This window comes from Schistocerca nitens, chromosome 4 (assembly GCF_023898315.1).
Source record: "Schistocerca nitens isolate TAMUIC-IGC-003100 chromosome 4, iqSchNite1.1, whole genome shotgun sequence".
NCBI classification, from domain to species: Eukaryota; Metazoa; Arthropoda; class Insecta; order Orthoptera; family Acrididae; genus Schistocerca; species Schistocerca nitens.
In genome coordinates, this window is record NC_064617.1 from 959,370,840 (window position 1) to 959,442,928 (window position 72,089).

General features: G+C 43.6%; 1 pseudogene; it reads right to left on the reverse strand.

The window, feature by feature from the left end:
* Nucleotides 1-15,360: 15,360 nt before the first annotated feature.
* On the reverse strand, nucleotides 15,361-15,454 carry LOC126254811 (U6 spliceosomal RNA; annotated as a pseudogene).
* Between the last annotated feature and the right edge of the window lie 56,635 nt (nucleotides 15,455-72,089).

Genomic DNA, 72,089 nt, shown 5'->3' on the forward strand with positions numbered 1-72,089 from the left:
TGGTCTTATTCTGATATTTCCCAGAAATTTCTTCTTCCACTTGATGGGGGTTGGAGCCGTTATTCCTGAAAACCTTGCGTAGGTGGCTCAGTTCATGGGGCAGATTATCGTCGCCTGATATTACTCTTGCACGATGCACCAATGTTTGTAATACTGTGCGCTTCTGTGCTGGATGATGATGGCTGGTGGCGTGCAGGTACAGGTCTGTGTGGGTGGGTTTTCTGTAGACGCTGTGGCCAAGGCACCCATTTCGTTTACGGTGGACAAGGACCTCGAGGAAGTGCAATGCATTATCTTTTTCCACCTTCATGGTGAACCGGATATTACTGTTGATGCCATTGAGTTGTTCCAAAAACTCATCTAGTTTCTCGCGTCCGCGTGGATAAATGACGAACGTGTCGTCAACGTATCGAAAGAAACACTTCGGCTTCTATGGCGTAGTATCTATGGCAATATCCTCAAAAATCTGCATGAAGAGGTTTGCTGTACAGCTCCTGTAGTTTTAAGCAACTGAAGCGGTTGGAAACCCAAAAACATTTTATTCAATGTTATCGCTGAGAGACTCTGCATTCATACAGACTTACATCCATCTGTAAGTGAACATGTTGTTGTTGTTGTGGTCTTCAGTCCTGAGACTGGTTTGATGCAGCTCTCCATGCTACTCTATCCTGTGCAAGCTTCTTCACCTCCCAGTACCTACTGCAACCTACATCCTTCTGAACCTGCTTAGTGTATTGATCTCTTGGTCTCCCTCTACGATTTTTACCCTCCACGCTGCCCTCCAATGCTAAATTTGTGATCCCTTGATGCCTCAAAACATGTCCTACCAACCGATCCCTTCTTCTAGTCAAGTTGTGCCACAAACTTCTCTTCTCCCCAATCCTATTCAATACCTCCTCATTAGTTACGTGATCTACCCACCTTATCTTCAAATTCTTCTGTAGCACCACATTTCGAAAGCTTCTATTCTCTTCTTGTCCAAACTGGTTATCGTCCATGTTTCACTTCCATACATGGCTACACTCCATACAAATACTTTCAGAAACGACTTCCTGATACTTAAATCTATACTCGATGTTAACAAATTTCTCTTCTTCAGAAACGATTTCCTTGCCATTGCCAGTCTACATTTGATATCCTCTCTACTTCGACCATCATCAGTTATTTTACTCCCTAAATAGCAAAACTCCTTTACTACTTTAAGTGTCTCATTTCCTAATCTAATCCCCTCAGCATCACCCGATTTAATTTGACTACATTCCATTATCCTCGTTTTGCTTTTGTTGATGTTCATCTTATATCCTCCTTTCAAGACACTGTCCATTCCGTTCAACTGCTCTTCCAAGTCCTTTGCTGTCTCTGACAGAATTACAATGTCATCGGCGAACCTCAAAGTTTTTACTTCTTCTCCATGAATTATAATACCTACTCCGAATTTTTCTTTTGTTTCCTTTACTGATTGCTCAATATACAGATTGAATAACATCGGGGAGAGGGTACAACCCTGTCTCACTCCTTTCCCAACCACTGCTTCCCTTTCATGCCCCTCGACTCTTATAACTGCCATCTGGTTTCTGTACAAATTGTAAATAGCCTTTCGCTCCCTGTATTTTACCCCTGCCACCTTCAGAATTTGGAGGAGAATATTCCAGTTAACGTTGTCAAAAGCTTTCTCTAAGTCTACAAATGCTAGAAACGTAGGTTTGCCTTTTCTTAATCTTTCTTCTAAGATAAGTCGTAAGGTTAGTATTGCCTCACGTGTTCCAACATTTCTACGGAATCCAAACTGATCTTCCCCGAGGTCCACTTCTACCAGTTTTTCCATTCGTCTGTAAAGAATTCGCGTTAGTATTTTGCAGCTGTGACTTATTAAACTGATAGTTCGGTAATTTTCACATCTGTCAACACCTGCTTTCTTTGGGATTGGAATTATTATATTCTTCTTGAAGTCTGTGGGTATTTCGCCTGTCTCATACATCTTGCTCACCAGATGGTAGAGTTCTGTCATGACTGGCTCTCCCAAGGCCATCAGTAGTTCTAATGGAATGTTGTCTACTCCCGGGGCCTTGTTTCGACTCAGGTCTTTCAGTGCTCTGTCAAACTCTTCACGCAGTATCGTATCTCTCATTTCATCTTCATCTACATCCTCTTCCATTTCCATAATATTGTCCTCAAGTACATCGCTCTTGTATAAACCCTCTATATACTCCTTCCACCTTTCTGCCTTCCCTTCTTTGCTTAGAACTGGGTTGCCATCTGAGCTCTTGATATTCATACAAGTGGTTCTCTTCTCTCCAAAGGTCTCTTTAATTTTCTTGTAGGCAGTATCTATCTTACTCCTAGTGAGACAAGCCTCTACATCCTTACATTTGTCCTCTAGCCATCCCTGGTTAGCCATTTTGCACTTCCTGTCGATCTCATTTTTGAGACGTTTGTATTCCTTTTTGCCTGCTTCATTTACTGCATTTTTATATTTTCTCCTTTCATCAATTAAATTCAATATTTCTTCTGTTACCCAAGGATTTCTATTAGCCCTCGTCGTTTTACCTACTTGATCGTCTGCTGCCTTCACTACTTCATCCCTCAGAGCTACCCATTCTTCTTCTACTGTATTTCTTTCCCCCATTCCTGTCAATTGTTCCCTTATGCTCTCCCTGAAACTCTGTACAACCTCTGGTTCTTTCAGTTTATCCAGGTCCCATCTCCTTAAATTCCCACCTTTTTGCAGTTTCTTCAGTTTCAATCTGCAGTTCATAACCAATATATTGTGGTCAGAATCCACATCTGCCCCTGGAAATGTCTTACAATTTAAAACCTGGTTCCTAAATCTCTGTCTTACCATTATATAATCTATCTGATACCTTTTAGTATCTCCAGGATTCTTCCAGGTATACAACCTTCTTTTATGATTCTTGAACCAAGTGTTAGCTATGATTAAGTTATGCTCTGTGCAAAATTCTACAAGGTGGCTTCCTCTTTCATTTCTTCCCCCCAATCCATATTCACCTACTATGTTTCCTTCTCTCCCTTTTCCTACTGACGAATTCCAGTCACCCATGACTATTAAATTTTCGTCTCCCTTCACTACCTGAATAATTTCTTTTATCTCGTCATACATTTCATCAATTTCTTCATCATCTGCAGAGCTAGTTGGCATATAAACTTGTACTACTGTAGTAGGCATGGGCTTTGTGTCTATCTTGGCCACAATAATGCGTTCACTATGCTGTTTGTAGTAGCTAACCCGCACTCCTATTTTTTTATTCATTATTAAACCTACTCCTGCATACCCCTATTTGATTTTGTATTTATAACCCTGTAATCACCTGACCAAAAGACTTGTTCCTCCTGCCACCGAACTTCACTAATTCCCACTATATCTAACTTTAACCTATCCATTTCCCTTTTTAAATTTTCTAACCTACCTGCCCGATTAAGGGATCTGACATTCCACGCTCCGATCCGTAGAACGCCAGTTTTCTTTCTCCTGATAACGACGTCCTCTTGAGTACTCCCCGCCCGGAGATCCGAATGGGGGACTATTTTACCTCCGGAATATTTTACCCAAGAGGACGCCATCATCATTTAATCATACAGTAAAGCTGCATGTCCTCGGGAAAAATTACGGCTGTAGTTTCCCCTTGCTTTCAGCCGTTCGCAGTACCAGCACAGCAAGGCCGTTTTGGTTAATGTTACAAGGCCAGATCAGTCAATCATCCAGACTGTTGCCCCTGCAACTACTGAAAAGGCTGCTGCCCCTCTTCAGGAACCACATGTTTGTCTGGCCTCTCAACAGATACCCCTCCGTTGTGGTTGCACCTACGGTACAGCCATCTGTATCGCTGAGGCACGCAAGCCTCCTCACCAACGGCAAGGTCCATGGTTCATGGGGGAAGTGAACATAAGAACCAAAATTTGCTGGACGACCCCCATAAGATGATCGATGGATCCGCAGCTCAGCGAACGTCCAGTTACGGTATTGGCGTGCAAATTCCAGCCTTCTTCGCCGATGAACATCAGCCACTGTGGGTGCACCGACCAGGCACCTGCTGTGGAGACCCGTGCGCAGCAACGTTCGCTGTAGGGTCGGTGAGGAGACACTGTTGGTAGCCCCGTGGTTCCTGGGGGCGATCAGTTATCCAATATTTACACGTGCGTTCACCCGCACACATCTCTGCGGCTGTCGTTCACACCTGTCATCTATGCCTCATGGTCAACCGCAATTGCCTCTGCGACGGTTTTGGATAGCGCGATTTTGCCGTGCGCGGTATACTTTAACTATGGTGGCACGCGAACTGTTTACAATCATAGCTACGAGGGCCGTTCAGAAAGTAACCTCCGGTTGATTTAAAAAAATACACCAAGATAAATAAAAATATTTTAATATATACATCTTACAACTACATCTTTGCACTATTTTTCTACATAGTCTCCGTAGCGATTGAGGCACTTATCGTATCTCTTCACAAGCTTTGAAATTCCTTCTGCATAAAAATCACCCGCTTGTGCCTGGAGCCAGCCTGTGACCGCATCTTTGAGCTCCACGTCGTCATCAAACCGCTGTGACCCGAGCCATTTCTTCAAATGCATGAAGAAGTGATAATGACTTGGCGCCAGGTCTGGGCTGTAAGGTGGATGGTTGATAACGTCCCACTTGAAGGACTCAAGAAGGGCCGTTGTTCTGCGAGCAGAGTGGGGACGGGCGTTATCGTGCAAAAAAACGATACCGGAAGTCAGCATACCATGGCGTTTGTTCTGTATAGCCCGTCGTAACTTTTTTATTGTTTCACAGTACACGTCTTGATTAATGGTCGTACCACGTTCCATGAATTCAACCAACAACACCCCTTTGGCATCCCAAAACACCGTTGCCATCAGTTTTCTGGCAGAAAAATCTTGCGAGGCTTTTCTTGGTTTGGTAGGCGAATTTGAATGTGCCCACATCTTAGATTGTTCTTTTGTCTCAGGGTTCACGTACTTAATCCAGGTTTCGTCACCGGTCACGATTCTGTTTAACAATGGTTCTCCTTCGTCCTCATAACGTGACAGAAAGTCTAATGCAGAGGCCATTCTTTGAGTTTTGTGGTGGTCGGTAAGAATTTTGGGCACCCATCGTGCACAGAACTTACGGTAACCCAATCTTGCTGTCACTATCTCGTACAAGAGAGTCTTAGAAATCTGTGGAAAACCAGTAGACAACTCCGACATTGAGAAACGTCGATTTTCACGAACTTTTGCATCAACTGTCTGAACGAGTTCGTCAGTCACCAATGATGGTCTACCACTCCTCTCTTCATCACGAACGTTTTCTCGTCCACTTTTAAATAAACGTACCCATTCACGGACAACTCCTTCACTCATAACTCTCGGTCCGTACACGGCACAAACCTCACGATGAATAGCTGCTGCAGAATATCCTTTGGCTGTAAAAAACCTTATGACAGCACGCACTTCACATTTGGCGGGGTTTTCTATTGCAGCACACATTTCAAACTGCCACAAAAACTAAACTAGCGCAGGTACGACGTTCACTCGACCACGGCTTGATGCCGACTGACCTGTTGAGTGCGTGAACGCACAGATGGCGTCGCTACTCCCCCCACAACCCGCACTGTGACCAATCGGAGGTTACTTTCTGAACTGCCCTCGTATATCGGAAATGCTTCCACTCATAGTGTGAAAGCCAATGATCCTGCTCTCTTGGACGTCAGATAAATGGCTCCGTTTCAGCATTACGACAACTGCACTACTCAGCGCGTCCCCCAGGCACGCCTTATAAACCTTCCACCGCTAGTGCTGCCTCTTGTTGTCAGTCAGTGGTTATTGCACGCTGAAGTCGAACATAGGCGGTGGGCATGTTAATGTGACTGGACCGTGTAATTTTTGCAATATACGCTAGACATCATGCATTTAATCGATAATTGCCTGTCAAAGACTGGCAGCTAGGGCTGTTATTTGGGCGGAAACAAAGCGACAGCCGACCTACTGCTATGACTATACAGTTTGACGACAGGACTATTCACTAGCTCTGACTCCAATGAATCGTATTACTTACTTAGAACACGGCGCAAATTTTGTGATTATTACCTCAACTGCAGTGGTCGGCTTGCAGATTTTAATACAGTTCATCGTAAGTTATTATAGTCAAGTAAACTTCTATTCTCGACTCCAAACAATCTGACTCCCATGAATGAAACGTTATATCTTCCGAATTGTGTGTCGTATTAAAAAAAAAATGGTTCAAATGGCTCTGAGCACTATGGGACTTAACATCTATGGTCATCACTCCCCTAGAACTTAGAACTACTTAAACCTAACTAACCTAAGGACAGCACACAACACCCAGTCATCACGAGGCAGAGAAAATCCCTGACCCCGCCGGGAATCGAACCCGGGAACCCGGGCGTGGGAAGCGAGAACGCTACCGCACGACCACGAGATGCGGACGGTGTCGTATTAGGTTGGTACATAAGTTCGTAGCGTTTTTCCGTATGTTTAATAAACACCACAAATACACATAACAGAGGCTCTAGTCTTCAATAATTTGTCCTCCTTCACTGGTATTTACAACAGTCCACAGCTCGTAGTCACGCGGTAGCGTTCTCGCTTCCCGAGCACGGGGTCCCGGATTCGATTCCCGTCGGGGTCAGGGATTTTCACCTGCCTCGAGATCACCGGGTGTTGTTGTGTCGTCCTCATCATTCATCCCCATTACGGTCGGAGGAAGGCAATGGCAAACCACCTCCGCTAGGACCTTGCCTAGGTGCGGGTCTCCCGCATCGTTCCCTATGCTCTGTGATTGAGTATGGGACTTCATCAACACTATTTACAACACTCCGCCAACGCTGGGGTAGCTTTTCGGTTCTACGACTGCAGAAATCACGTGGTTTTGTGGTGAAGAACTCGTCAAGCCATGTTACGAACGCATTTTCATCTGGAAAGCAAGTTCCTTGAAAGTTGTTCGGTAGAGAGAGGAAAAGCTGAAAATCTAAGGGTTCAAAATCGTGTGAAGAGGTGGGCGCGGAATGACCTCCCAATCCAACTCCTGTGCAGTGTTTTTTGCCAGTTTAGCAGAATGCCTGTGTGTATTATCTCGGAGTAGACTCACTTCACGCAGTCTTCCTGGTCGTTGTTCTTGAATTGCGTCTGCAAGACGTCTCAGTTGTTGACAATAAATGTCCTCAGCTATGGTTACATCTCGGGGAAGCAATTCGTAGTACACCACACCGTCGCTGTTCCATCAGAAGCATAAAATTATCTTTCGTGGATGCGCGCAGCTTTTTTACTAGGATTTGCTGCTTCGTTAGGGCTCAACCATTCGTTCCGTTTCCTTACGTCGGCATAACGATACATTTCCCGTCATCAGTAACAATACGTTGTAGGAACGGTTGGTCTTGTTCACGAGCCAACTGATGACAAGCAGGCAGAGATTCACATATGGCCCCTCCTCATACACTCCTGGAAATTGAAATAAGAACACCGTGAATTCATTGTCCCAGGAAGGGGAAACTTTATTGACACATTCCTGGGGTCAGATACATCACATGATCACACTGACAGAACCACAGGCACATAGACACAGGCAACAGAGCATGCACAATGTCGGCACTAGTACAGTGTATATCCACCTTTCGCAGCAATGCAGGCTGCTATTCGCCCATGGAGACGATCGTAGAGATGCTGGATGTAGTCCTGTGGAACGGCTTGCCATGCCATTTCCACCTGGCGCCTCAGTTGGACCAGCGTTCGTGCTGCACGTGCAGACCGCGTGAGACGACGCTTCATCCAGTCCCAAACATGCTCAATGGGGGACAGATCCGGAGCTCTTGCTGGCCAGGGTAGTTGACTTACGCCTTCTAGAGCACGTTGGGTGGCACGGGATACATGCGGACGTGCATTGTCCTGTTGGAACAGCAAGTTCCCTTGCCGGTCTAGGAATGGTAGAACGATGGGTTCGATGACGGTTTGGATGTACCGTGCACTATTCAGTGTCCCCTCGACGATCACCAGTGGTGTACGGCCAGTGCAGGAGATCGCTCCCCACACCATGATGCCGGGTGTTGGCCCTGTGTGCCTCGGTCGTATGCAGTCCTGATTGTGGCGCTCACCTGCACGGCGCCAAACACGCATACGACCATCATTGGCACCAAGGCAGAAGCGACTCTCATCACTGAAGACGACACGTCTCCATTCGTCCCTCCATTCACGCCTGTCGCGACACCACTGGAGGCGGGCTGCACGATGTTGGGGCGTGAGCGGAAGACGGCCTAACGGTGTGCGGGACCGTAGCCCAGCTTCATGGAGACGGTTGCGAATGGTCCTCGCCGATACCCCAGGAGCAACAGTGTCCCTAATTTGCTAGGAAGTGGCGGTGCGGTCCCCTACGGCACTGCGTAGGATCCTACGGTCTTGGCGTGCATCCGTGCGTCGCTGCGGTCCGGTCCCAGGTCGACGGGCACGTGCACCTTCCGCCGACCACTGGCGACAACATCGATGTACTGTGGAGACCTCACGCCCCACGTGTTGAGCAATTCGGCGGTACGTCCACCCGGCCTCCCGCATGCCCACTATACGCCCTCGCTCAAAGTCCGTCAACTGCACATACGGTTCACGTCCACGCTGTCGCGGCATGCTACCAGTGTTAAAGACTGCGATGGAGCTCCGTATGCCACGGCAAACTGGCTGACACTGACGGCGGCGGTGCACAAATGCTGCGCAGCTAGCGCCATTCGACGGCCAACACCGCGGTTCCTGGTGTGTCCGCTGTGCCGTGGGTGTGATCATTGCTTGTACAGCCCTCTCGCAGTGTCCGGAGCAAGTATGGTGGGTCTGACACACCGGTGTCAATGTGTTCTTTTTTCCATTTCCAGGAGTGTATTTGTGATTTTGGCTTAGAGAATGCGGTACCCACACAGCCGATTTTTGAACCTTCCCCACTGCATGCAAACGTCGCACGATGGTAGAATAATCACAGTTCACCGCATTTGACAGTTCTCGAGTACACTGACGTGGATCATTGTTGATTAAAGCATTCTAATCATCCTCAACAAACCGCGAAGGTTTTCCTGAATATGGACAGTCACTAATGCCGCAATAATCCTTCTTAAAACGAGAAAACCATTTTCTGGCGTGCTTTATCCAATGGCAATATCACCGTACACGCCGCAAACATTTATGGCCTCCTCCGCAGTGTCTCCCCACTATTGAACTCAAACAGAAGAATACACGTATATCGGAAATGTTCCGATTTCTTCTCTTGGCATTCCATTTTCTAGCTTCCACAGCTTCACTCACTATCTCCAGGTGACAAGATGGCAATATGGAAACTCAAATAGCAACAGCAAACCACAAATAAAAAACGACAGTCGATAAATAAACCCCTAGCAACCGGAATGCTAACATGCTAAACAAAAACGCTACAAACTTATGCACAAACCTAATACAGTGATATAATTTTGCAGGTACGTTCAGTCGCATATGCGGATACTGTCTGCATAAAGCATTGCGAATGGAGTGAGTAGTAAAGAAGTAACAAATTAAGACGTCATACCTGATGTTGCAGATTTAGTCCAGGTACAACGAAATGCAGTAGGCAATTAACTTTTTTCCTTTAGTAATTTTGTGGGAGGGAGGGGGGCGGTGTAAGGGGAAAAGATTTCCTAAAAGTTTGATTTATGTGTAAAGTTCGTTGGAATTCGCTAAGTGCTCTCATTTTCAAATAAGGGATGAACAAAGTCCGGATATTCGCACGCTCTGAGTTACACTGTGCAGCGGCCTTGCCGCAGTGGATACACCCGTTCCCGTCAGACCACCGACATTAAGCGCTGTCGGGCGTGGCCGGTACTTGAATGGGTGACCATCTGGGCCGCCATGCGCTATTGCGATTATTCGGGGTGCATTCAGTCTCGTGATGCCAATTGAGGAGCTATTCGACCGAATAGTAGCGGCTCCGTTCAAAGACAACTACCATAACGACTGGGAGAGCGGTGTGCTGACCGCACGACCCTACAATCCGCATTCTCATCTGAGGATGACACGGCGGTCGGATGGTGCCGATGGGCCACTTGTGGCCTGAAGACGGAGTGCAGTGCTTTGTGACCTATACTGCCTCAAGACATATATAAACTTTCCAATTGTAACACCTGGCTTATTGTACACTACTGGCCATTAAAATTGCTACACCAAGAAGAAATGCAGATGATAAACGGGTATTCATTGGACAGATATATTATACTAGAACTGACATGTGATTACATTTTCACGCCATTTGGGTGCATAGATCCTGAGAAATCAGTACCCAGAACAACCACCTCTGGCCGTAATAACGGCCTTGATACTCCTGGGCATTGAATCATACAGAGCTTGGATGGCGTGTACAGGTACAGCTGCCCATGCAGCTTCAACACGATACCACAGCTCATCAAGAGTAGTGACTGCCGTATTGTGACGAGCCAGTTTGTCGGCCACCATTGACCAGACGTTATCAATTGGTGAGACATCTGGAGAATGTGCTGGCCAGGGTAGCAGTCGAACATTTTCTGTATCCAGGAAGGCCCGTACAGGACCTGCAACATGCGGTCGTGCATTATCCTGCTGAAATGTAGTGTTTTGCAGGGATCGAATGAAGGGTAGAGCCACGGGTCGTAACACATCTGAAATGTAACGTCCACTGTTCAAAGTGCGTCACTGCGAACAAGAGGTGTCCGAGACGTGTAACCAATGGCACCGCATACCATCACGCCGGGTGATACGCCAGTATGGAGATGACGAATACACGCTTCCGATGTGGGTTCTCCCCGATGTCGCCAAACACGGATGCGACCATCATGATGCTGTAAACAGAACTGGATTCATCCGAAAAAATGGCGTTTTGCGGTTCGTTCAACCAGCTTGTCGTTGAGTACACCATCGCAGGCGCTCCTGTCTGTGATGCAGCGTCAAGGGTAACCGCAGCCATGGTCTCCGAGCTGATAGTCCATGCTGCTGCAAACGTCGTCGAACTGTTCGTGCAGATGGTTCTCGTCTTGCAGACGTTCCCATCTGTTGACTCAGGGATCGAGACGTGGCTGCACGATCCGTTAGAGCCATGCGGAATAGATGCCTGTCATCTCGACTGCTAGTGATACGAGGCCGTTGGGTTCCAGTATGGCATTCCGTATTACCCTCGTGAACGCATCCATTCCATATTGTACCAACAGTCATTGGATCTCGACCAACGCGAGTAGCAATGTCGCGATACGATAAACCGCAATCGCGATATTCTTCAATCCTACCTTTATCAAAGTCGCAAACGTTATGGTACGTATTTCTCCTCCTTACAGGCTGCATCACAAGAACGTTTCACCAGGCAACGCCGGTCAACTGCTGTTTGTGTATGAGAAATCGGTTTGAAACTTTCCTCATGTCAGCACGTTGTAGATGTCGCCACCGGCGCCAACCTTGTGTGAATGATTTGAAAAGCTAATCATTTGCACATCACAGCATCTTCCTCCTGTCGGTTAAATTTCACGTCTGTAGCACGTCACGTCATCTTCGTGGTGTAGCAATTTTAATGGCCAGTAGTGTATTTAACATAAGATGATAGCTATTAATGAGCAGGTTATGACAGCATTTTAAATTTTTAAAAATCGATCGATAGCCACATGAAACGCTGAAAATATAATTTCTGTTGCGCCCGGAAGTCGTTAGATAGCCACCCTGCAAGTAGAATAGCGCTCCCTTTTAGCCGTTAGTAGTTTAGACGGGCCTCCGCAGTGAATTAATTACGTTTGTGGGCTGTTGTTGACGTTACGGCTTAATCAGTTATCAGGGGAAACCGTGACTGGGCTTTTAGAACAATGGAAATTGATTGCCTGATTCGCTTCCTGTGTGAAAACGGAAATGGGTATGTTACGATATGCCGTCTTCAAGGAAAACACGTGCGCAATAAATGATTACAAGACCGCACACATTGGCAGTGTTATATCGCGAGGAAAATTGACATCGGTCTCAGTGGAACTACTCAGTTCTGCTTAAAAGCTATGGACAACGTCGCTTGTGTTGCTGATCACCCCAAGCGACGTCTACCTTAGTGGACATGGTGTTTCAAGGCAGCTGTTCATACCGCAAGGCTGGAATCGTATTTCAGTTGTTTCAGTAACACGATGTATGCGACTTTAAGTCCTGGCCCCAATGTCTCCGGATAGTATTCATATCCATATCCACATCCACTTCCGTGACCAATGGGCTGCAGAATGGAAGATCATTTGGAAACCGCCCCCTGGTCTGTGGCTAAACCAGTCCTCCGAGATACGCTTCCTCCCAGGGATATTGTTTGAGCAAAGTAAGCAGGAGAACTTTTGTGAGATTTGCAGACAAAGAGACAGGTGTTGGCTGAAGTGAATCGGTCAGGATGGTTTCTGAGACGTGCCCAGATAGCACATTTGGTGATATCAATGTCCGCGAAAGCCAGGTTCCAGTTGTGAGAGGTCCGAGCAGATGTAATTTCGACGTATTGCTCGTGCGCTGCCTGCGATATGCAAGGTCTCTGACCAGAGAGCAGTGTTGACTGCACTAGGAACTGTGTAGCTGTAGCAGTAAGTTGTTGCTTGTCTGGAGTCTGCTCTGGTCTGGTCTGGTGTATCGTGTTGGCTGGCCGGCCGCGGTGCAGCGATGACGGAGCCTGAGTATTATTGTATAAGGTAAAAAGCAGCCTCGCGCATATGTACTAATGTTATCTCAAGTCGTATGTAAATGTTTTAAAACTCTCGTAATAATAATCTTCCTCATAAAAAGTAACTTTTGACAACCATTCATTTCAATTTAAAGAATTTACTAATTTCTCCCATCCATGATCATCCCGATTATTTCAATAGAAAAATCAGTTGCTTCCTTTCATAAATGACAGATAGGTCGGCCAGCATTGCACAGAGCTGTGCCGGAATAATTTATTGTAAGAGCAGATATATCCGGCGACTTCATTGAGGTAAGAATTTTTCCTTTTTTCATTCAGAATGATCTTTCAGGGCCATGACGCAGCACTTCTGTCGTCCAAAATTTACCAGGTTAAATTCACAGTGAATTATTGAAAAGTCATAAGTGAGCGACAATTTAATTGAGAGGTTACTTACATTGTTTTAATACCAGGTTACTGAATTTTTTTTTTTGGGGGGGGGGGGGGGGGGACGTTACACTGAATGTGAACGGCATAATTATAATTTTTACTGTTGAGAGGTTTAGGAATTTTTCTGTTGTGAGGTTACGCTAAATGTGAATGAATTTTGAGCTTAGATTAAATCAGAAAGAATTTTGTGTTGAGGTTAATGTGAAAAGAATTTTGTAGGGAGGTTGCAAATGAGAAAGAATTTTGTTTTGAGGTTACACTAAAATTAGAATCATACTAATATTAATTATTATTATTTTTGTGGGGAGGTTACACAGTTTCGTGTCACAGTTCCGTCATTGAGCTTAAAACCACTGCACAATGAAGGCTTCATTGTTGAAAGTTGGGATACGCGGCAACATACGGCTCATGAATCACCTCCTTGAATTCTACAGTGATTGCACGAACTATACAGGAACTAAACCACACAATGTAGTTCTTCACAGTCGGAGTTTACTTCAGTTAAAATTTAGGGGCTGAGATGACGTGATCGATGAATAGAACTATTCTTTCGTCTCCGACTGCAGAAGACATCTTCGGAGGCAACTGCCGTTTTACCTCCGAAGATGTCTGCTGCAGTCGGGGATGAAACGTCAGAGAATAGTTTTATCCAGGATGTTGTAGAGGAGACTTAGAAGTTAATGTTTTGATGAGGAACCCATATCCGGTAATGTACCGTTTGCTTGTACAATAATTTTGAGCATCGAATCACTTTCAAATCTCTCGCTCCACATCAAGCACACAGCGGAGACAATGAGTGCTGGCCTCTGTGCTCTACAGGAGCCCATGGTTTCGACGGTGTTCCGAGTACTGGTCGTCGGGGTCTCTTCTACGTGGCGAAGGACGTCCTGTTCAAAGCCGAGAGTGCCGCGCGTCCGTGGAGCTCCATAGTTAACCCTCCGAGTTGCGGACGTATCAGTTTCTCGCAGCCGTTGCTGCAGTCGGACGAAAATAGTATGCGACGTCATAACAACAACAGGGACTTAGTAAGAGACCCTCTTCTCAGTTCGTGCGCGTACCGCGAAGTGATTCGATCTTTCAACTTGTTTCGTATTCAAACAGCATGTTTCCAGACTTGCTAAATAAAAATATCGTGTGACTACGGCCTCCCGTCGGATAGACCGTTCGCCGGGTGCAAGTCTTTCGATTTAACGCTACTTCGACGACTTGCGCGTCGATGGGGATGAAATGATGATGATTAGGACAACACAACACCCAGTCCCTGAGCGGAGAAAATCTCCGACCCAGCCGGGAATCGAACCCGGCCCCATGGGATGGACATTCTGTCGCGTTTACCACTTTTTTTTGTTCCATATTGTTCGTTGAATTTGTTCGTAGCGGACGTCCGATGACACTCGTTCAGGTTGTTCGTTGATCCGTCCACTCAGTTTTTTTTTATTACAGAGGGTAGCTAAACCCTCTGACCGAACACGCTGAGCTACCGTGCCGGCGATATACAGGGTGTTACAAAAAGGTACGGCCAAACTTTCAGGAAACATTCCTCACACACAAATAAAGAAAAGATGTTATGTGGACATGTGTCCGGAAACGCTTAATTTCCATGTTAGAGCTCATTTTAGTTTCGTCAGTATGTACTGTACTTCCTCGATTCACCGCCATGATTTCATACGGGATACTCTACCTGTGCTGCTAGAACATGTGCCTTTACAACGTGGTTCATGCACGATGGAGCTCCTGCACATTTCAGTCGAAGTGTTCGTACGCTTCTCAACAACAGATTCGGTGACCGATGGATTGGTAGAGGCGGACCAATTCCATGGCCTCCACGCTCTCCTGACCTCAACCCTCTTGACTTTCATTTATGGGGGCATTTGAAAGCTCTTGTCTTTGAAACCCCAGTACCAAATGTAGAGACTCTTCGTGCTCGTATTGTGGACGGCTGTGATACAATACGCCATTCTCCAGGGCTGCATCAGCGCATCAGGGATTCCATGCGACGGAGGGTGGATGCATGTGTCCTCGCTAACGGAGGACATTTTGAACTTTTCCTGTAACAAAGTGTTTGATGTCACACTGGTACGTTCTGTTGCTGTGTGTTTCCATTCCATGATTAATGTGAGTTGAAGAGAAGTAATAAAATAAGCTCTAACATGGAAAGTAAGCGTTTCCGGACACATGTCCACATAATATATTTTCTTCCTTTGTGTGTGAAGAATGTTTCCTGAAAGTTTGGCCGTACCTTTTTGTAACACCCTGTATAAAATGTGAGACGCTTCACGATTTTGCGTGTCATCCATGCTAATATTCTCTGTGTTATTCCAGTTTTAGTATATGTACCGCCGAAGCGAGTACGCCACTCAGCTACCGGGGGCAGACTGCAGACTTGGTTTCTCTATGAAAACTTTATGTACTTAATCCCCCCTACAAACATGGCAGAGGAATTGTGAAACACATGAAGCAAAATTTTACTGAAGACTTGCGAAATTTGGCGCTCTGTAAGTAATTTTGGTCGTCAAATTAGAATTAACTCAGCACGCTGGCAATTCTTTCAATTCGCCACTTTCATCAAACGCACCAACGGTGTACTCGTATAAAAATAAAATGGTTGTCGGGCTAAATTGCACAATAACTTTCAACATTTTATAGTCTTTTAGGTTTTATTTGTAACTTGGCGCCGGCCGCTGTGGCCGAGCGCTACTAGGCGCTTCAGTCCGGAACTGCTACGGTCACAGGTTCGAATCCTGCCTCGGGCATGGATGTGTGTCATGCCCTTAGGTTAGTTAGGTTTAAGTAGTTCTACGTCTAGGGGACTGATGACCTCAGATGTTAAGTCCCGTAGTGCTTAGAGCCATTTGAACCATTTTTTTAACTTAGCCCGCCGAACACACTTTTATTTTCTTGTAATGGAGCGGCAATGCACCTTTGGTGGAAGTTTTTGTATTACGCTGTGCAATAGTTGTCGACGGTGTGCTGAAGGAAACAAATACTCTTTTGCTATTCCAATGTTGCCAGACTTAGGTGACATAAAAGGAAAACAGCTATCACGTTTTGCTTACTTTCGTTCCATATCTTACGATGTAGCATTTATGGCTTGGGCCTGAAGCCAAATGTGAAGTTATCCAAAGCCAAAAGCATATACAGCACCGAGAAGACATGGTCATATGTCAATGTAACATGGTACATATGAACACCATGGGCGGATATATAAATGGTTACAACTAGTTTTCTGTGACTGGTAGAACAGTGATCAGAGTGCATTAGTGTAGTTTGCTATCAGGCCCCATAGGGTATGTAAGGGGTGTGAAGAGCATCACATGATCGCTGAGAGCGAAATGGAGACGCGGTATAATCGTCTTAGACAGCATTATCAGCACCTCATAGAGTTACAAAGGGGCCTCATTGTGGCAGTCTTTTGGTCAGATGGTTGAATGTACAACATCCAAGATTGTGGGGGGGATCATATGTGACAGTGGTCCAATGTTGGAATGCGTAGGAACTTGAGGGCGGCGCGTATCTGTCGTCGGGGTTTTGGTTGACCACATCAGACCAACACAAGAGAGGACCACCATATTGTGCATTAGCAGTAAACACATTCCAACCCCTTCATACACTATTGGCCATCAAAATTGCTACACCACGAAGATGACGTGCTACAGACGCGAAATTTAACCGACAGGAAGAAGATGCTGTGATATGCAAATGATTAGCTTTTCATAGCATTCACACAAGGTTGGCGCCGGTGGCGACACCTACAACGTGCTCACATGAAGAAAGTTTCCAACCGATTTCTCATACACAAACAGCAGTTGACGGCGTTGCCTGGTGAAACGTTGTTGTGATGCCTCGTGTAAGGAGGAGAAATGCGTACCATCCTGTTTCCGAATTTGATAGAGGTCGGATTGTAGCCTATCGCGATTGCGGTTTATCGTATCGCGACATTGCTGCTCGCGTTGGTTGAGATCCAGCAGACTGTTAGCAGAATATGGAATCGGTGGGTTCAGGAGGGTAATACGGAACGCCGTGCTGGATCCCAACGGCATCTTATCCGCATGGCTGTAACGGATCGTGCAGCCACGTCTCAATCCCTGAGTCAACAGACGGGGACGTTTATAAGACAACAACCATCTGCACGAACAGTTCGACGACGTTTGCAGGAGCATGGACTATCAGCTCGGAGACCATGGCTGTTGTTACCCTTGACGCTGCATCACAGACAGGAGCTACACAGCAACGAACGGATGGCAAAACGTCATTTTCTCGGATGAATCCAGGTTCTGTTTACAGCATCATGACAGTTGGATCCGTGTTTGGCGACATCGCGGTGAACGCTCATTGGAAGCGTGTATTCGTCATCGCCATACTGGCGTAACACCCGGCGTGATGGTATGGGGTGCCATTGCTTACACGTCTCGGTCACCTCTTGTTCGCATTGACGGCACTTTCAACAGTGGACGTTACGTTTCAGATGTGCTACGACCCGTGGCTCTATCTTTCATTCGATCCCTGCGAAACCCTACATTTCAGCAGGATAATGCACGACCGCATATTGCAGGTCCTGTACGCGTCTTTCTGAATACAGAAAATGTTCGACGGTGCACTGGCCAGCACATTCTCCAGATCTCTCACGAACTGAAAACATCTGGTCAATGGTGGCCGAGCAACTGGCTCGTCACAATACGCCAGTCACTACTCTTGACGAACTGTGGTATCGTGTTGAAGCTGCATGGGCAGCTGTACCTGTACACGCCATCCAAGCTCTGTTTGACTCAATGCCCAGTCGTATCAAGGCTGTTATTACGGCCAGAGGTGGTTGTTCTGTGGACTTATTTCTCAGGATCTACGGACCCAAATTGCGTGAAAATGTAATCACATGTCAGTTCTAGTATAATATATTTGCCCAATGAATACCGGTTTATCATCTGCATTTCTTCTTGGTGTAGCAATTTTAATGGCCAGTAGTGTATATGTGCCTGCCATGTGAGTAAAAGTTACCATCTACCTGCTACGTTTTGTGTCACCCCGCAAAATTGGTTGGAGACCAGCAGCAGCCGGACTGGGGAATTACCGTCCCAAGTATGGGCTGCTGTTAACACCAAAACACTAATGGCTGCGTTTGGAGTGGCGCCTGACCGTAGATGCTGATGAATGGCGTCGCACTGTGTTCACCGACGAATCGCAGTTCTGCGCTACCCCCGGATGACCATCGCCGGCGAGTATGGCGGCGACCTGAGGTGAAGTTCCGGTCTTCAAACGTTTTGGAGAGGCACAGTAGCGTTAGTCCTGGCGTCGTGGTGTGGGGAGCCACCGTGTATGAGTCCAGGACTCGACTGGTTGTGATTAAGGGGCTCCGGAACGCCCTATACTTGCAATGTTAAAATAACGCTTATAAATTATATCTTTCCTCACAAAGTATTTGAGGTAGGAAGTTGAACTTTTTACAGATTATTTATTGGAATAGGGGCTACAACTTAACACAGGGATTTTACAAAATTTTAGTTCACTTATTAAAGATGATTTTTTTTCAATTGTAATGAAAATTCACATTTTTTGCAATTTTTTATTTATATATTCAAAAATATACAGTTTTTTGGAAAAAGGCTGTGTTAAATTATGCAGAAGGTACTGTGTAACATTTACTGAAAGTTTGAAACAAATATGTTTGGAAGATCCTTAGAAAACATGTAATTAGTATGAGAAAATAAAAGTTTTGGGAATCGAGCGACAACGATTGGATTAACTTTTTAGTGCATTCCAGGTCCATAGGATGGATTATCTTCATCCTCTGCAAACTCCTCCTCCAGCTTCCTCTTGTTCCTCCTCCTGTTTACTCTTGCTTGTATTTCTAGACTCTTTACAGCCCTGTCTGCAGCCCGAAGGCGTTCCTTGTCTAAAGCAAGCATCGCTCGTTGTTGTGTTCGTAGATTTTGCTACCATTTTCTTCAGTTGCAGTTACTGCAACACTGTTCCAAAAGGTGGTCATGTATGAACACTTATCACATTTCAGTTGTATTTCACTAGCAAGTCCTACGTGCTTTATTATGGAGAGTTCCAGACCAACTTCACTACAATGAATACATCTTACACAGTTTGAAAAAATTCCTTTGAGAACCGACATATCAAATATTTCATTCACATCCGATTCGCCCATAAAACATTCATAGTTTTCACTCATTGAACCAAGCTTCTTCTGTGAAGTATTTTCTTTCCCACTTTGACTGCTATGGGCAGGTGTACTTGAGAGGTTAGGTTCACTCACTTGGTTATCGTCTTTATTGTTTACAGTAATAACACTTACCTTTGGCTTTCCAACATTTCTCCTTTTCTTAAAAGCCGTCAGAGGATTTCTAATAACTTTACTTTTACTCATTATTATACTTCAACGAAACAGAGACTCAAGAAACAGAATTAATTACGAATATTTTCGAGATAACGACAGAGTAAATAAACATGAAACAATCGACAATCACACCAGCGATATATATTGAACCGTCACAGGTTAGCCACAACACATACTTTGTCTCACATCACTAAAATGTACCTGATGAACACGGACGTTAATAATAACACCATTTGACAGCAGTTTAACAGCGCCAGAGTGGGTCACGCCCATGTAGAACACATTTCAAAAAAAATTTAAAAATAGTTGTAGTCTTCGGAATTGAATAAATTATATATCTATTAAAAGGTAATAGTCTGCAGATTCAGAAAACGCAAAAAAGTAAAAATTGAACTTTTCATGATTTTGAGCCTTTCCGGAGCCCCTTAAGGGAACTCTGACGGTACGTCATTTATTGGTACCAATGTGAGAGTACCGTCGCGTCTGCCCCCAGTAGCTGAGTGGTCAGCGCGACAGATTGTTGTGATACGTATTATTGGATTTCAGAAATTTTGCATATGAGAAAAGGATAGCCACCGAGCTGTAGTTTGTAATGATACTAAGCATGACAACGCGAGAGTAAAGAAACGAAATCTGTTTATAACGTGCGCCTATACCAAGACGCGCGGCCAGCGTTTAAGAGGTACTTTTAAACACTATGACTCGCTGGGCGCAGATATTTAAAATCATTGCCGCAGCGCTTGATAGCAAGAAGCTCCGAAACAGAAGAAAGAACAATTTATCATTTGTTAGGAAAATTCTAGAGTCTTTATAGTTAGTTGTACTTCTGGTCGCCGATATGTTGACATGTACTTCATTACCTTTGATGTTTGGTCGCCGACTTGTTAAGACGTGTTGTGTAGCACCGCTACAAGTTATATTGCATTTAGTGTGAAAAACCACGTTATCATTAAGAAAACAAAAACGCTTTTGTAAACCTCGTGACGATAAAAAATACTTACGCGCACGCCAGGACATTTAAGTTTTACAAAATATCACACATACAAAAGCAGCGATTGTTGGACTGCTCCATGTATGAGAAAAACATAAAAATGTAAGTTTTGTATACATTGTAAATTTGTTAATGTTTATAGTTTAACGCCTTTGTTCTTTAAGAATATATTGATGCTTCACTGTACAGAAAATCTATGCTTATTCTTTTCTTTAAATTAACCACAAATAATGTTTATATTTAAATGAACTTTGTTACAGGTTCGCTCTTTATCGCGGTGTCTCGATTGTATTTGGGGGACCATTAATGTGTTCAGTTTCCGATCTGACAATTTTTTTTTTACAAAATTTCACTGTTTTGCATTTTTTTTTATTATTCAAATAGGTCCCTTAGGTAATTTCATTGAAGAGTCTGATTGCGTGAAAGCAATCCGGGTTAAGAGGTCATTTGAGAAACTATTTTCACGCAGTCAATCTGTACGTCTCCTGAACACAATCGAGAACCGACGCATCGTCTATCATTTATTAATTTTTCTCTCTTTCCAAGTCGTACCAATATAAAAACGGCCAAGGAGAACTGCCGTAAGTACGCAATCTAGTGTTAAAAGGTTGCATTCTTTATCTTGTCGGCAAACATTGCCATGAATTATCATCATCAATGTTATATTTGGTTAAATACGAGAAGCAAAGCAAAAACCTTTTAACGCTAGAATGTCAATCCTAAGGGCGCGGGCTCGATTCCCGGCTGGATCGGAGCTTTTCTCCGCTCAGGGACTGGGTGTTGTGTTGTCCTAATCATCATCACTTCATCCCCATCGACGCGCAAGTCGCCGAAGTGACGTCAAATCGAAAGACTTGCAGCCGGCGACCGTCTATCCGACGGGAGGCCCTAGTCACACGACATTATTTGTAGTGTCGTGGTGCCACTTTTCCGCATGTCAGTGTTCATCCACACGTAGCTCTTGCCTCTACGAACTGTCTGCTTGACGTTTAGGTACTTCTGTAGCCAGTAAGCGCCTCAGATCTGCCTCCGATGGAAGGTGTCCGGGACCGGCTCGGACGGCAACTGTGTTGCAGTGGCAGCATCCTGGATGTCGAGGACCAGTTGCAACGTTTTGCCACAGGAGAGGATACACCATCGTTACGACGCCGTTCCCAACCGAATCAGTGGATGCACCAGGCCATGGTGGGTGTAACGTCATACTGACAAGTGGACTCGTACTGCCACATTCTTTCTAAATTTGAGTCGATTTTGTAATCACTAAAATAACATCACATACCCTCACAACCAGTGAAGTTTCATTCTGTTTCCTCCTCCTCTTCTGGGTGCTTCACTTTTTTTTTTGCACTTGAAAGAATTCACTCGTGGACATTTGGAGTGCGTTTGTATGTGTGTGTGTGTGTGTGTGTGTGTGTGTGTGTGTGTGTGTGTGTGTGCGTGCTTGTGTCACATAACTGAGCTGACATACTTACGTACTGCTTTGAATGTATGAATGATTTTATCAGCATGGGGCCCTTCTATGATGATACACTATGAATTTTTCAAAATATTTCATCGTCAGCGTAACAATTCCTGTAATAACATAATCTACGTCGACATCTAAATCTACATGGGTACTCTGCAAATCACATTTAAGTGTCTGGCAGAGGGTTCGTCGAACCACCTTCTAAATTCTCTATTATTCAAATCTCGAATACCGCGCGAAAAAAACGAACACCTGTATCTTTCCGTGCGCGCTCTGATTTCCCCTACTTTATTATGGTGATTGTTTCTCCCTATGCAGGTCGGGGTCACAAAATTTTCGCGTTCCGATGAGATAGTTGGTGATTGGAATTTCGTGAGGACATTCCGCCGCAACGAAAAAGGCTTGTTTTCATGATGTCCACCCCAAATCGTGTATCTTTCCAGTGACACTCTCTCTCCTATTTCGCCATAATACAAAACGTGCTGCCGTTCTTTGAACTTTTTCGATGTACTCCGTCAATTCTATCAGTATTCTAAAAGAGGACGGACAAGCGTAGTGTAAGCAGTCTTTTTAGTAGACGTCTTACATTTTCTAAGTGTTCTGCTAACTAAACTCAGTCTTTGGTTAAATTTAACTTGTTCGCAATTGTAATTCCTAGGTATTAGTTGAATTTACGGCCTTCAGATTTGATTGATTTATCGTATAACCGAAGTTTAACGGATTCCTTTTAGCACTCATGTGGATGACTTCGCGCTTTTCGTTATTTAGGGTAAATTGCCAATTTTCTCACCACACAGATATCTTTTATAAATCGTTTTGCAATTTGTTTTGATCTTCTGATGATTTTATCAGTCGATGAACGAGAGCGTCATCTGGAAACGGCTATTCAGATTGTATCTCAAATCGCTTATATAGATAAGAAACAGCAAAGGGCCTATAACACTACTTTGGGGAATCTCAGAAATCACATCTGTTTTACTCGATGACTTTCCGTCAATTTCTACGAATTGTGACCTCTCTGACAGGAAATCACAAATCCAGTCACACAACTGAGACGATATTCCATAAGCACGCAATTTCGTTGGTGTCAAAAGCCTTCCGGTAATCCAGAAATACGGAGTCAATTTGGAATACCTTGTCAATAGCACTCAACACTTCATGTTAATAAAGAGCTAGTTGTGTTTCTTAGGAACGGTATTTTCTAGCCGGCCGTGGTGGCCGAGCGGTTCTAGGCGCTACAGTCTGGAACTGCGAAACCGCTACGGTCGCAAGTTCGAATCCTGCCTCGGGCATGGATGTGTGTGATGTCCTTAGGTTAGTTAGGTTTAAATAGCTCTAACAAGGGAACCTCCCCATCGCACCCCCGTCAGATTTAGTTATAAGTTGTCACAGTGGATAGGCCTTGAAAAACTGAACACAGATCAATCGAGAAAACAGGAAGAAGTTGTGTGGAACTATGAAAAAATAAGCAAAATATACAAACTGAGTAGTCCATGCGCATGATAGGCAACATCAAGGAGAATGTGAGTTCAGGACCGCCGTGGTCCCGCGGTTAGTATGAGCAGCTGCGGAACGAATGGGCCTTGGTTCAAGTCTCCCCTAGAGTGAAAATTTTAATTTTTTATTTTCAGAAATTATCAAAGTTCAGGCACTCACACATAATCAACTTCGCTCTCCAAAATTCCAGGACATGTTCAGATATGCTTGGACATATGCAGGATTTGACGGTCTACACGCGGAAAAACTTGAAAACGTTAAAAACCATATTTTTTGACACAGCACAGGGAAAACTGTGCGACTGTGAAACTGTTGCATTCATTTGTTGCAGTTTATGTGACAAACTCTTATGTTTTCATCACTTTTTTGGGAGTGATTATCACATCCACAAGAAAACCTAAATCGGGCAAGGTAGAAGAATCTTTTTACCCATTCGCCAAGTGTACATGTTAGGTGGGTCGACAACATATTCCTGTCATGTGACGCACATGCCGTCACCAGTGTCGTGTAGAATATATCAGACGTGTTTTCCTGTGGAGGAATCGGTTGACCTATGACCTTGCGATCAAATGTTTTCGGTTCCCATTGGAGAGGCACGTCCTTTCGTCTACTAATTGCACGGTTTTGCGGTGCGGTCGCAAAACACAGACACTAAACTTATTACAGAACAGAGACGTCAATGAACGAACGGACAGATCATAACTTTGCGAAAATAAAGAAAGCAAACTTTTCACTCGAGGGAAGATTTGAACCTAGGACCTCCCGTTCCGCAGCTGCTCACGCTAACCACGGGACCACGGCGCTCCGGAGCTCACATTATCCTTGATGTTACCTATATTGCGCATGGACTACTCAGTTTCTATATTTTGCTTCTTTTTTTTCATAGTTCCACACAACTTCTTCCTGTTTTCTCGATTGATCTGTGTTCAGTTTTTCAAGGCCTGTCCACTGTGCCAACTTATAACTAAATCTGAGGGGGGTGCGATGGGGAGGTTCCCTTGTAAGTTCTAGGGCACTGATGACGTCAGAAGTTAAGTCCCATAGTGCTCAGAGCCATTTGATTTTGATATTTTCTAGATTCGTGTTGACGTTGTGCCAGTAGATCGTTTTCTTCGTGGTAATTCAAAATTTTCGAACACAATGTATGTTCCAAAATCCTGCTGCGTATCGACGTTAATGATACGGGCATGTAATTAAAAGGATTACTCCTACTGCCATTCGTGAATACTGGCGTGCCCTGTGCAACTTTCCAGTCTTTGGATAAGAATCTTTCGTCGAGCGAAATATTATTAAGTATTTTTAATCGAAAATAAAGACATTTATACAGTAAAAAGGTGCCTCAGTGGGTAAGTGCCAGACTACAAATTCATAGGTTTCAGGTTCGAATCCCTCTTTCTGAAATGGTTTGTGTACCTGAAAACTGTCTATTTGCACCATGGTTCGAATTCATGTTAAACTGTAGCTCCTCTATGGCTTCCTCGATAAGTCAAGGCTAAGGGAAAACGATGACAAACACTAAACGCCTCCATAGGCTTAGTAAAGTACTGTATTCAAACACGACTGTGGGTTGGCGACAGCTTTACCTTTTACATAAATCTACACGTAGGGAACGCAGATAGCATAGATTCATTCGAAGAATGACAAAAAAGTGTAATTCATCTACGAACACCATCAGAAATACCCATCCTATCTATTCTAGAGTATTTTTCGTTTAGTGGAATGTTTACTGCATTGAATTAATGCATATTTCGTTGAGAGATTCAACAATAAAAACATCATGTCTAACAGAAACGTTTAGGCCTGCCTTTAAATTTCGAGAGGGGCGCTCCCAGACAAGTCAAGCAGCTCAGCATTTCTTCCCACATAAACTCCCTGTAACGACCAAGAGGGTAAAATAAGAGAGATAGGGGTTACAGGGAGCCGTAGCAACACCAGTCCCTCCTCGCGGCATAAAATTACGTCCTGTATGAACACTCCTGGAAATTGAAATAAGAACACCGTGAATTCATTGTCCCAGGAAGGGGAAACTTTATTGACACATTCCTGGGGTCAGATACATCACATGATCACACTGACAGAACCACAGGCACATAGACACAGGCAACAGAGCATGCACAATGTCGGCACTAGTACAGTGTATATCCACCTTTCGCAGCAATGCAGGCTGCTATTCTCCCATGGAGACGATCGTAGAGATGCTGGATGTAGTCCTGTGGAACGGCTTGCCATGCCATTTCCACCTGGCGCCTCAGTTGGACCAGCGTTCGTGCTGGACGTGCAGACCGCGTGAGACGACGCTTCATCCAGTCCCAAACATGCTCAATGGGGGACAGATCCGGAGATCTTGCTGGCCAGGGTAGTTGACATACACCTTCTAGAGCACGTTGGGTGGCACTGGATACATGCGGACGTGCATTGTCCTGTTGGAACAGCAAGGTCCCTTGCCGGTCTAGGAATGGTAGAACGATGGGTTCGATGACGGTTTGGATGTACCGTGCACTATTCAGTGTCCCCTCGACGATCACCAGTGGTGTACGGCCAGTGTAGGAGATCGCTCCCCACACCATGCTGCCGGGTGTTGGCCCTGTGTGCCTCGGTCGTATGCAGTCCTGATTGTGGCGCTCACCTGCGCGGCGCCAAACACGCATACGACCATCATTGGCACAAAGGCAGAAGCGACTCTCATCGCTGAAGACGACACGTCTCCATTCGTCCCTCCATTCACGCCTGTCGCGACACCACTGGAGGTGGGCTGCACGATGTTGGGGCGTGAGCGGAAGACGGCCTAACGGTGTGCCCCACGTGTTGAGCAATTCGGCGGTACGTCCACCCGGCCTCCCGCATGCCCACTATACGCCCTCGCTCAAAGTCCGTCAGCTGCACATACGGTTCACGTCCACGCTGTCGCGGCATGCTACCAGTGTTAAAGACTGCGATGGAGCTCCGTATCCCACGGCAAACTGGCTGACACTGACGGCGGCGGTGCACAAATGCTGCGCAGCTAGCGCCATTCGACGACCAACACCGCGGTTCCTGGTGTGTTCGCTGTGCCGTGCGTGTGATCATTGCTTGTACAGCCCTCTCGCAGTGTCCGGAGCAAGTATGGTGGGTCTGCCACACCGGTGTCAATGTGTTCTTTTTTCCATTTCCAGGAGTGTATATCAACGGGAACAGGCGAAAATGTGTGCCCCGACCGGGACTCGAATCGGGGATCTCCTGCTTACATGGCAGACGCTCTATCCATCTGAGCCACCGAGGGCACAGAGGATAGCGCGACTGCAGGGATTTATCTCTGGCACGCCTCCCGCGAAACCCACATTCTCACCTTAATATGTCCACACACTACATGCGTAGTGTCCCTACCCAACACACTCATTACTCGTGGAAGACATTCTTACCAAGTCCCGTAAGAGTTCGGGTAATATGTATGCATCCGCACAGAAGAAGAAGGTCATGGCCGGTATTGCCAGAACAATATACTTACATGGATATGGTGTCTGTTCTTTCGGACATGTACAGGGCTGTTACAAATGATTGAAGCGATTTCATAAATTCACTGTAGCTCCATTCATTGACATATGGTCACGACACACTACAGATATGTAGAAAAACTCAAAGTTTTGTTCGGCTGAAGCCGCACTTCAGGTTTCTGCCGCCAGAGCGCTCGAGAGCGCAGTGAGACAAAATGGCGACAGGAGCTGAGAAACAGTATGTCGTGCTTGAAATGCACTCATATCAGTCAGCCATAACAGTGCAACGACACTTCATCTACATCTACATCTACATCTATACTCCGCGAGCCACCTTACGGTGTGTGGCGGAGGGTACTTATTGTACCACTATCTGATCCCCCCTTCCCTGTTCCATTCACGAATTGTGCGTGGGAAGAACTACTGCTTGTAAGTCTCCGTATTTGCTCTAATTTCTCGGATCTTTTCGTTGTGATCATTACGCAAGATATATGTGGGCGGTAGTAATATGTTGCCCATCTCTTCCCGGAATGTGCTCTCTCGTAATTTCGATAATAAACCTCTCCGTATTGCGTAACGCCTTTCTTGAAGTGTCCGCCACTGGAGCTTGTTCAGCATCTCCGTAACGCTCTCGCGCTGACTAAATGTACCCATGACGAATCGCGCTGCTTTTCGCTGGATCATGTCTATCTGTTCTATTAATCCAACCTGGTAAGGGTCCCATACTGATGAGCAATACTCAAGAATCGGACGAACAAGCGTTTTGTAAGCTACTTCTTTCGTCGATGAGTCACATTTTCTTAGAATTCTTCCTATGAATCTCAACCTGGCGCCTGCTTTTCCCACTATTTGTTTTATCTTCAGGACGAAGTTCAACAAAGATCCACCAACTGATAACTCCATTCGGCGATGGTATGCGCAGTTTAAAGCTTCTGGATGGCTCTGTAAGGGGAAATCAACGGGTCGGCCTGCAGTGAGCGAAGAAACGGTTGAACGCGTGCAGGCAAGTTTCACGCGTAGCCCGTGGAAGTCGACGAATAAAGCAAGCAGGGAGCTAAACGTACGACAGTCGACGGTTTGGAAAATCTTACGGAAAAGGCTAAAGCAGAAGCATTTCTTAAACAGGAGATTGGAAAACCGATGGATCGTTCGTGGTGGAGATCATGATCAGCAATTCATGTCATGGCCTCCACGCTCTCCCGACTTAACCCCATGCGATTTCTTTCTGTGGGGTTATGTGAAAGATTCAGTGTTTAAACCTCCTCTACCAAGAAACGTGCCAGAACTGCGTGCTCGCATCGACGATGCTTTCGAACTCATTGATGGGGACATGCTGCGCCGAGTGTGGGAGGAACTTGATTATCGGCTTGATGTCTGCCAAATCACTAAAGGGGCACATATCGAACATTTGTGAATGCCTAAAAAACCTTTTTGAGTTTTTGTATGTGTGTGCAAAGCATTGTGAAAACATCTCAAATAATAAAGTTATTGTAGAGCTGTGAAATCGCTTCAATCATTTGTAATAACCCTGTATATTGACTTAACCTGTCAACAGGTCACTGTGCAAGCTGGTGGTGGCTCCACAATAGTGTGAGCTGTGTTTACAAGGACTGGACTGGCTCTTCTGGTTCAATTGAACCGATCATTTACTAAGAAATGGTTACGTTCGGGTACTTGGAGACCATTTGCAGCTATTCACGGTCTTCATGCTCGCAAACAATGATGTCACGTTATCGGGCCACAATCGTTCGTGTGTGGTTTGAAGAACATTTTGTACAATGCTTGCGAATGATTTGGCCTCCCAGATCGCTCAACATGAATCCGATCACGCATTTATGGGGCATAATCGAGAGGTCCGTTACTGCACAAAAACCTGCGCTGGCAACACTTCCGCAATTATGGACGGCTGAAGACGTAGACCGGCCGCAGCTCGTCGTCTTGCGGTAGCGTTCTCGCTTCCCAAGCACGGGGTCCCGAGTTCGATTCCCGGCGGCGTGAGGGATTTTTCCCTGCCTAGAGATGACTGGGTGTTGTTGTTGTGTCGTCTTCATCATCATCATTGATCCCCATTACGGTCGGAGGAAGGCAATGGCAAACCACCTCCATTAGGACCTTGCCTAGTAAGGCGGTGCGGGTCTCCCGCATCGTTCCCCTACGCTCCTCGGAGTACGGGACCTCATCATCATCATCATCAGCATCGTAGAGGCAACATGGCTCACTATTTCTGCAGGGGACTTCCAAAGAGTTGTTTAGTCTGTGCCACGTCGACTCGCTGCACTATTCCGGGCAGAAGGAGGTCCAGTATGATATTAGGAGGTATCCCATGACTTGTCACCTCAATGCATAAGGCAAACGGCCTATGATTGGTTGTGTAAATGACCAATAGTTAAAAAAAGAAATGAAACTAATGTCAGCGTTTGAAACGTGATACTGCAAGAGACGGTTGACGATCAGATGGACTTCTCGGGTCAAGAATCAACGTGTACTGCTAAAAGTAAAAAAGAAAATGCCTAATCAAGAACATGATGAACCGATGACATAATATTGTTGGGTACATGTTAAGTAAGTCGCTACTGAAAACTCTAGTCGAAGGGATGAAGAAAGTAAACAATCGCAGCAGCAGGATTGGATGTAGGTAGGTAACAGTAAACCATTGATGACGCAGAACACAGCAACTTCGCCGAACAGAGGAGCTGGCAAGCGTCAGGGCTGGAGAAGCGCATCAAGTCAAACTTGGGGCTGATGAACGAAAGAACACGATTTTTTAAAAGTCATCACTCGTCTTATTGGTTTGGTGCAGCCCGTCACGAATTCCTCTCCTGCGCCAAACTCTTCATTTCAGAGCACCACCTGCACTCTACGTCCTCAATTATTTGTTGGATGTGTTCCAATCTCTGTCTTTCCCTACAGTTTTTACCCTGTACAATTCACTGAGGTACGCCTACTATGGAGGTTAATCCCTGATGCCTTGCCGTCATACTATCCTGTTTCATCTTCTTGTCAGTGTTTTCCATATGTTCCTTTCTTCGACAATCCTGCAGAGAATCTCCTCATTCCTTATTTTATCCGTCCACATGATTCTCAACATTCTTCTGTAGTGCCACATCTCACAGGGGGAAGGCCTCAGACACGACCAACCGATGCGGCTCAAATTTGGCAGGTCGCTTGTGTACAACCTAAAACGAAGGAATCTAAGATATTTTGGGTCAACACCCCCGCAACTTTGAGAAAATCACCCGTAAAGGTTATGATGAGAAATCGACTCAAAATTGTCGGGATCGATAGATAATTGTAAATATAGCATTTTTCATCATCAGGTATAGGGTCCGAAAATGCATACTTTTCCAGAAATCGAGGTAAGAAACTTTTACAACTGCCGCATCTGTACCCAAATGGTAAACGCCTTTCGATGACCGCACCGATACCCCAGCGGCCAAGGTACTCGGAGAACCCGGGTTTGAATCTCGAAGAAACCTAGCGGATGTTCTTCTTTTCATTTGTATTTTTCCATACCTCAATTGATAGGTATAGGAGAGTTAATAAGGTAAGTATTATTATCATTCCTTATTGATTTACTTATCTTATTAACCCTCCTATCCCTATCAATTGAGATATGGAAAAATACAAACGAAAAGAATAACATCCGCTACGTTTCTGCGAGATTCTAACCCAGGTTTTCCGATTCCCACCCAATTACCTTGGCCATTGCACTATCGGCGCTGTCGGCGAAACGCGTTTACCATGTGGGTACAGAAGCGGCAGTTGTAAAAGTTTCTTTCCTCGATTTCTGGAAAATTTTGCGTTTGCGGACCCCATACCTGATCATGAAAAATTCTCTATTTACAATTATCTATCGATCCCTGCAATTTTGAATCGACTGCTCGTCATAACCTTTAGGGGTTATTTTCTCAAAATTGCGGGGATGTTGACCCAAAATATCTTAGAGTCCCTCGTTTTAGGTTGTACACAAGCGACCTGCCAAATTAGAGCCGAATCGGTTGGCCGTGTCTGAGGCCTTCCTCTTGTCAGATGCTTGGATTCTCTTCTGTTCTAATTTTCCCACTGTCCATGATTCTCTACCATACAACGCTCTGGTCCAAGAGTACATCCTTAGAAATTTGTCCCCTGAATTGAGGCCCGTGTTTGACTTCTCTTGGCCAGGAATGCCCTCGTTGCCTGTGCTAGTCTGCTTTTTTTATGTCCTCCTTCCTCTGTCCGACACGGGTTATTTTGCTTCCAAGGTAGCAGAATTCCCTAACTTCGCTGACTTCGCGATCACAGATTACGATGTTAAATTTCTCGCTGTTCTCATTTCTGCTACTTCTCGTTACTTCTGTCTTTCTCCCGTTCACTCTCAATCCATATTCTGATCTCAATAGACTGTTCATTCCTTTCAACAGATCCTTTAATTTTTCTTAACTTTCACTGAGGATAGTAACGTTATTAGCGTATATCACTGATACCTTTTCACGGTGAATTTTAATTCGATTCCTGAATTTTTCTTTTATTTCTGTCATTCCTTCTTCGCTGTAGAAATTGAACAGAGAGGCGAAAGATTGTAGCCCCATGTTACACCCTTTTTAATCCGAGCACTTCATTCTTGGTCTCCCAGTCGTCTTGCTCCCTCTTGATTCTTGTCCATGTTGCATATCACCCATCTTTCTCAATAGCTTACTCCTACTTTTCTCACAATTTCGAACATCTTTCACCATTTTACACTGTCGAACGCTTTTTTGAGGCCGACGAATCCTATGAGCGTGTCTTGATTTTTCTTCAGCCCACTTCCCTTATCAAACGTAACGGCAGAACTGCCTCTCTGGTGCTTTTACTTTTTGTAAAGCCAAACAGATCGTCATCTAATAGATCCCCAAATTTCTTTTAAATTTCTCTGTGTATTATTCTTATCAGTATCTTGTATGCATGAGATATTAAGCTGGCTGTGCGATATCTTTCACGCCTTGCTACCCTTGCTATTATTAGAACTGCGTGGATGATATTTTTCCGGAAGTTTGATGGTACGTCGCCGTTCTCATGAATTTTACACAAACAGATTTATTGCAAAAAAGATGCATCTTTCTCGGAATATGCATATAGTCTGTGAACAGACTTCCAGCCATTTCCACTGGATTGCCTGTGTGTGAATTACATCTCTGTTTGTTAGCGACTGAAATAAGGACCATCTCAATCCCTGTTATTCACTGTAATAGCGAAATTAAAAGCAAACCTCTAAATGGAGTAAATCGAACTGCTGAACGTCGAATGAAAGCTATTAGGACAGATAGTGATCTGATAAATATTGATATACTCTCTCACAGAAAGTTTCAAAGCTAACAAGGGGAGGCCGCCAATTGTGAAATTCAGATTCGATTCATGCTGCGCATAATAACAGCTCATGGCCAGAGGTGTAATGTGGCAAAGCACCAAGATGCACTTCTCAGCCGTTATCGAGAAAATAGACAGTTAAAAGAAACCTTTGCGGTGAAATACTCTCTACGATTAATAATTTCCTACAACGTCGTGGCGCAGCGGTAAGCGCTCGGGTTCGTAATCCGAAGGTCGCCAGATCGAATCTCGCACCATCCAACTTTTTTTTATTATTTGTTTTTTGTAATACAAATGTATACACACACACACGCACACACAAAAAGGCTGTCCTGGTAACCCGACACGACATGAACAAGGTGACGCATTCGTATACGGCACAATATTCAATCACGATGTTGGACGAGTCTTGCCACTTGTTTTCGTATGCCTCCAAGAGTCCACAGGTACGTTTGGACCCAGAGTACAGAAGACAGTCGACGAGTACGCCAAGAAGTGTACCAATGTTGTTATTACATCCTCCAAATCCGGCAAACTAACAACGGGTTTGTTCATGGACTTCTTGCGTAATGCTTTGCAACTATACGTACAAAAGAAAGAATTTCTCCTTCTGATCGACTCTTGGGGTGGGCAAACGAACCCGGCATTATACGATGAGATGTTCCAGGACGATAAGAAGTTACCAAAGTGCACTATAAAAGTCATTCCTCCAAAGTGCACTCCTCTCGTCCAACCGTGTGACTTGTATTTTTACCGGCAGGTAAAAAATTTGATCAAGCGCCTTCAAAATTGTGCTTTTTTAATCGAGCGAAACCGTGACATCAACTCCAGAGACGATTGTATACAAATCCAATCCATCGTCCACCACCAATTGTCTTCTCCGATTTTTGCCGATATGATACGATACGCGTGGTATGCATCAAACCTGACGAACGATGGGACAATTTTTCACAATGTCAATCAGGTGTGTTTCCCAACAGATAATTTAAAAAACAATTGTTCTTGTAAAAACGCATCGTTTATCAAATGTGCTCGATGTCGTCCTGTTTTCTGCTTTCCATGTTTCTATGATAACTATCACTCTGGTTTGTGCGATACTCCAGCTACTTCTGGTCACTAATTGTTAATTATGTGCGAGGGTATACCGAACTTTTCAATAAATTGTATCCACTTGAACATTATTTGTGATATTGTGTTTTATTTCAAGTATTATTTTTTCACGACAAACGACTTTCAACAAGTTATTATATGCATAATTGTTGCAACTGATTGCCGGGAATTATATATATATATATATATATATATATATATATATATATATATATATATGTGTGTGTGTGTGTGTGTGTGTGTGTATGTACACATTTGAATTACAAAAAAAATTTGCATGCCGCGAGATCCGATCCAGCCACCTTCGGATTACGAACCCGAGCGCTTAGCGCTGCGCCACGATGCTGTAGAAAATTATTAATCGTAGAGAGTATTTCACCACAACGGTTTCTTTTATCTTTTAACTGTCTATTTTCTCGACAACAGCTGAGAAGTGCATCTTGGTGCTTTGCCACATTACACCTCTGGCCATGAGCTGTTATTATGCGCAGTATGAATCGAATCTGAATTTCACAATTGGCGGCCTCCCCTTGTAAGAGAATGTAAAGCTTCCAAGTAGCCTATCAGGCGTGAAGAAGAATTTGTTGCCGCCCCAATACGATGCCGGAAACTATCGGGGAATGGTATTCGGTGACAATAATAGACGTTTCACAAGTGTGTCGGGCGGTGATGTTCCGAACCTTGAAGTGGATCGCCTGGCCCATTAACGCGCTATCTCGTCACGCCACAATCGCTTGCTGACGTCCCCCTCGGGCACGAGCGGCGATCCACCCTGAAACTGAAACCTTGGGGAATGTCGAAACGCCACGTGTTGGGACAAATTACTCTATTTATTTCCTTCATGCTGGATGACATCTACATATACATGGATACACTGCAAATCACTTTTAAGTGCCTGGCAGAGGGTTCATCGAACCACTTTCACAATAATTCTCTATTATTCCAATCTCGTACAGCGCGCGGAAGAAACGAACACGTATGTCTCTCCGCGCACGCTCTGATTTCCATTATTTTCTTAGAATGATCGTCTCTCCCTATGTACGAGGTATATTCAAGTTCTAAGGCCTCCGATTTTTTTTCTAATTAACTACTCACCCGAAATCGATGAAACTGGCGTTACTTCTAGCCGTAATCGCCCTGCAGACGTACACATTTTTCACAACGCTGACGCCATGATTCCATGGCAGCGGCGAAGGCTTCTTTAGGAGTCTGTTTTGACCACTGGAAAATCGCTGAGGCAATAGCAGCACGGTTGGTGAATGTGCGGCCAAGGAGAGTGTCTTTCATTGTTGGAAAAAGCCAAAACTCACTAGGAGCCAGGTCAGGTGAGTACGGAGCATGAGGAATCACTTCAAAGTTCTTATCATGAAGAAACTGTTGCGTAACGTTAGCTCGATGTGCGGGTGCATTGTCTTGGTGAAACAGCACACGCGCAGACCTTCCCGGACGTTTTTGTTGCAGTACAGGAAGGAATTTGTTCTTCAAAACATTTTCGTAGGATGCACCTGTTACCGTAGTGCCATTTGGAACGCAATGGGTAAGGATTACACCCTCGCTGTCCCAGAACATGGACACCATTTTTTTCCAGCACTGGCGGTTACCCAAAATTTTTTGGGTCGAGATGAATCTGTGTGCTTCCATTGAGCTGACTGGCGCTTTGTTTCTGGATTGAAAAATGGCATCCACGACTCATCCATTGTCACAACCGACGAAAAGAAAGTCCCATTCGTGCTGTCGTTGCGCGTCAACATTGCTTGGCAACATGCCACATGGGCAGCCGTGTAGTCGTCCATCAGCATTCGTGGCACCCATCTGGATGACACTTTTCGCATTTTCAGGTCGTCATGCAGGATTGTGTGCACAGAACCCACAGAAATGCCAACTCTGGAGGCGATCTGTTCAACAGTCATTCGGCGATCCCCCAAAACAATTCTCTCCACTTTCTCGATCATGTCGTCAGACCGGCTTGTGCGAGCCCGAGGTTGTTTCAGTTTGTTGTTACACGATGTTCTGCCTTCATTAAACTGTCGCACCCACGAACGCACTTTCGACACATCCATAACTCCATCACCACATGTCTCCTTCAACTGTCGATGAATTTCAATTGGTTTCACACCACGCAAATTCAGAAAACGAATGATTGCACGCTGTTCAAGTAAGGAAAACGTCGCCATTTTAAGTATTTAAAACAGTTCTCATTCTCGCCGCTGGTGGTAAAATTCCATCTGCCATACGGTGCTGCCATCTCTGGGACGTATTGACAATGAACGCAGCCTCATTTTAAAACAATGTGAATGTTTCTACCTCTCTCCAGTCCGGAGAAAAAAAATCGGAGGCCTTAGAACTTGAATGCACCTCGTAGGTTGGCGTCGTCAACAAAATATTTTCGCATTCGGAGGAGACAATTGGTGATCGAAATTTCGTGAGAAGATTCTGCCGCAACGAAAAACGCCCTTGTTTTAATGATGTCCACTCCAAATACTGTATCATTTCAATGACACTCACTCCCCAATTTCGCGATAATACGAAACTTGCTGCCCTTCTCTGAACTTTCTCGACCTACCTGGTAAAGATCCCACATCGCGCAGTAGTATTCTAACGAAACTTTGTCTCGAAACCTGGCAGAAAATCCAAAGAGATTCTGGTCGTATGTGAAGTATGTTAGCGGCAAGAAACAATCAATGCCTTCTCTGCACGATAGCAATGGAGACACTACGCTTGTCCGTCCTGTTTTAGAAAACTGCTGCGCAGTGTGGGATCCTTACCAGATAGGACTGGCGGAGTACATCGAAAAAGTTCAAACAAAGGCAGCACATTTTGTATTATCGCGAAATATGGGAGAGAGTGTCACAGCAATGATACAAGATTTGAGCTGGACAACATTAAAAGAAAGGCGTTTTTTGTTGCGACGGAATCTCCTCACGAAATTCCAATCACCAACTTTCTCCTCCGAATGCGAAAATATTTTGTTGATACCGACTTACATAGGGAGGAACGATTACAAAGATAAAATAAGGGAAATCAGAGTTCGTAGAGAAAGATATAGGTGTTCATTCTTTCCGCGCGCTATATGAGATTGGAATAATGGAGAATTGTGGAGGTGGTTTGACGAGCCTTCTGGCAGGCACTTAAATGTGAATCGCAGAGTATCCATGTAGATGTAGATGAAATGTAGGACGGACAAGCGTAGTGTAGACAGTCTCTTTAGTAGATCAGTTACATTTTCTAAGTGTCCTGTCAAGCCGGCCGGTGTGGCCGTGCGGTTCTAGGCGCTTCAGTCTGGAACCGCGTGACCGCTACGATCCTGCCTCGGGCATGGATGTGTGTGATGTCCTTAGGTTAGTTAGGTTTAAATAGTTCTAAGTTCTAGGGGACTGATGACCACAGATGTTAAGTCCCATAGTGCTCAGAGCCATTTTTGTCCTGCCAAAGAAAACGCAGTCTTTGGTTAGCCTTCCACACACTATATTTTCTTTGTATGCTTTCCAATTTGAGTTGTTCGTAATTGTGTTTCCTAGGTATTTAGTTAAATTTACGGCCTTTTGATTTGACTGATTCATCGTGTAGTCGACGTTTAACGGATTGCTTTTAGCAATCATGTGGATGACCTCACATTTTTTGTTATTTAGGGCCAATTGCCCATTTTTGCACGAAACAGATAGCTTTTCTAAATCGTTTTACAATTTGTTTTGACCTTCTGATGACTTTACTTGTCGATAAACGACAGCATCATCTGCAAACAACCTAAGGCGGCTGCTCAGATTATCTCCTAAATCGTTTATATGGATAAGGAACAGCAAAAGGCCTGTAACATTACATTGGGGAATGCCAGAAATCACTTCTGTTTTACTCGATGACTTTCCGTCAGTTACTACGAACTGTGACCTTTCTGACAGTAAATCACGAATCCAGTCACATAACTGAGACGATATTCCATAAGCATGCAATTTCACTACAAGCCACTTGTGTGGTACAGTGTCAAAAGCCTTCTGGAAATCTAGAAATACGGAATAGATTTGAAATCCCTTCTCAATAGCACTCAATACTTCGTGGGAGCGAAGGGCTAGTTTTGTTTCACAAGAACGATGTTTTCGAAATCTATGTTGACTGTGTGTCAATAGACCGTTCTCTTAGAGATAATGCTTAATGTTCGAATACAATATAGGTTCTAAAATCCTGCTGCATATCGACGTTAATGACAATAGGCAGCAACTTATTATGATTCAGTTATAATACAAAACCGTCAAAGCTGCACAGAATTTTTTTTTCATTTAAATGCCGAAATGCCGACCAGTTTGTTGCCACTGATAATAGACCACAAGGTTCGAAACTGGTCACCGTTTAATCTAAACGAACTTCTGAGCAACTTTGTCAGTTTTGTAATTTTACGGACCGATTAATCTGCTGCAGTTACCTGCGCGCGTGTACATTCTAAAGGCTGCATCTTAATACGGCTGTCGACGTGCGGTGCTGTGTGAGCTTTGAAGTCCTGTGCTGAAGTAATATCTTAATAGTAGTAGTAGTAGTAGTAGTAGTAGTAGTAGTAGTAGTAGCTTTATTCATCCGTAGATCTGTTTTTACAAGGATATGGGACATGTCAAAGTATTTACAAGTTTAGGCAAATTTAAAATAAGCTAATTCGTATACACATACATTTACAGACTTCTAGTTAGAGAAAATCATTAGATTGACTCCTGGTATACAATACTTCCTTTTACAAATAACTTATTAAATAATGTAATGCCATACAGTTCACTCATATCTCACTATCAGTCACTGCACACACTACACATACATTGTTTCATATCCCTTCACTCACTACACACACACACACACACACACACACACACACACACACACACACTGGTGATCTCTAGGCCATTTTCTGTACCACAACTTCCCATTTGCTACCCTGAAAAACTGATTCAACATCCCTCTATAATGAGCGAGATGTTGAGCTCAGAAAGAGGAAGAGGTGTTGGTACTGTGCAATGCATAACTTGGGGGTAGGTATTTACAGAAAAGGAAAAAAAAGGAGGAAAAACAGTGTAAAGATTTTATGTGGAATGTTTGAAGTTTTATAATCATTATTATCATTTATTAGTATAACATTTTTTTTACCAAACCCCTACTCTGTTTTATCTAAGTAATCCTTCAATGTATAGAATGTATTGCATAACAGGTACTTTTTAGCTGCCTTTTTAAATAAGTGTTTTTTGCAATTTATTTTATCTTTTTTGGTAACTCATTGTACAGTTTTATTCCTTGGTAGAAAATGCCGTTTTGAGTTTTATGTTTATTTTTTCTTGGCAAATGTAAGTTGAGTCTAGCTCTTGTTCTATGCTCATGGACAGAACTGTTTGTGCAGTAATTACCAATTTTATTTTTGATGTGTACAACTGACTGGTAAATGTATTCAAACGGAACAGTTAAAATCATAAAGCGTAGTGACCTGATGTGATATAATTCTGTCGATTTCACCGCTTCTTTTGTCAATTCATGATCGACTGCAAGCACCTAACGACAATATAATCGATTGTTTCAGATTGAAGCTTTTTGTTTGGCATAACCCAAACTTTCACGCGATGAAAGCTGATTCTGTTGTTACATAACAGGCACTTTCAGATAGAACGTATGGCTACTTGAAATTATTCTTCTCTTTTCAAACTAGCCATTTTACTTTCATTTGCTCTATCAGTTTTTGTGGTGTGACTGAAGTTTTCGCTTCCGGCTTCCGTTTTAGAAATTATGTCTAGTATTACTAACTTTTACTGGAAGTCATAGACACGTCCTAATCGCAGTGATATAATTAATTTTATGGAGGACACCAAAAACTCGCTTGCTACCTTCTATCAGGATGTACGAATGATTTTCTTTATTTCGCGAGTTCCAAGCAACTCGCGAAATTGTTTATTATTGCAGCCCTTTAGGCCATCAATGCTGCAGCGGCAGCTTGGTTTGGTTTTGTCTCAACCTTGGACATTTCCGTCAGATATGTACATTTTTCCATTATTTGTAACAATGCGCAGGATGCTACCTCTCTGTTTTGTTATTTGCCACAACAATCTTCATGAATATTCCCCTGATGTAAGGGAAATCTGGGAAAAATGTCAATCCAGGAACTCCTGAAATAGCGCTGTCTGCACACTGGGAAACTATCTGAAACCAATTAAACTTCGCTTATTAGAGAAAATCAACTCACCACCTAAGCGCTGAAAATGCCGGCATTCCATCCAGCGGGGTCACAGACGAATCTTATAGGAATCCAGCAGATCCCTGCCATTGTCTCAATGTCTCAAAAATTCCATACCACCTGCTATAGTGTACCTCTACGCACGTAAAATCAAAAAAAGCAGGATCGGCTACTTTACTGCAATCAAAAACTTTCCCCTGCCGATTCGGAGATAACGAGATGATTTAATTACGAGGGCGGTTCAGAAAGTAACCTCCGATTGGTCACAGTGCGGGTTGTGGGGGGAGTAGCGACGCCATCTGTGCGTTCACGCACTCAACAGGTCAGTCGGCATCAAGCCGTGGTCGAGTGAACGTCGTACCTGCGCTAGTTTAGTTTTTGTGGCAGTTTGAAATGTGTGCTGCAATAGAAAACCCCGCCAAATGTGAAGTGCGTGCTGTCATAAGGTTTTTTACAGCCAAAGGATATTCTGCAGCAGCTATTCATCGTGAGCTTTGTGCCGTGTACGGACCGAGAGTTATGAGTGAAGGAGTTGTCCGTGAATGGGTACGTTTATTTAAAAGTGGACGAGAAAACGTTCATGATGAAGAGAGGAGTGGTACACCATCATTGGTGACTGACGAACTCGTTCAGACAGTTGATGCAAAAGTTCGTGAAAATCGACGTTTCTCAATGTCGGAGTTGTCTACTGGTTTTCCACAGATTTCTAAGACTCTCTTGTACGAGATAGTGACAGCAAGATTGGGTTACCGTAAGTTCTGTGCACGATGGGTGCCCAAAATTCTTACCAACCACCACAAAACTCAAAGAATGGCCTCTGCATTAGACTTTCTGTCACGTTATGAGGACGAAGGAGAACCATTGTTAAACAGAATCGTGACCGGTGACGAAACCTGGATTAAGTATGTGAACCCTGAGACAAAAGAACAATCAAAGATGTGGGCACATTCAAATTCGCCTACCAAACCAAGAAAAGCCTCGCAAGATTTTTCTGCCAGAAAACTGATGGCAACGGTGTTTTGGGATGCCAAAGGGGTGTTGTTGGTTGAATTCATGGAACGTGGTACGACCATTAATCAAGACGTGTACTGTGAAACAATAAAAAAGTTACGACGGGCTATACAGAACAAACGCCGTGGTATGCTGACTTCTGGTATCGTTTTTTTGCACGATAACGCCGGTCCTCACTCTGCTCGCAGAACAACGGCCCTTCTTGAGTCCTTCAACTGGGACGTTATCAACCATCCACCTTACAGCCCAGACCTGGCGCCAAGTGATTATCACCTCTTCATGCATTTGAAGAAATGGCTCGGGTCACAGCGGTTTGATGACGACGAAGAGCTCAAAGATGCGGTCACAGGCTGGCTCCAGGCACAAGCGGGTGATTTTTATGCAGAAGGAATTTCAAAGCTTGTGAAGAGATACGATAAGTGCCTCAATCGCTATGGAGACTATGTAGAAAAATAGTGCAAAGATGTAGTTGTAAGATGTATATATTAAAATATTTTTATTTAACTTGGTGTATTTTTTTAAATCAACCGGAGGTTACTTTCTGAACGGCCCTCGTAGTTCATGTCACCCAAAACTTGTGTGTAGTGTTGAAAAAGTTAGACAAATTTTATGGGACCAATAAAGAACCATTACTAGTACCAGTTGTTTTGTAATCCTGGATCTGTTTGATTCCCAAAAATTGAGGAATGATGTGGCCAGGTTGTTTTCAGGAGGATAATGCAACACCGTACTCTGGTTTCGAATTGTTAAACGTACTTAACGAGAAGTTCTACGTACGATGGACTGGTAGAGAATCGCATATTGTACGGCTATCTCGAAATACAGATCTTATATCTTTGCCACTTTTTTGTTCATATCCAAAAAATACATTATCTATTCCCGCAACTTTAAAATGAGGGCAACCATACTGTACATTAAATAAAAAGTCTTCTGCTCACGCTACAAAAGTCTTTTAATGAAAAGTCACGACACGTTTCAGATTCGTAAAATGCATCATCAGATGATCTGTACATTGCAGGAATAACATATTTATTCTTCAGAAAACCACTTTTCTAGAAGTAATTGATTATAATCACATAAGGCCGTTAAGAATTTATAATTACATTATCTTTTAAATCATTGTAGTACACAGGAAAAATAGCTACAGCCAAGATCCATGGGTCATCTTCAAAGCGATGGTCCAAGATAAAATGACTGGGCCCGGAAAGTAACCTGTAAAATAAGGGCATATCTCAGTAACCACAAAAAAGGCAAGATATCGAAAAGACCGTAGATGCCGCAAGGGCATCTGAATAAACAATATCAGATAAACGTAGCCTAACTTTAAGTGGGACACAGATATAAAAAGAAACAAGGCTGAACTCGTATCTCATCCCTAGACTGCTCAGGGAGCTAACACGGCATCAAGCTGAACTAAACTGGCAGAATGCTAGCGGAGATATTCAGCGGCCAAATAACTGTTAAAGGTCATGGTGAAACCTTCAGCTCTCCTTTATTTTCCACAATTCCCTACTAGTTTCGGTCAGTGACCATTATCAAGCTTAGCCTAAAACGAATAAATCAAATCATTAGAGATTACACAGTTTACAAGGAAAATATAAGGCTAAATACTGTATCAGTTACTGGCATAAATGGCATGCCGTAATTTGAATAAATGTACTTTGCTCTTTTGAGCCCACCATAATATGTAAAAATTCTTCACAATAACTGTGTAATAGTTTTCATCAAGAAGCAAGTCAACATCAACAACTAGTAACACATTGACAGATGTAATTAGGCCAAACAGTCAAGGATACATTCAAAGACAACATCATGTCATTGATAAAAACTGTAGTACATGCTTGAAATAACAGTATCAATTTACTAAGAGGTACATTACAAACTTTGGTTCCATGGAAACACTGCGCATTATTGAGCTAGATCGTGCAGTTCCACATATACAAACGTAATGCATCAAGAAATGCCACAATGACGACCCTTTCAATTTAAAATTAGTAACTGCAGAAAATAAGTCGGATTAAACCACAGAGAACCATTTATTGATATCAGTACGCCAGGTAAAGTTACACTGGGCAAAATTTGTATATTACAAAACAACGTAATTGCCAAAAAAATAAGTCCGCTAGGTTCAAATGGCTCTGATCACTATGGACTTAACATCTATGGTCATCAGTCCCCTAGAACTACTTAAACCTAACTAACCTAAAGACAGCACACAACACCCAGTCATCACGAGGCAGAGAAGGACGTTGACAGATAAAACCCAAAATAGTATATGCTAGCAAGTAAACATCAGCTCAAAAATGATGCATCGTAAAATTTCATATACAGTGTGAATAACAGAAAAGCTAGCCTCACACAGTATCCTGTATCAAAATATATAGTAACAGTAAACTGCATTCCTCTTGAACATAGAGGTAAACTTCAATACATTTTTTGTTCCACATAACCAATGGATGATGATGGGGGGGGGGGGGGGGGACTTTCTAAACAGAACATTTTTATTGCCGAATGTGAGTATAGAACATACTTCAGATATAGTGGGAGGAAACAGTGCTAATATTTTTTTTAAACAAAATTACAGAACGTCTCTATGAACTTCCGTCCAAGACCCAACCAAATAATACCATACAAGACACTGGAAGCCAGGGGGTGTGCTGGGTTGGTAATGGATCTGAGGGTTCACGCCTAACTATCAGAAAAACTGGATGTGAAGTAGAAAATAAAAATTATCATAGGACCTATGCTACTCAGTCAGATGTGAGTCAGATGTATGTCACATTTAAAATCCTAAAAGTACTTAACTTTACACATCTTTAGAAACAACATACCTCAACCAGTATCTCTTATGTTTAAGGACTAAATCATAAATCATTGTTGAGAGGAATTCATCAAAATGTTGCATTTAAGATTTAATTATCTGTTACCAGAAAATATTCTATTTCCAAAAAAAAAGTTAACCAACCTATATTAGAAACCACAGTGTATACTCAAAAAAGCTAAAACGCAGATTTACTCAAAGAGTGTAAAACTAGGCTAACACGAGGAACATATATATACGGTACTTAAAACTTATGTTAAATAGTGGGGTCCAATAAGAGAAGCCCCGATCTCCAAACGTCTCCATAATCACAGTAGAACATCCAACCTGTCTGTGTTACAAACCCTCACATACAATAGACTTCTCATAGGTAGCATCATCAATGATGCTGTGAGCCCGCGCGGGAAATGGCGAATGCACAAAGTTACCAAAAAAGGCTGAGTCGTGTGTATCGATGAGCAGGATGGAAAGTGACTGTACAGTGTTACTAAACTAAATGTCCAACAAGCAAGACGATGAATATATTAACATCTAAAGGCAATGCGTAAAGAATATGCTTCTAGGCACGAATAAATCAAAATTAGCCAAAAGGCTTTTGTGGCGTAAATTCGGCTTTGCGTTATTTTACGAGTTTTTTTTTTTTCTGAGACATAGATTTACAATTCGACCAAAATATTAAGTGTATTGCCGTTGCTTTCTCGATGCAGTAACTGAAGATCAGAACGGAGATCCGTAACTGAAGGCTGATTTGGAGCTTGGGTTATTTTGAGAAACGCTTTAACTAGCTTTAACGCACAAGCGAATTTACACCATAGAAACCTTTTGGTAGATTTTGATTGTTGAAGTAAGTGCCGGGCGGCGTGGCCGAGCGGTTCTAGGCGCTACAGTCTGGAACCGCGCGACCGCTTACGGTCGCAGGTTCGAATCCTGCCGCGGGCATGGATGTGTGTGATGTCCTTAGGTTAGTTAGGTTTAAGTAGTTCTAAGTTATAGGGGACTGATGACCTCAGAAGTTAAGTCCCATAGTGCTCAGAGCCATTTAAACCATTTGAAATAAGTAGTTTATTGGTTCCTAGGAGCATATTCTTTACGCATGGCCTTTAGGTATCGGTATATTTATCTCCTTGTTTGTGGGAGGTTTAGTATACCAGGGCAGTTCAATAAGTAATGCAACACATTTTTTTTCTGAAACAGGGGTTGTTTTATTCAGCATTGAAATACACCAGGTTATTCCCCAATCTTTTAGCTACACAACACTATTTTTCAACGTAATCTCCATTCAATGCTACGGCCTTACGCCACCTTGAAATGAGGGCCTGTATGCCTGCACAGTACCATTCCACTGGTCGATGTCGGAGCCAACGTCGTACTGCATCAATAACTTCTTCATCATCCGCGTAGTGCCTCCCACGGATTGCGTCCTTCATTGGGCCAAACATATGGAAATCCGACGGTGCGAGATCGGGGCTGTAGGGTGCATGAGGAAGAACAGTCCACTGAAGTTTTGTGAGCTCCTCTCGGGTGCGAAGACTTGTGTGAGGTCTTGCGTTGACATGAAGAAGGAGAAGTTCGTTCTGATTTTTGTGCCTACGAACACGCTGAAGTCGTTTCTTCAATTTCTGAAGAGTAGCACAATACACTTCAGAGTTGATCGTTTGACCATGGGGAAGGACATCGAACAGAATAACCCCTTCAGCATCCCAGAAGACTGTAACCGTGACTTTACCGGCTGAGGGTATGGCTTTAAACTTTTTCTTGGTAGGGGAGTGGGTGTGGCGCCACTCCATTGATTGCCGTTTTGTTTCAGGTTCGAAGTGATGAACCCATGTTTCATCGCCTGTAACAATCTTTGACAAGAAATTGTCACCCTCAGCCACATGACGAGCAAGCAATTCCGCACAGATGGTTCTCCTTTGCTCTTTATGGTGTTCGGTTAGACAACGAGGGACCCAGCGGGAACAAACCTTTGAATATCCCAACTGGTGAACAATTGTGACAGCACTACCAACAGAGATGTCAAGTTGAGCACTGAGTTGCTTGATGGTGATCCGTCGATCATCTCGAACGAGTGTGTTCGCACGCTCCGCCATTGCAGGAGTCACAGCTGTGCACGGCCGGCCCGCACGCGGGAGATCAGACAGTCTTGCTTGACCTTGCGGCGATGATGACACACGCTTTGCCCAACGACTCACCGTGCTTTTGTCCACTGCCAGATCACCGTAGACATTCTGCAAGCGCCTATGAATATCTGAGATGCCCTGGTTTTCCGCCAAAAGAAACTCGATCACTGCCCATTGTTTGCAACGCACATCCGTTACAGACGCCATTTTAACAGCTCTGTACAGCGCTGCCACCTGTCGGAAGTCAATGAAACTATACGAGACGAAGCGGGAATGTTTGAAAATATTCCACAAGAAATTTCCGGTTTTTTCAACCAAAATTGGCCGAGAAAAAAAATGTGTTGCATTTCTTATTGAACTGCCCTCGTAGTAACACTGTACATCCACTTTCCATCCCCCTCGTCGATACACACGACTCAGCCGTTCTATAACTTTGTGCACGCGCCATTTCCCGCATGATCTCACAACAGCATTCTGCCAGTTTAACTCAATTTGATGCCGTTATTACCTTCCTGAGCAGTCTACGGATAAGTTGTGTGCGTGCAGCCTTGTTTCCTATTTATCTGGTTCCTACTTAAAGTTAGGTTACGTTTATCTATTATTGTTTATTTAGAGATCCTGACGGCATCGGTCTCTTCGATATCTTCCCTTTTTTGTAGTTACTGAGATGTGCCCTTCTTTTGTCAGTAGGTTTTCTTTATTGAAAAACTGTAAAAATAGAAGATATTTGAGGTTGTAACTGATTTAACAAGATGAGGCCTAAAGACAGTTTTTGTTCGTTTTTGTTCTTACCTTGATTTTAGAGTATACAGTTTCGCAGGATCGTCCGCATGGTGTCCTTCACTGATACCTTGTCATCTGTAAACCAAACGATGTAAATGTGAATTTTATCAGTGAGTTAACACCTCCCTCGATTTTTAAAAACCCAATGATCCAACAGCAAGGTACCAAAGAAACATTCAACAAAAACTGAAAAAAAACATCAAAAATACATTCTCAAAAGGCCAAATAAAAAGAATGAAACAAAAAGATCCAAAGGCGCCCACTATGAAATCCCTGCCAAATATGCACAAAGAACACATCCATTAAGACTGGTCATCAACTTTAGAAATGCTCCATCATACCAGCTAGCCCAACATACGCACACATTACTAAAGAAAATATACACTTCTGAAAACAGGAACCTAGAAAACTCAATGGAACCAGCATACAGAATCTAGAACATAGATATACCAGACACAGCAAATCTTATTTCATTTGATGTCACATCATTGTACACTTGCATTCCAATAAATGAAACAATCGACATCATCATACAAAATCTAAAATCACAAGGAAGCACAACAGACTCACACGTTAATGAAATAGCAGCTATCCTCAAGACCATAACAGCGGAAAATTATTTCATGTTCAACAGAGGATTTTATTCCCAACATGAAGGACTGCCAATGGAATCATCAATTGGTGGCTTCCTAGCCAACAAACAACAAATATGAAGTTGTGTACTGGTACCGTTATGTTTATGACATAATATGCCTGATTGATGAATCGCGCGCGCACACACACACACACACACACACACACACACACACACACACACACAGAACGGCTATATAATGAAATAACAACTTACTCCCAAAAACTCACTTCACGTTAGAAATAGAAACGGACAACACACTAAATTTTCTGGATATCGCAACACGAAAAACAAACAGCACCCATGACTTCATAATGTTCAGGAAACCGACAACCATGAGCACCACCACTCTCAATCTATGGACCCGAGCTGTGCCACAGAAGCAAGTAAGCTTCAGATTCATTCTCCCCAGTGTGAACAGAACACACATAAGCAAACAGAATTAGACACGGGAGCTAAACCCGGCGGATTAGTGTCGAGGAACGATGTGCCGGCCAGGCTGTGGATGGTTTTTTAGGCGGTTTTCCGTCTGCCTCGGCGAATGCGGGCTGGTTCCCCTTATTCCGCCTGGGTTACACTATGTCGGCGATTGCTGCGCAAACACTCTCTCCACGCACGCGTACACCATAATTACTCTACCACGCAAACATTGGGGTTACACTCGTCTGATACGAGACATTCCCGGGAGGGTCCACTGGGGGCCGAACGGCACAATAACCCTGGGTTCGGTGTGGGGCTGCGGTGTGGTGAGTGGACAGCTGTAGCCTGTTATTGGGTTGTGAACCACTGAGGGCTACGGCGGGGACGAAGTCTCTCCGTCGATTCTAGGTTCCCAGTTTAATGCAAAACAATAACAAGTATATACGCAAACATTTTGCCACACCAAAATCACGTTTTCAGATATCAACGGAGGTGTTAACTCGTTGATAAAATTCAATTTACATCGTTTGGTTTGCAGATGACAAACTAGGGATTACAATTACAAATATCGTAAATTGGAACGATCACATAGATAATGTTGTGGGTAGAGCAAACCAAAGACTGCGATTCATTGGCAGAATACTTAGAAGGTGCCACAGGTCTACTAAAGAGACTGCTTACACCACGCTCGTCTGCTCTATTCTGGACTAATGCTCTGCGTTATGGGATCCGCATCAGATGGGACTGACGGATAACATCGAAAAAGTACAAAGAAGGGCAGCTCGTTTTGTATTATCGCGAAATAGGGGAGATGGTGCCAGAGACATCATACTTGAGTTGGAGTGGCAATCATTAAAACAAAGGCGTTTTCCGTTGCGACGGGATCTTCTCATGAAATTTCAATCACCAGTTTTCTCCTCCGACTGCGAAAACATTCTGTTGGCACCCACCTACATAGGGAGAAGTGATCATCACGATAAAATAAGAGAAATCAGGACTCGCACAGAAAAATTTAAGTGCTCGTTTTTGCGCGCGCCTTTCGAGAGTGGGACGGTAGAGAGAGCTTGAAGGTGGTTCATTGAACTCTCTGCCAGGCACTTTATTGTGAATAGCAGAGTAATCACGTAGATATATCGTTGCAGGACACTATATATATAGTCCTGCAAAATCATATAATGTAAAATCAAGGTAAGAACAAAAACGAACAAAAATGTCTTTAGGCCTCATTTGTTATATCAGTTACAACCTAAAATATGTTTCACTTTTTACAGTTTTTCAATAAACAAAAGCCACTAATGATGGCACAGAGGTGCCGAAACATGTTTGGGTAACAAGAAAAAACAATGTTTTGTATAAAAGGTGGAATCTATATCCAATAATTGTTTATTCCGTTTGAATTTCATCTCCTTTGCAAGAAAGTATAGAAAAAACAGTTGGTATGCTCCCTGCTGACAGCACTTATCGAATGCGAAAAGAAGATATCGATATACATTGCGCTCCAAATTGTGGCCATATCTAAGTACAAAACCGTGTATTCTGTAAATTATATACGGTTACATCTAAATCTGTGCGTGTCCGTGTGGTCTCGAACATAATTTCCCCTCCATAGCCTTTTCCTGAAATACACTCCTGGAAATGGAAAAAAGAACACATTGACATCGGTGTGTCAGACCCACCATACTTGCTCCGGACACTGCGAGAGGGCTGTACAAGCAATGATCACACGCACGGCACAGCGGACACACCAGGAACCGCGGTGTTGGCCGTCGAATGGCGCTAGCTGCGCAGCATTTGTGCGCCGCCGCCGTCAGTGTCAGCCAGTTTGCCGTGGCATACGGAGCTCCATCGCAGTCTTTAACACTGGTAGCATGCCGCGACAGCGTGGACGTGAACCGTATGTGCAGTTGACGAGACTTTGAGCGAGGGCGTATAGTGGGCATGCGGGAGGCCGGGTGGACGTACCGCCGAATTGCTCAACACGTGGGGCGTGAGGTCTCCACAGTACATCGATGTTGTCGCCAGTGGTCGGCGGAAGGTGCACGTGCCCGTCGACCTGGGACCGGACCGCAGCGACGCACGGATGCACGCCAAGACCGTAGGATCCTACGCAGTGCCGTAGGGGACCGCACCGCCACTTCCCAGCAAATTAGGGACACTGTTGCTCCTGGGGTATCGGCGAGGACCATTCGCAACCGTCTCCATGAAGGTGGGCTACGGTCTCGCACACCGTTAGGCCGTCTTCCGCTCACGCCCCAACATCGTGCAGCCCGCCTCCAGTGGTGTCGCGACAGGCGTGAATGGAGGGACGAATGGAGACGTGTCGTCTTCAGCGATGAGAGTCGCTTCTGCCTTGGTGCCAATGATGGTCGTATGCGTGTTTGGCGCCGTGCAGGTGAGCGCCACAATGAGGACTGCACACGACCGAGGCACACAGGGCCAACACCCGGCATCATGGTGTGGGGAGCGATCTCCTACACTGGCCGTACACCACTGGTGATCGTCGAGGGGACACTGAATAGTGCACGGTACATCCAAACCGTCATCGAACCCATCGTTCTACCATTCCTAGACCGGCAAGGGAACTTGCTGTTCCAACAGGACAATGCACGTCCGCATGTATCCCGTGCCACCCAACGTGCTCTAGAAGGTGTAAGTCAACTACCCTGGCCAGCAAGATCTCCGGATGTGTCCCCCATTGAGCATGTTTGGGACTGGATGAAGCGTCGTCTCACGCGGTCTGCACGTCCAGCACGAACGCTGGTCCAACTGAGGCGCCAGGTGGAAATGGCATGGCAAGCCGTTCCACAGGACTACATCCAGCATCTCTGCGATCGTCTCCATGGGAGAATAGCAGCCTGCATTGCTGCGAAAGGTGGATATACACTGTACTAGTGGCGACATTGTGCATGCTCTGTTGCCTGTGTCTATGTGTCTGTGGTTCTGTCAGTGTGATCATGTGATGTATCTGACCCCAGGAATGTGTCAATAAAGTTTCCCCTTCCTGGGACAATGAATTCACGGTGTTCTTATTTCAATTTCCAGGAGTGTAGATATCGTGAACAGTTATGGTCCCATAACACTCCAGTAGTGCATACCCAAAACTACTTTTATGCTGAAGATTTTTCTGGATTAAGAGTGACATACTGTGTTTTATTTGTTAGGACTTCTTCAGTTCTTTTACAAAGCTAGGTAGATATTCCGTGCGCTCGTATTTTGGTTCTTCAGTGCGGAACTGTATCGTACGCTTTCCAAAAGTCAAGGGACACGACATCAATCTAGACTCTGATATTAATTGCCTTTTGGGTCTAGTGGAGAAACAGAGGAAGCTGGGTTTCATTTGATCGTTGTTTGCAGAAGCCATGTTATTTACTAGACAGGAAATTAAACTTTCTCCTTATCTACAAAGATAAACCATTATAGTGTCAAATTTATTTTTCTTCTTCGGAAATACTGCATGTAGCACAGCAGAGTCTCCGATCTAAAAGGATTTTCTTCATCCATAGCATGATCTCTTCCATTTATGTTAAGGTAACGAGAGTCATGGGATAGGATACTCACATATACCGATGGCAACAGTATCGCGTACGCAAGATGGAGCTGTCATTCGTATTCAGGTGATTCGTGTGAAAAGGGTTTCGAACTGATAGAGGCCGGACGACGGGAAGTAACAGACTTTCAGCTCGGAATAGTAACTGGAACTAGACGCATGAGACATTCCCATTTCGGCCAGAGCCATTTGAACCCTAGTTTTTTAACCGAGTTTTTACACCTCCCCTCCTTCTTTCCCATCCGGGGTTGGGACTGGCAAATTTGAAGCAACAACATTACAACAGGAATGAAGATTAACATGATGCTTGACGCACAAATCATTCAAAATGTTCAAATGTGTGTGAAATCTTATGGGACTTGACTGCTAAGGTCATCAGTCCCTAAGCTTACACTACTTAACCTAAATTATCCTAAGGACAAACACACACACCCATGCCCGAGGAAGGACTCGAACCTCCGCCGGGATCAGCCGCACAGTCCATGACTGCAGCGCCTTAGACCGCGCGGCTAATCCCACGCGGCTCACAAAAAAATGGTTCAAATGGTTCTGAGCACTATGGGACTTAACTGCTATGGTCATCAGTCCCCTAGAACTTAGAACTACTAAAACCTAACTAACCTAAGGACATAACACACATCCATGCCAGAGACAGGATTCGAACCTGTGACCGTAGCGGTCACGCGGTTCCAGACTGTAGCGCCTAGAAACGCACGGCCACTCCGGCCGGCACGCGGCTCACAAATCATTGACGAATTGCATAAATACGTATACTTAGGACCTACGACAGCGAACGGCAGCTCCTGCGCTAAGGAAATAAGAAGAAAGGTGCAACTTGGGAAAAGCTGCTACAATGAAATTAGGCAAGTTGCTCAAAGAAATGAAACTGTCACCACAGATCAAAATAGAATTCGTTGAAACTTTTATCTTTTCCACAATTGATATGGAAGTGAGTCGTGAACAAAGAAAACAATACATCGTTAAAAAAATGAGTCCTTTGAAATGCTTCTCCCATCATGCACTATCCTATCCCTTTAATCATATTATCTTTTGAAATATGGGTTTGGCGAAGGATCCTGGGATTTTATCGTCCGAAAAATTAGAAACAAAAATCATCCCTGGGAAAAATAAAACTCAAATTATATTTGTAAACCAAGATACTCCAGATTACTGAGAGATAGGGGAGAGTGTCACGGACATGATACAGGATTTGGGGTGGACAACATTAAAACTAAGTCGTTCCTCGTTGCGGCGGGATTTTCTCACGAAATTTGAGTCACCAACTTTCTCCTCCGAATGCGAAAATATTTTGTTGACGCCGACCTACGTAGGGAGAAACTATCATCATAATAAAACAAGGGAAACCAGAGCTCGGACGGAAAGATATAGATATTCTTTTTTCTCGCGCTGTTCGAGAGAGAAATTGCGAAGATGTTCGATGAACCCTCTGCCAGGCACGTAAGTGTTATTTTCAGAGTGTTGTTGTTGTTGTGGTCTTCAGTCCTGAGACTGGTTTGATGCAGCTCTCCATGCTACTCTATCCTGTGCAAGCTTCTTCATCTCCCAGTACCTACTGCAACCTACATTCTTCTGAATCTGCTTAGTGTATTCATCTCTTGGTCTCCCCCTACGATTTTTACCCTCCACGATGCCCTCCAATACTAAATTGGTGATCCCTTGATGCCTCAGAACATGTCCTACCAACCGATCCCTTCTTCTGGTCAAGTTGTGCCACAAACTACTCTTCTCCCCAATCCTATTCAGTACCTCCTCATTAGTTATGTGATCTACCCATCTAATCTTCAGCATTCTTCTGTAGCACCACATTTCGAAAGCTTCTATTCTCTTCTTGTCCAAACTATTTACCGTCCATGTTTCACTTCCATACATGGCTACACTCCATACAAATACTTTCAGAAATGACTTCCTGACAAATCTATATTCGATGTTAACAAATTTCTCTTCTTCAGAAACGCTTTCCTTGCCATTGCCAGTCTACATTTTATATCCTCTCTACTTCGACCATCATCGGTTATTTTGCTCCCCAAATAGCAAAACTCTTTTACTACTTTAAGTGTCTCATTTCCTAATCTAATACCCTCAACATCACCCGACTTAATTCGACTACATTCCATTATCCTCGTTTTGCTTTTGTTGATGTTCATCTTATATCCTCCCTTCAAGACACCATCCATTCCGTTCAACTGCTCTTCCAAGTCCTTTGCTGTCTCTGACAGAATTACAATGTCATCGGCGAACCTCAAAGTTTTTATTTCTTCTCCATGGATTTTAATACCTACTCCGAATTTTTCTTTTGTTTCCTTTACTGCTTGCTCAATATACAGATTGAATAACATCGGGGAGAGGCTACAACCTTGTCTTACTCCCTTCCCAACCGCTGCTTCCCTTTCATGTCCCTCGACTCTTATAACTGCCATCTGGTTTCTGTACAAATTGTAAATAGCCTTTCGCTCCCTGTATTTTACCCAAGACACCTTTAGAATTTGAAAGAGAGTATTCCAGTCAACATTGTCAAAAGCTTTCTCTAAGTCTACAAATGCTAGAAACGTAGGTTTGCCTTTCCTTAATCTTTCTTCTAAGGTAAGTTGTAAGGTCAGTATTGCCTCACGTGTTCCAGTATTTCTACGGAATCCAAACTGATCTTCCCCGAGGCCGGCTTCTACTAGTTTTTCCATTCGTCTGTAAAGAATTCGTGTTAGTATTTTGCAGCTGTGGCTTATTAAACTGATTGTCCGGTAATTTTCACATCTGTCAACACCTGCTTTCTTTGGGATTGGAATTATTATATTCTTCTTGAAGTCTGAGGCTATTTAACCTGTTTCATACATCTTGCTCACCAGATGGTAGAGTTTTGTCAGGACTGGCTCTCCCAAGGCCGTCAGTAGTTCCAATGGAATGTTGTCTACTCCGGGGGCCTTGTTTCGACTCAGGTCTTTCAGTGTTCTGTCAAACTCTTCACGCAGTATCGTATCTCCCATTTCATCTTCATCTACATCCTCTTCCATTTCCATAATATTGTCCTCAAGTACATCGCCCTTGTATAGACCGTCTATATACTCCTTCCACCTTTCTGCTTTCCCTTCTTTGCTTAGAACTGGCTTTCCATTTGAGCTCTTGATGTTCATACAAGTGGTTCTCTTATCTCCAAAGGTCTCTTTAATTTTCCTGTAGGCAGTATCTATCTTACCCCTACTGAGATAAGCCTCTACATCCTTACATTTGTCCTCTAGCCATCCCTGCTTAGCCATTTTGCACTTCCTGTCGATCTCATTTTTGAGACGTTTGTATTCCTTTTTGCCTGCTTCATTTACTGCATTTTTATATTTTCTCCTTTCATCAATTAAATTCAATATTTATTCTGTTACCCAAAGATTTCTACTATCCCTCGTCTTTTTACCTATTTGATCCTCTGCTGCCTTCACTACTTCATCCCTCAAAGCTACCCATTCCTCTTCTACTGTGTTTCTTTCCACCATTCCTGTCAATTGTTCCCTTATGGTCTCCCTGAAACTCTCTACAACCTCTGGTTCTTTCAGTTTATCCAGGTCCCATCTCCTTAAATTCCCACCTTTTTGCAGTTTCTTCAGTTTTAATCTACAGGTCATAACCAATAGATTGTGGTCAGAGTCCACATCTGCCCCTGGAAATGTCTTACAATTTAAAACCTGGTTCCTAAATCTCTGTCTTACCATTATATAATCTATCTGATACCTTTCAGTATCTCCAGGGTTCTTCCACGTATACAACCTTCTATCATGATTCTTAAACCAAGTGTTAGCTATGATTAAGTTGTGCTCTGTGCAAAATTCTACCAGGCGGCTTCCTCTTTCATTTCTTAGCCCCAATCCATATTCACCTACTACGTTTCCTTCTCTACCTTTTCCTACACTCGAATTCCAGTCACCCATGACTATTAAATTTTCGTCTCCCTTCACTATCTGAATAATTTCTTTTATTTCATCATACATTTCTTCAATTTCTTCGTCATCTGCTGCGCTAGTTGGCATATAAACTTGTACTACTGTAGTAGGTGTGGGCTTCGTATTTATCTTGGCCACAATAATGCGTTCACTATGCTGTTTGTAGTAGCTTACCCGCATTCCTATTTTCCTATTCATTATTAAACCTACTCCTGCATTACCCCTATTTGACTTTGTGTTGATAACCCTGTAGTCACCTGACCAGAAGTCTTGTTCCTCCTGCCACCGAACTTCACTAATTCCCACTATATCTAACTTTAACCTATCCATTTCCCTTTTTAAATTTTCTAACCTACCTGCCCGATTAAGGGATCTGACATTCCACGCTCCGATCCGTAGAATGCCAGTTTTCTTTCTCCTGATAACGACATCCTCTTGAGTAGCCCCCGCCCGGAGATCCAAATGGGGGACTATTTTACCTCCGGAATATTTTACCCAAGAGGACGCCATCATCATTTAATCATACAGTAAAGCTGCATGCCCTCCGGAAAAATTACGGCCGTAGTTTTCCCTTGCTTTCAAACGTTCGCAGTACCAGCACAGCAAGGCCGTTTTGGTTATTGTTACAAGGCCAGATCAGTCAATCATCCAGACTGTTGCCCTTGCAACTACTGAAAAGGCTGCTGCCCATCTTCAGGAACCACACGTTTGTCTGGCCTCTCAACAGATACCCCTCCGTTGTGGTTGTACCTAAGATTTTCAGAGTATCCATGTAGATTTAGATGTAGATGAAATTAAGGTACACTGAGTACATCATGAGGGCAGAAGCCTCACTAGAAAAACTGTAAAACTCGGAAGAACGGAAGGTCAAAGACGTAGTGCCGTGCCGAGCCAAGGAAAAGACGGACAGAGGGAGTCAAGAAAGTATATGAATATTTCTGAAAGAACAGAGAACCATAACAACACCCAGTAGTGCATGGCACCAGGAGTTGGAGAGGACTAGACGGATCGTAACGCCGCCCGAGGTGGCCCAGCGGTTCTAGGCGCTACAGTCTGGAACCGAGCGACCGCTACGGTCGCAGGTTCGAATCCTGTCTCGGGCATGAATGTGTGTGATGTCCTTAGGTTAGTTAGGTTTAAGTAGTTCTACGTTCTAGGGGACTGATGACCTCAGCAGTTAAGTCCCATAGTGCTCAGAGCCATTTGAACCATTTTGAACGGATCGTAACACAGCAGACTGTCATATTCTTCATAAAATGTACTTGATACAATGTAATTTTGTGAAATATTCTCTTAGATGTTAGTCATATTATTCCTTTATAACATGTACGTTATATACCATAATGTTAAATCATGTTACATATCACATTACTCAATGTAAATAAGCGGTACATTGCGTACTTTTAAACATTTTAAGAGAAACGCTGATAGATTCAATGAAATTCATTTAAGAGAAGTGTAGGTAGATTCACTGATTTTGTACGGAACATAAACTGTGTCGTATGTGATAGTCAGACAGGAATCAGCCCACTAAACGAAGAGTCCAAATGATGGAATACCCCAGAACAGCCTTCATGCCATTTAGACAGTTTTCGGCGATTGCGTAAGTGATCTTCGCTGCTGCAAATAAAACAGGAATAACTACGACGTGAGGCTGCTGCCGGTACGACGGAAGCCGCATGCAAGTTGCTAGTTGCAGAAAACCAGGAACAAGAGCATGTCGCGGTCTTCAGACATTACAGACGTGAACAACTTATCTACCCTCTACGGGACACTGCCCATCCAAGCAAATATAGTGACTTTCCGTCTTGAAAGTGTGACATACGTGACCTGAAACTATTAGTATTATTAAGGTTCGTATGTATGCAAATACACTACTCGCCATTTAAATTGCTACACCAAGAAGAAATGCAGATGATAAACGGGTATTCATTGGACAGATATATTACACTAGAACTGACATGTGATTACATTTTCACGCAATTTGGGTGCATAGATCCTGAGAAATCAGTACCCAGAACAACCTCCTCTGGCCGTAATAACGGCCTTGATACGCCTGGGCATTGAGTCACATAGAGCTTGGATGGCGTGTCCCGATACAGCTGCCCATGCAGCTTTAACACGATACCACAGCTCATCAAGAGTAGTGACTGGCGTATTGTGACGAGCCAATTGCTCGGCCACCATTGACCAGACGTTTTCAATTGGTGAGAGATCTGGAGAATGTGTTGGCCAGGGCAGCAGTGGAACATTTTCTATATCCGGGAAGGCCCGTACAAGGCCTGCAACATGCGGTCGTGCATTATCCTGCTGAAATGTAGAGTTTCACAGGGATCGAATGAAGGGTAGATCCACGGGTCGTAACACATCTGAAATGTAACGTCCACTGTTCAAAGTGCCGTCAATGCGAACAAGAGGTGACCGGGACGTGTAACCAATGGCACCCCATACCATCACGCCGGGTGATACGCCAGTATGCCGATGACGAATTCACGCTTCCAACGTGCGTTCACCGCGATGTCGCCAAACACGGATGCAACCATCATGATACTGTAAACAGAACCTCGATTTATCCGAAAAAATGACGTTTTGCCATTCCTGCACCCAGGTCCGTCGTTGAGTACACCATCGCTGGCGCTCGTGTCCGTGATGCAGCGTCAAGGGTAACCGCAGCCATGGTCTCTGAGCTGATAGTCCATGCTGCTGCAAACGTCGTCGAACGGTTCGTGCAGATGGTTGTTGTCTTGCAAACGTCCCCATCTGTTGACTCAGAGATCGAGACGTGGCTGCACGATCCGTTACAGTCATGCGGATAAGATACCTGTCATTTTGACTGCTAGTGATACGAGGCCGTTGGGATCCAGCACGGCGTTGCGTATTACCCTCCTGGACCCACCGATTCCATATTCTGCTAACAGTCATTGGATCTCGACCAACGCGAGCAGCAATGTCGCGATATGATAAACCGCAATCGCGATAGGCTACAATCCGACCTTTATCAAAGTCGGAAACGTGATGGTCCGCATTTCTCCTCCTTACACGGGGCATCACAACAACGTTTCACCAGGCAACGCCCGTCAACTGCTGTTTGTGTATGAGAAATGGTTTGGAAACTTTCCTCATGTCAGCACGTTGTAGGTGTCGCCACCGGCGCCAACCTTGTGTGAATGCTCTGAAAAGCTAATCATTTGCATATCACAGCCTCATCTTCCTGTCGGTTAAATTTCGCGTCTGTAGTACATCGTCTTCGTTGTGTAGCAATTTTAATGGCCAGTAGTGTAGATGAAAATCGTAATTCTTACATTACCCTCTCACTTTTAATTTCAAAGTAATTATTATTTGTAAATTTATGAACTATGCATGTTTGATATTCGATGTTAAGTCGACGTTAAGTAGCTTGGACAGTTGCGCAGTAGTCAAGACCTTGGTTTCGTATTCTGTAGGAGCGAGGTTCAGAGCCCTGTCCAATCACGTTGGGGACTCAAAAAATCCAAAGAAATTCTGATTGTATAAGCTGATAGTGATATCAAAGCTAGTGTTCATGCATTCATGGACGTGACAGGGGCTAAAATTGCAGGTAGCAAAGCAGAAGAAAGAAAGCTGAATTCTGTCTTCGAGTTGGCCAAAATTCCAGAGGCCAGCGGAATACGAATTTGCGGCTGAGTTAGCGCCCCCTTTTTGTAAACTACAATCCAGATTATACCCCTTGACCAAAAAAAAAGGTGTCTAACATTTGGAAGAAAGCACTGGTCACACCCGTCTGCAAGAAGAGTAGCAGAACTACTGTCCTTGACATCCATTTTTTGTAAAATCTTAGACCATATTCTGAGCTCAAACGTAATGAGGTATCTCGAACAGAATGACCTCCATGCCAACCAGCACGGGTTCCGAAAACATCGATAATGGGAAACCCATCTCGAGCTATTCTCACATAATAATCTGAAAGCCTTGGATAAGATATTCAATTAGATATTTCTAGAGTTCCGAAAAGTATTTGACTTGGTACCACATCCACGCTCATTATCAGAAGTACAATAGTATGGTGCATCAATTCAAATTTGTGAACGGATTGAGGATTTTTTGGTAGGGATGACGCAGGTAAAGAGTCACCTACGTCTACATACACACTGCACTAAGACACCATATGGTGCATGGATGAGGGTACCTTTCCTGTTCCACTCGCAAATCGAGGGAAAACGACAGTATACATGTCTCCGTAAGAGCCCTTATTTCTCTTGTCTTATATTCGTGGTTCTTGTGCGAAATGTGGCAGTAGATTCGTTCTGCATGTAGCTTCAAATGGCGGTTCCCTGAATTTTCTCAACAGCGTTTCGCGAGGTGAACGTCGTTTTCGCTCCAGAGATTCTCATTTGAGTTCACGAAGCACATCCGCAATATGCGCTTGCTGATTGAAGATATCGCTAACAAATATAGCAGCACGGGTCTGGATTGCTTCACTGTCCCAAACACTCATCTCCTTTAGAGATAAGCTACACTTTCCTAAAATTCAATAAACCGACGGCGACCATTCGCCTTCCCCACTAGCGTCCTTGTGTTGTCGCCCCATTTCATATGGCTAGGCAACGTTCCGCCCAGATATTTAATCGACGTGACTGTGGGAATCAGAATGCTGTATCCGAACATTACGGGATTACTTTTCCTACTCATCTGCATTAATTTACATTTTTCTACGTTTAGAGCAGGCTGCCATTCATCACATCAAGTGGAAATTATGTCTAAAACGTCATCTTGTATTCTCCTACAGTCACTCAACGAGGACAGCTTCCTGTACAGAGTCATCAGCAAATAGCCCCAGGTTGCTGCTCACCTTGTCGGACAGATCATTTATATATGTGTACAGAATACGAGCGGTCCTAACACAGACGATACATTAATCTCTGATTAACACTCGCCGTCGAGGATATCGCACTGAGTTTTATTAGTTCAAAAGTCTTTGAGCCATTCACACATCTGGAACCTAATGCGTATCCTTGTATATACGTTAACAGTCTGCAGTGGGGCACCATGTCAAACAATTTCCGGAAATCTAGGTATAGGCAGGCAGTTTATTGCCCGCTCTTTTTTCCAGACGCTTGGGACTTTGCGCCGGGCGAGAGATACGCCATAAATGCAAGCTAAGTAAGACACCAGTAAGCTAAGTAAGACACCAGTACTACAGAGTACATTGACAGATGTAGAAGTAAATTCGTTTGTACCCCATGGAAGTGCGATGGGACCCTGGGTGTTCATGTTGTGTATTAATGACCTTGGAAACGATATTAATAGTAGTCTCAGGTTTATCGCAGATGATGCAGTAAGCCATAATTAAGTGCTATCTGAAAGACAATGCACAGTCATTCAGTCAAACGTTGATAACACGTCGTCGTTGTGGAAAGATGGGGAACTTGCTTTAAATATTGAAAAACGTAAAATCGTGCACTTCACAAAACGAAAAAACTAGTCACATCTCCAACTTTTGTACTACTGTCTTCTTCGGTTGAGTGCAATATTACGGTATATTGATAATTTTTACTTTTTGGACCGTCTGACTGCAAATAAATGAAACACAATTTTCGTGCCATACACGTTTCACCTTTATTCTCTGCGAGGCATTTTCAGTGACCTGGAAAATGTACGTATTTTTACTATTTAGTTTACATTTTGGCGCGATGTACCTACAGGTTATACGCAGACATGGTGATCAGTTTTTCCTATGATGCGGTAATATTTATAATTCTACTTACAGATTGCGCTGACGATTTTCAACATATTACGTTCTGCTGCATTTCTGGTGCTGTTCCTCTTCTTAGTATTGCCGCTTGCGTTTGTTTGCCACATTTCACAGCACTAGGAACCGAACACTTGTTTTGATGCAAAAAAAAGCACCTGTTGTTGTTGTTGTGGTCTTCAATCCTGAGACTGGTTTGATGCAGCTCTCCATGCTAATCTATCCTGTGCAAGCTCCTTCATCTCCCAGTACCTACTGCAACCTACATCCTTCTGAATCTTCTTAGTGTATTCATCTCTTGGTATCCCTCTACGATTTTTACCCTCCACACTGCCCTCCAATGCTAAATTTGTGAACTCTTGATGCCTCAGGACATGTCCTACCAACCGATCCCTTCTTCTTGTCAAGCTGTGCCACAAACTTCACTTCTCCCCAATCCTACTCAATACCTCCTCATTAGTTACGTGATCAACCCACCTAATCTTCAACATTCTTCTGTAGCACCACATTTCAAAAGCTTATATTCTCTTCTTGTCCAAACTATTTATTGTCTGTGTTTAACTTCCATACATGGCTACACTTTCAGAAACGACTTCCTGACACTTAAATCTATACTCGATGTTAACAAATTTCCCTTCTTCAGAAACGCTTTCATTGCCGTTGCCAGTCTACATTTTATATCCTCTCTACTTCGACCAACGATAGTTATTTTGCTCCCCAAATAGCAAAACTCATTTACTACTTTAAGTGTCTCATTTCCTAATCTAATTCCCTCAGCATCACCCGACTTAATTCGACTACATTCCATTATCCTCGTTTTGCTTTTGTTGATGTTCATCTTATACCCTCTTTTCAAGAAACTATCCATTCCGTTAAACTGCTCTTCCAAGTCCTTTGCTGTCTCTGACAGAATTACAATGTCATCGGCGAACCTCAACGATTTATTTCTTCTCCATGGACTTTAATACCTACTCCGAATTTTTCTTTTGTTTCCTTTACTGCTTGCTCAATATACAGATTGAATAACATCAGGGAGAGGCAACAACCCTGTCTCACTCCCTTCCCAACCACTGCTTCCCTTTCGTGTACCTCGACTCTTATAACTGCCATCTGTTTTCTGAACAACTTGTAAATAGCCTTGCGCTCCGTGTATTTTACCCCTGCCACCTTCAGAATTTGAAACAGCGTATTCCAGTCAACATTGTCAAAAGCGTTCTCTAAGTCTACAAATGCTAGAAACGTAGGTTTGCCTTTCCTTAATCTTTCTTCTAAGATAAGTCGTAGGGTCAGTATTGCCTCACGTGTTCCAACATTTCTACGGAATCCAAACTGATCTTCTCCGAGGTCGGCTTCTTCCAATTTTTCCATTCTCCTGTAAAGAATTCGCGTTAGTATTTTGCAGCTGTGACTTATTAAACTGATAGTTCGGTAATTTTCACATCTGTCAACACCTGCTTTCTTTGGATTGGAATTATTATATTCTTCTTGAAGTCTGAGGGTATTTCGCCTGTCTCATACATCTTGCTCACCAGATGGTAGAGTTTTGTCATGACTGGCTCTCCCAAGGCTGTCAGTAGTTCTAATGGAATGCTGTCTACTACCGGGGCCTTGTTTCGACTCAGGTCTTTCAGAGCTCTGTCAAACTCTTCACGCAGTATCTTATCTCCCATTTCATCTTCATCTACATCCTCTTCCATTTCCATAATATTGTCCTCAAGTACATCGCCCTTTTATAGACCCTCTATATACTCCTTCCACCTTTCTGCTTTCCCTTCTTTGCTTAGAACTGGGATTCCATCTGAGCTCTTGATATTCATACAAGTGGCTCTTGTTTCTCCAAAGGTCTCTTTAATTTTCCTGTAGGCAGTATCTGTCTTACCCCTAGTGAGATAAGCCTCTACATCCTTACAGTTGTCCTCTAGCCGTCCCTGCGTAGCCATTTTGCACTTCCTGTCGATCTCATTTTTGAGACGTTTGTATTCCTTTTTGCCTGCTTCACGTACTGCATTTTTGTATTTTCTCCTTTCATCAATAAAATTCAGTATCTCTTCTGTTACCCAAGGGTTTCTACTAGCCCTCGTCTTTTTACCTACTTGATCCTCTGCTGCCTTCACTATTTCATTCCTCAAAGCTACCCATTCTTCTTCTACTGTATTTCTTTCCCCCATTCCTGTCAATTGTTCCATTATGCTCTCCCTGAAACTCTGTAGAACCTCTGGTTCTTTCAGTTTATCCAGATCCCATCTCCTTAAATTCCCACCTTTTTGCAGTTTCTTCAGTTTTAATCTACAGTTCATAACCAATAGATTGTGGTCAGAGACCACATCTTCCCCCGGGAAATGTCTTACAATTTATAATCTGATCCCTAAATCTCTGTCTTACCATTATATAATCTATCTGAAACCTTCTAGTATCTCCAGGGTTCTTCCATGTGTACAACCTTCTTTCATGATTCTTGAAGCTATGACTTATTAAACTGATAGTTCGGTAATTTTCACATCTGCCAACACCTGCTTTCTTTAGGATTGGAATTATTATATTTTTCTTGAAGTCTGAGGGTATTTCGCCTGTCTCATACATCTTGCTCAGCAGATGGGAGAGTTTTGTCAGGACTGGCTCTCCCAAGGCTGTCAGTAGTTCTAATGGAATGCTGTCTACTCCCGGGGCCTTGTTTCGACTCAGGTCTTTCAGTGCTCTGTCAAACTCTTCACGCAGTATCGTATCTCCCATTTCATCTTCATCTACATCCTCTTCGATTTCCATAATATTGTCCTCATGTACATCGCCCTTTTATAGACCCTCTATATACTCTTTCCACCTTTCTGCTTTCCCTTCTTTGCTTAGAACTGGGTTTCCATCTGAGCTCTTGATATTCATACAAGTGGCTCTCGTTTCTCCAAAGGTTTCTTAAATTTTCCTGTAGGCAGTATCTGTTTTACCCCTAGTGATATATGCCTCAACATCCTTACATTTGTCCTCTATCGATCCCTGCTTAGCCATTTTGCACTTCCTGTCGATCTCATTTTTGAGATGTTTGTATTCCTTTTTGCCTGCTTGATTTACTGCATTTTTATATAATCTCCTTTCATCAATTAAATTCAATATTTCTTCTGTTACCCAAGGATTTCTACTAGCCCTCGTCTTTTTACCTACTTGATCCTCTGCTGCCTTCACTACTTCATCCCTCGGAGCTACCCATTCTTCTTCTACTGTATTTCTTTCCCCCATTGCTGTTAATTTTTCCCTCATGCTCTCCCTGAAACTCTGTACAACCTCTGATTTAGTCAGTTTATCCACTTTGGATTAGAAACAGTAAAATATAGATATTTTGAGGTAAGAGAAGTAAATGAAGCTGAATATTTCTAAAATCTGAAACAATAAACTCTGCATAAATTAGTAAGTGTCATCTGTCTGAAGGTAAGAGAGAATGAGAATATAGTGCCAATAAAGGCAACCTAAAGAGTTTTGATATTAATTAAAGGAGATGCGTCGAAGAGGTGTAAATAATTAGGTCAGTAGGCTGTCGGAGATAAAAGGGAGAAAGAAGCGTCGAAATAAAAGGATAGATGAAAATAGGATGAAGTAGGGGTAACGAAGTCAGTAGGCTGACATATACGGTGAAATGGCGGAATATGGGTAATTCCGTAATGTCGCGTAAAAAGGGTTGAGAAACGCATAATCTTGTTTATGGCAGATAATCACTTAACAGATAAATATTGAGAAGGTCTTAACAGTGTTAAGAAATGCAGATTGTAGAGTATTTGTATGTTATAATAAAAACGGCTCTCTAATTATGTGTGTAACAAAGCAAAGTAACGGCTCTCGAACAAATGACTTCTTTAGCATACTAATCCATACGAGAATTGAGCCATATGAAAATAGAACTTACTCGATTTTCTAAGTAAAGCAACATCTAAAGTAACAAAGTAAATTGCAAACTAGCTCAAAATGTAACGACTTAAAAATCTATGTTGACTTTCAGAGCATAACAGCTACGGTTAAAAAGAACTGCAGGTTTGTGATTCAAGCTTAATAATGATGTAAAATATCACGATACAGGGTGCTTATAAATGAATTTCGGGGTTTTAAGGCTTTATAATATTTATTAATTTAAACTTACAGCTATAAATGATAGGTCAAATGAAAGAGCAACTCAAACAGTTTTACCAAGAACCTTATAAATGTTAAATAATAGCGAAGTACGGGATTGGTTGAACTTCACTGAACCCAAGCGCTGGATAGGCCGCAAGGGGCCCAATGACACGGCTTGCTTTGTATGGCCTCACGTTCACCCGACCTAACGCCATGCGGTTTTTTCCTTCATCAAGGATCGTGTGTACGTGCCTCCGCTACCAGCAGACCTCCCTGAATTATGAAACCGGGTTGAAGCAGCTGTTGCTACAATCACTGAAAACACTCTTCTCAACGTTTGGGAAGAACTCGGCTGCAGACTTGATGTGTGCCGTGTGACAAATGGTGTTCACATTGAACATTTATAAGGTTCTTGGAAAAACAGTTTGAGTTGCTCTTTCATTTGACGTATCATTATAACTGTAAGTTTAATATAATAAATATTATAAAGCGTTAAAGCCCCGATATTCATTTATAAACACCCTGCATTATGAAGTAATGTATTGGCAATAATCATTCTGAAGAAATTAATAACAGTTTTCAAAATACCAGATTAAAAAAGGAAAGAAATTCTTTCTGGTACCTTATAGATTGTTTATTTAAATTATAGTAAGCATATAGACTATAAAATATATTTTGTCTTCTCTTAGATCTAAGTTGAGAAGAGAAGCTTAGACTATGTTATCCGTTTCTCATGGACGTGGAGGATTCACGAAAAGCAGCCTACAAGAATTAACTATGTGACTCTTCTTTTAGTTTTCAAGTAATTTACTAACAACTAAATTTGGAACAGAAACGTCTCAAAAAAATGGTTCAAATGGCTCTGAGCACTATGGGACTCAACTGCTGTGGTCATAAGTTCCCTAGAACTTAGAACTACTTAAACCTAACTAACCTAAGGACATCGCACACATCCATGCCCGAGGCAGGATTCGAACCTGCGACCGTAGCGGTCGCACGGTTCCGGACTGCGCGCCTAGAACCGCGAGACCACCGCGGCCGGCAGAAACGTCTCAATTCGTAATAGATTAAGTATCATTTACATTAATGATAAAAGTTCTAATTACAGCACTTGATTACATTCATTACATAATACAACTGTACCAAGTTTCAAGACCTTAATGTAAATAACAATCAATACAAGGACTCTTAAAAAAGTGGTTCAGAGGTCATGTTCTACTGTCAGTTCCGTTCTAAAGATTCTCGCCAGCAAAGTTTAAATGTAGTCGATCTGCAGCTTTTTCAGTAACTAAAGTCAACTGTAACACATCCTGGAGTACAACTGGTGGGGAACCCTTAAACTGTAGTCGCTTTGACCGTGCGCCCTGTCCACGCTACGTACCTGGTACTCTCGCGGCGGTCGTGTTATTTCTGCCCCACACCGGTGTTGGCTTGCCTGAAAATTATGTATACAAATATGCAAGCGGGTTTAGGGGAGCCACTCAGCACTAAACACAGTACCGTCCTACGTCTGGTATGAACAATTATATTCTGAGATGATAAGAAAATCGCAGGTTGCATTGTTTTTACACTAAGTGTTGATGTCAATTAACATTCGGGTCTAGTGAAGCAGGGGATACAACCCGTCGGCTTTTCCCAACGACGTCACAACTGGACAGAGAGCACTTATTGCACAGATGAAAGAGCTGACAAGAATGTTCAGAAACAAAGGAATACGAAAAACGAAAAATGTAGTTGACATTTATAAAGGCCAGTAGTATTTTCACGTTAAGGATATCGCGTGTTTGTATCGTATTATTTCTCTGGAAAAGGAAAGGGAAAAAATGGATGGAAAATATTGGTGGCATAGAATACATCACGACTTATTCGTATGGCGCTGCAGCAGAGATAGGCTGTGGCGATCCATAATAAGAGGGACGTGGTTCGAAAAATCTTAAGCTCGTCTTGAGAGACATTATGGAAATCTTTCACTGTTGGTGTTGGAGACATCCTGTGTGTGCATGAATGTCGTGTGAGTAAGCGTACAGTTGTGGATTGGTATTCTTTTTGTAGGGAAGTGTGTGGGGAGTACATGAAATATAGGGGGCCGTTGGGGGGGGGGGGGTGTGGTGTTATGGTCGTAATTGACAAATCTGCCAAAATATAATCCGTCAATTCTATTTCTCATGTACTCCCTACACACTTCCCTAGAAAAAGAATACCAATCCACACCAACAGTAAGTGATTTTCATAATGTCTCTCAAGGCGAGCTTAGATTTTTCGAACCACGTCCCTCTTTTAATGGATCGCCACAACCTATCCATGCTGCAACGCCATATGAATAAGTTGTGAGTACGGCGACGAGATACACTCACGATATCGAACATACTGAGCAATGAGACCACACATTTGCAAAAAACAAATCGTGGCCAACATGTCTTCGCCCGTAGGCACTCGTAAATCATCAAGGTTCATCGCAACAGATAAATCCATACCTACAAACGAAAATGAGATACTAAAAATTGTTCTAAAATAAGAAACTGATAGTCCAAATTACCTCAATATCACTATGGATGAAATTAAGTACCGAATGAATTAGAAACAACCAAATGGTTCAAATGGCTCTGAGCACTATGGGACTCAACATCTGTGGTCATAAGTCCCCTAGAACTTAGAACTACTTAAACCTAACTAACCTAAGGACAACACACACATCCGTGCCCGAGGCAGGATTCGAACCTGCGACCGTAGCAGTCGCGCGGTTCCTGACTGAGCGCCTAGAACCGCTAGACCACCGCGGCCGGCAAACAACCAAATAATTTAACAAATGCACACGAAGAATATTTTCAGAAATATGAAGTGATCTCTTTTAAAATCACATTCAATTATTTTAATGTACAATGATACCGCTTATGCGGAACACACAACTGTTTTATTATGGTTCGAAGTGAAGGCATTACTATGTATGAGTAACGTATGACGTCATTGGGCAAAGCCGACGGGTTGTATCCCATGCTTCACTAGACCCAAACATTCTTGCTAATTTGATGAGAGGTCATATTTATCGTTACCTTATTATTGTACAGTATTCTTGATGATGTTAATGTCTGGCATTATTGAACTTCACGCCGTCACATGTATTTCAGTCACTCTGGCCGAACCTTCAGTGACAGATACACACCGAACCTTCGATGATAGATACACAGGCAATGATGATGATTATCTGCCCACAATTATCACTTGGACTAGCGTACGTGTGACCGATACGACGCCGGTGATTGTTGGTGATGCGGTAGCCGAGTGGTCGAACGGAAGTTCTTACGCTCGTCACATACACACAGATATCTGGTAACAGTTCTTCTTGACACTTGTAATAATATAACACTGTTCTAAAAAGCTAATTTACAGTTCACAGTTCTCACTTGTACGAACGTGCTCGTAACCGTCGCGACGCGGCTGATTGTTGATGTGAGGAAACGCGATGACCGAATGCATGTTCTCACGTTCGCTACAAGACACTGGCACTCGATTGCTCTCCTTTGTAGTAATCTATTTTACTGATTCACATTAGTTTCATTCTGAAAGGCCGAACACGACGTGGTTGATTGATGTTGTACGGCACTACACGCAAATGGGCGGATACTCAAATACGTTATCGGCGGCACTGCTCATATTTAATCACTTTTTACGCACTTTTCACTGCACCATCTTCCTTATCTCATTGCTTCATAATAATGGTACTTGCAGGCACACTTGAACTTCCATAATCATGCCTTTCCCCAGCAGAGCTACCTACAACGAAACGTAGAAACTCCGTGTCCCGTGCTCGACTCTGCAATGTAGCTGCTCGCAATGATACTCTGCAACCAAGCCAGCGATATGACAGTACCCTTACACAACTCCGTTCATATAAAAATTATAAAAATTGTAAATTGATACATAACAGAGTTTAAAAAACGTGTCCGAGAAAGCCGACATTTAGATACTGCAAACTGTGCCTAGAGCGGTTGACAACAAATTTTCCTGCAAGGGGTTATATACACTCCTGGAAATTGAAATAAGAACACCGTGAATTCATTGTCCCAGGAAGGGGAAACTTTATTGACACATTCCTGGGGTCAGATACATCACATGATCACACTGACAGAACCACAGGCACATAGACACAGGCAACAGAGCATGCACAATGTCGGCACTAGTACAGTGTATATCCACCTTTCGCAGCAATGCAGGCTGCTATTCTCCCATGGAGACGATCGTAGAGATGCTGGATGTAGTCCTGTGGAACGGCTTGCCATGCCATTTCCACCTGGCGCCTCAGTTGGACCAGCGTTCGTGCTGGACGTGCAGACCGCGTGAGACGACGCTTCATCCAGTCCCAAACATGCTCAATGGGGGACAGATCCGGAGATCTTGCTGGCCAGGGTAGTTGACTTACACCTTCTAGAGCACGTTGGGTGGCACGGGATACATGCGGACGTGCATTGTCCTGTTGGAACAGCAAGTTCCCTTGCCGGTCTAGGAATGGTAGAACGATGGGTTCGATGACGGTTTGGATGTACCGTGCACTATTCAGTGTCCCCTCGACGATCACCAGTGGTGTACGGCCAGTGTAGGAGATCGCTCCCCACACCATGATGCCGGGTGTTGGCCCTGTGTGCCTCGGTCGTATGCAGTCCTGATTGTGGCGCTCACCTGCACGGCGCCAAACACGCATACCACCATCATTGGCACCAAGGCAGAAGCGACTCTCATCGCTGAAGACGACACGTCTCCATTCGTCCCTCCATTCACGCCTGTCGCGACACCACTGGAGGCGGGCTGCACGATGTTGGGGCGTGAGCGGAAGACGGCCTAACGGTGTGCGGGACCGTAGCCCAGCTTCATGGAGACGGTTGCGAATGGTCCTCGCCGATACCCCAGGAGCAACAGTTTCCCTAATTTGCTGGGAAATGGCGGTGCGGTCCCCTACGGCACTGCGTAGGATCCTACGGTCTTGGCGTGCATCCGTGCGTCGCTGCGGTCCGGTCCCAGGTCGACGGGCACGTGCACCTTCCGCCGACCACTGGCGACAACATAGATGTACTGTGGAGACCTCACGCCCCACGTGTTGAGCAATTCGGCGGTACGTCCACCTGGCCTCCCGCATGCCCACTATACGCCCTCGCTCAAAGTCCGTCAACTGCACATACGGTTCACGTCCACGCTGTCGCGGCATGCTACCAGTGTTAAAGACTGCGATGGAGCTCCGTATGCCACGGCAAACTGGCTGACACTGACGGCGGCGGTGCACAAATGCTGCGCAGCTAGCGCCATTCGACGGCCAACACCGCGGTTCCTGGTGTGTCCGCTGTGCCGTGCGTGTGATCATTGCTTGTACAGCCCTCTCGCAGTGTCCGGAGCAAGTATGGTGGGTCTGACACACCGGTGTCAATGTGTTCTGTTTTCCATTTCCAGGAGTGTAGATAGCAGGTGGTCAAAATGTTCTGGCTGATCAGAGTAAATGTTGTTAAAAACCACTGTATTCTATTGAAAATCTGTGGGTACTTCCATATCTCAACAGTTAAAAACGTGCCGGCCGAAGTGGCCGTGCGGTTAAAGGCGCTGCAGTCTGGAACCGCAAGACCGCTACGGTCGCAGGTTCGAATCCTGCCTCGGGCATGGATGTTTGTGATGTCCTTAGGTTAGTTAGGTTTAACTAGTTCTAAGTTCTAGGGGACTAATGACCTCAGCAGTTGAGTCCCATAGTGCTCGAAGCCATTTGAACCATTTTTAGTTAAAAAAGTTTCGAGTATTCATCACATGGCATAATATGCACCTCTTTGCATGCTATAATTTGAAAAAACCTTGTTTCTATATCTTGAACCGTTTATGAAATATGACGGGCGCTACGAGCACATTGGCACAGTGTGCACCATCCAACTGTAGACATACAAACCAATATCTCTAGAACGGAGACAGATATCGTTCTGGTCTCAATGTTAAATACAATTTCGACATGTTAGCTACATTTGCGTAGCCCAGTTGCAAAAGCGGCTAAGTCAGTTTTTATGAAGAAAAGTGTACCTATAGCAACAAATACAGTCAATAGTAAGTGAAAAAAATGATGAAATTTCACTTGTAAAAAAATTATTTTGTTACGTTTTTGAACTTCCACTGCTGTGAGTGTGAATCCTGAATCCTTCCTGGTCATGCTGACAAAGTTTTATGAATTTACTTGTAATAGTGTAGACAGTGGAAATTAAAAGGTCCAGTATTGCCTCTCCTGCTCCAATTCAGCCCGTTAGACGTCCTACCCCCCCCCCCCCCCTTAACTTCACCAGCTGTATTCGAGAATACATTGTGATAAGTGGTTAATACTTCCATTAATTCTGCCCTCAGTTTATGAGAACTTCGATTTATTGACTGTAACTGTTCACTCTATCTCGTCTAGGATACAGTTCCCTTCAGCATTGGCGTCTTGCACATTATTACCGAACTGAGTATCTTCCCGTAAGTATACCTTATTCCTCATTACTCTAATAGGCGGTTTCCGTGCTTCATTATTGCTGCCTATATATATTCCTATTAAAGGTTCTTTAACTACCCGAGATTCAGGTAAGGTTACTACTAAGTGGTTCTGATCAAAATCAATCCTTCCTTGATATTTTGTTGAGAGATATGTGCCAATTAACATCTCCACACTTAAACCGAGCACGGTTAAACAAGGGTGATCTATTATTAGGTCACCTAGACCAATTGGTATTAAAGCTTCATGCTGTTCTTGTCTAGAAACTTTTCCAGTAGCACCTATTATTCTTAAACCACTTCCTTTCATGACAGTTAGTTAATTCTTATTAGGAAAAGAATCAAAGAATGCCTGGAACAAAGCACTTGTTTCTCTGACACTATCAAGAAGACAATGCACTGTTACTCCTGAGGTGTTGGTTTTTATAGTAGGGTGAGTTATTCAAGTTTGAACAGGTTCGTCGTAACAGTCATCTAATAAACCCATTTTAATCTGTTTCCAGCTAAAGTAATTTTGTTGATTGCAAGTACATTCACACTCAGATTAACGGAGTCATCAATATCTAAATTCTCAGCTGCATTTTCCAACCTGTCCACCAATTTTAAATCAAAGCACTTAACGTCTCGCTCTACTTTCGTTTGCTGCACATCAGCCAAACTACTCTCTACCTCTGACCAACTGCGTTCCTGCGCAACATTGCTATCTGTAACCGTCGTCGGCTTTTACAGTTTGCGACAAGTGGCTAATAGGTTCCTTAACTTCATTATAATTGCTACCCCCTTCACCCATCAACTCCTCCTCTTCAAAACCTTGCAAGATTGAGTCTGCTTCCTCTGCCGAAACTTTAGCCTTGAGATTTCCATCGTTGTCGAAGATGTCAGCCATAATTTCATCTTCGTCCTCATCTAATTCAGTCATGCTAATTTGTTCCTCGTCTTATCTGTAGCGTTTTCTCTCTCCTTCTTAATCCATTTTTCTTATGTGTCCAAAATGCTATCAACCATATAGTCTCGAATGA